Source organism: Benincasa hispida, chromosome 5, assembly GCF_027475165.1.
Source record: "Benincasa hispida cultivar pf3 chromosome 5, pf3_genome.v1.1, whole genome shotgun sequence".
In the NCBI taxonomy this organism is placed as follows: Eukaryota; Viridiplantae; Streptophyta; class Magnoliopsida; order Cucurbitales; family Cucurbitaceae; genus Benincasa; species Benincasa hispida.
Window position 1 is genome coordinate 7,370,183 of NC_143482.1, and position 72,089 is coordinate 7,442,271.

The window sequence follows — 72,089 nt, forward strand, 5'->3', positions numbered from 1 at the left end:
TCTCCATCTTGTCCTTAGAATCATCGTCAGTCAATAACATAACATCACTCGCTTTGTGACTAGGTCCTTCCTTTATTTGAATTTTCTTCATATGTATCCCTAGCTTCTTCATCATTTGGAATCCATGGGGTTGTTTATCTAGAAATGTATCTCTTTGGGGTAGATCACTTCTACTTACCTGTTTCTGTTTGTCCTTATTTTTCTTTTGGTAGAGCATGCAGTTCTTTTGAAGATGTCCCCTTTTTCCACATTCGACACAATTCCTTGAGGGAGTCAGACAGGGTCCAAAGTGCTTTCCATTACATTTCGAACATCCGATACGTATGCACGTCTGATTTGTTCTAACAATTTTGGTTCTATGTAGGGACAATGAGCCCATCGGTACTTTTGATTTTCCCTTGACCTCATAGTAGATTATTCTACTTTCCAATCTATTTGTTCTTCAAACACAGGTGTCTTACAACATTAATTAAATTAGAATTATAATAATCATATAGTTTCAAAAAATTCATATTTTCATCATTTAATTTGAGTTCTAAAAGTATGCATAAAAATACAAAGAAGAGGGTTTCAATAACTTATACCTTTGAAGAAATCCACTAAATCCAAGCTTTTCCCCACAAATTTGACCTCCAAATCAACAGTGAACTATCGAGAGATCTTCTCTACTATTATCCAACTTAGATTTGAGCGGTAGAACTCAGAATAGAAGAGAACTGAGCATGGAACAAAGAGGGTTTTCATAGAGAGTGAGAATATCTGCAGAATTTCATAAATTCCAGCAACCTCTTCACTTTCATTTTTGAAATTTCAGCTCTTTTATGTATCAAATACATGCAACCATTGAGAGAGAATGTTTTTCATAGAGAGTGAGAATATCTGCAGAATTTCATAAATTCCAGCAACCTCTTCACTTTCATTTTTGAAATTTCAGCTCTTTTATGTATCAAATACATGCAACCATTGAGAGAGAATGTTGATTGACATATCAAAGGCCACCAACCAAATAGGATAGGTGTTCAAATGTGGAATAATCCACTTCAAACTTGTTTTGAATTTGATTTTCCCATTAAAGCCAGTAAATCCAATTTTCAATTTTCAATATTTAATTTACAGTTAAATTAAATATAATGTAAAATTCAATCTCTCAAATTGAAATTTATTTAAATCAAATAATTAACTAAACAAAATTAATTAATTAATTAATTAATAATTTAATATCAAATATTAAATTAATAAAACACCTATTTCATATATGAATCTTATTTATGTAATTAATATTTAAATCAACATTTAAATATTTTAAACTCTCTGATTACGTTTAATTTCAACAAAATTGAACGTTTAATTATATCGAATATAATTATCCAAACCCTAATTTGAGTAGAGGGACCTTATGAACCTATAGATTATGAACTCTAACAATTTGAGAGTAATTGGCTAAACTCTTTAAACCAAATTAATCAATATTACCAAGACACACAACTATAGCCTAGTAATTGCACTATTCTCACTGTAGATATATTTTTGTCTACTTGATTTAACCATAATCAGTAAGTCGACCCTTCACATTGTAACGATCCAAGTTTCTAGTATGTTTCTAAGACGTTACTTAATGCATGCATAGGCTTGGCAATACTTTTCTCAAAGAATAATTAAATAAAAGAGATTAATTTTTTATTTAATTAAATAATGCTCAAATAAGCAAAGAAGAGAAAACTTTAAAAAAAAATATCGTTCGGGGTACCCCTAACCATTCTTTAGAATAAATAACTTTTAAATAAAACAATAAATAAAATCAAGAAATATTTCATAAGACTTCAAAATGCCTAACTCCTAAACCAGACACTAGTACATGAAACCTAAGTGCGGAATATATAATCCATCCAAATGGCCAGATGAAAGATCTTTCTTATCATGCGCTGGTCTATCTTTACCCTTACCTAAAAAAAACATGAAAGAAGAATGATGAGTATAAAAGTATACTCAGTAAGCGGTCCACTACTGGGCCCACTCAGTGATCTATTAGCCTTTCCATTGGGACAGAAGTGCACAAGGGCATCATAGGCGCAAGCATAGGCATAGGCATAAAGGGCGAACCTGAGGCATGTTTTCATAAGTAGTGACCCCAGAGGGCACAATCATAAACATAAGTTTGACACAACGAGGAAAATCCAAAATGAGCATGAAAACAATGAAACCCACACACTCGAACGATCTCCCAACACTCCAAATGAACTGTCCAACCTGGCCACACAATTATAACAACAGTTTGACACAAAATATAGTAGCATAACCCAACCTACAAAAGCATTGAAATTGCATCCACTTACCTAAGGATACCGAACTGCCCCAACGGACTTTCATTTTGCCTGGCAGCTTCCTTCACCACTACTAGATTATGAAATTAACCACCAAAAGAAGAAAATTTCAAGGGTAAGGATAGCTTTGGCCCAAAACAATTGATGACAAAAACTCACCCCCAAACTGGAAGGTCGGACGGAACCAACCCTGATCGGGCGACAATCGAAACTGTCCGCTTCAAGACTAGTGGATGGCGCTTCGATTGGATTTGCGGCTGGCGAACTTGACAGGGCGCGACTAGAGGAGACGAATGCCGAGTGACAAGCGACGCTGTCCTGTGCGGGCAAGCGGCTAGGACCTACAGTGGGATGTACGAAACTAAGGGGAGGGAGTGGCCTGACGCCCGACGATCGTCAAACAAACGGAGGCGTGGTTGGACTTATGGTAGACGTCGAATGAAACCGAAGCACGGTTGTGAGTGGCTGGACCTGCGGTGAACGTTGAACGAAACTGAAGCGTGGCTGTGAGTGGTTGAGACCTACGGCAGGCTCCTCTCATGGCTAGAAGAAGAAGACCGATTGGGAAAAAAACTTGGAGAGGTGGCATTGGCTGGGAGAAGGAGAAGGAGAAGATTTCTTTTTTTTTTTTTTCTCTAGTGCATGCTTCCCGAGGTCCCCCTTTTTAAAAATAACTGAACCTTTAACCCTACTTCTTTTTAGGAAAAGGAAAAACGTAAAATAAATGAATATAACCAAAAATAAATAAAGAAAAATAACAAGACCCAATTCTTTTTCCCAAAAAACTCAAACCACTAATAAAATATTTAATTCCTAAATTTTGGCCTTCAATTAAAAGAAACGATGAATTCCACGAATTAATTTAAATCTTACCTAGATTTCGGGACGTTACAACCTTCCCTCCTTAAGAAACTTTTGTCCTTGATAGTTCTAGTCCTGGAAGAGCTCTAGATGCAGTGTTCTCATCTCGTCCTCTCGCTCCCAAGTTGCTTCCTCAAGCTGATGGTTTTGCCACAACACCTTCATCAGCGGCACCTCCCTATTGCGCAAAAATTTCACCTCCCTGACCATAATTTGCGTAGGCTTCTCTTCGTAACTTAAGTTTTCATTCAGCTGCAAGGGCTCAAAGTTCACCATATTAGACGAGTCCGTTAAATACTTCCTCAGCATGGAGACATGAAAAACATGATGAACTGCGGAGAGAGACGGTGGCAAAGCCAAACGGTAAGCCACAGGGCCGACTCGCTCTAAGATCTTAAATGACCCTACAAAACACGGACTTAGCTTACCCTTCTTTTCGAATCTCAGGACACCTTCATTGGCGCCACTTTCAGGAACACTTTGTCATTTGCCTCGAACTCAAGATCTTTATGCCTGACATTAGTGTAACTTTTTTGTCTACTTTGTGCTGCTAGCATTTGAGCCCTGATTTTCTGCATGGCTTCATTTGTCAACTCTACTAACTCAGTTCCCATCAGTTTCCTCTCCCCAATCTCACCCTAGCAAACAGGTGACCTGCAACCTCTTCCGTAAAGAGCTTCAAATGGCGACATGCTAATGGTGGCCTGATAGCTATTATTATAAGCAAACTCTGCCAAATTCAAGTGGGGGTTCTAACTTCTTGAGAACTTCAATGCACAAGCGCGCAACATGTCCTCCAACGTCTGATTCAAACATTTTGTTTGCCCATCCGTCTAGGGCTGGAAGCCTGTATTGAAGTTTAACCGCATCCTTAAGGCTGCCTGGAGGCTCTTCCAAAAACTGAAGGTGAAACGAGGGTCCCTGTCGGACACAATTGACACTGGCACCCCATGCAATCTTACTATCTCCTTTATATATAACTGAGTCCACTTACTCACCGCGTACGTGGGCTTCCCTCGAATGAAATGCGCCACCTTGGTGAGTCGGTCTATCAGAACCCAAATCTCTTCGCTGTACTGTGCAAACTCGTAATAAAATCCATGGACACGTTCTTCCACTTCCATTCTGACACATCCATTGACTGTAGCAAGCCTGCTATCTTCTACCTTAGGGCCTTCACCTATTGACAGACTAAACATTTGCTGACATAGTCAGCTATCTCCCTTTTCATATTGGGCCACCAGTAATGCCGCTTTAAATCTTGGTACATTTTGGTACTGCCTAAATGCATCGAGAATGGGGAGTTGTGAGCTTCTATCAACAATTCCCCTTTCAGGCCATCATCTACAGGTACGCATAATCGCCTCTAATACAGGAGGCCCTGGTCCACTTATACGAAAAATCCACTGGCTTGGCCTGACCCTACCTGAAGACACTTTTGCACAAAGTCCGGATCACCCTGTTGTGCTACAATAATCCTCTGCCTCAAGGTTGGTCGTACTGTCAATTGGGCTAGCTGCGAAGTGACTTCCCCCACTGCCACCAAAATCTTAGCTCGTTTCAGATCCTTACACAACTGAACCTGCCTAGTGATCAAGGCGGCGAATTAGCGGTCTTCTGATTGAGGGCATCAGCCACCACATTCGCCTTACCTGGGTGGTAGAGGATCTCACAATCGTAATCCTTTACCAACTCGAGCCACCTGCGCTACCTCATATTCAACTCTTTCTGGGTGAAAAAGTATTTCAGACTCTTGTGGTTGGTGAAAACCTGGATCCTTTCCCCACACAAGTAGTGCCTCCAGATCTTTAGAGCAAACACTACCGCTGCTAGTTCCAAGTCGTGAGTAGGATAGTTTCACTCATGGTTTTTCAATTGACAGGAGGTATAGACGACTACTCTACCATGCTGCATAAACACACAACCCAAACCCTTCTTAGAAGCATCACTGTAGATCACGAAATTCCTAGACCCATCTGGTACCATGAGAACTGGTGTGGCCATGCTAGAGAAATTCTCTACAAACCTACGATAGTACCCAGCCAACCCCAGGAAACTGCACACCTCGCTGATCATTGTAGGGCGGGGTCAATTTGTAATAGCCTCAATCTTAGCTGGATCCATTGAAACCCCATCCTTCGACACCACGTGCTCAAGAAAGGACATCTTTCGTAGTTTGCACTTAGAAAAATTTGCATACATTTTGTTTTCCCTCAGCATTCCTAGGACTTTCCGAAGATGTTCCTCGTGTTCCACCTCTATCTTGGAATAGACCAAGATGTCATCAATGAAAACAATTACAAAGGTGTCCAGGAAATCCCTGAACACCCAGTTCATCAAATCCATGAATACCGTTGGAGCATTGGTTAGACCAAAAGACATTACAATGAACTCGTAATGTCCGTATCTGGAGTGGAACGCAGTCTTCGAGATATCACTGTCTCTTATCCTCAATTGATGGTAACCTGACCGTAGGTCAATCTTCGAAAATACAGTAGCACCCTGTAGCTAGTCAAATAGGTCATCTATCCTAGGAAGCGGGTACTTGTTCTTGATTGTCACTTTATTCAACTCCCTGTAGTCTATGCACAAATGTAACGATCCATCCTTTTTCTTCACAAACAACACTGGTGCACCCCACGGAGAAACACTGGGTCGTATGAACCCTTTATCAAGCAGTTCCTGCAACTGGACCTTCAATTCTTTCAATTCGGCCGGAGCCATTATGTACTGAGCTTTGGATATGAAAATAGTGCCCGGCTCCAACTCAATCGCAAAATCAATCTCCCTTGGTGGAGGAAACCCTGGAAGTTCTTCTGGAAGCACATCGGGATATTCTCTCATAACTGGCTCAGAGGTTAGAGCAATCTCGATTTCTCTTGTGTTAACTATGCTAGCTAAGATACTCTAGACACCTTGGTTAATCAACCTCTTGGCCTTTACTGCTGAAATCACCTTGGGTAAAACTACCGTCCTGGCCCTCTTGAACTTAAAACTGACCTCCCTAGGGGGGTTAAAAATCACCTCCTTACGAGAACAGTCTATACTAGCATGGTTGGCAACCAACCAATCCATGTCTGGAATTACATCAAAGTCATGCATGTCTAACACTATTAGAGTCACATCAAGAGTGTGATTCACTATTTCTAACTGACACACTTTTATCTTTTCACTTGCTATCATAATTTCCCCTGATGGTGTAAATACTGATAAAACATAACCCAAGGGTTCTAAAACTAACATAGCATGCTTTACGAACAACGACAAAATGAAAGAGTGAGATGAGCTAAAGTCAAATAATGCAAGGCATAGTGCCCCAAGATTAGGAGCGTACCTGTCATTACCATTCTCAAATGCTCAGCTTCCCAACGACTGGTGGCATAGACCCAACCCTATTGCTGCTGTCAGTTTGAACTACCCTGATGCAAACTTGGGGGCTGACCCCCTACACTTCCAGAACCATTACTAGGCATTGGCCCGCCGTATGACCTGTCTGCTTACATATGAAACAATTCCCAATGCCAATCAGACAACGTCCCCAATGACGCTTCCCATATGACTTGCACACTGGTCTCTCCCTCCAAACTTCTCCTGAAGCCGTAGCTTGTGTTGGGCGTGCTCTAACGACCTATTTGTATTCTGAACCTTTTGCGAAGGTCCCGGAGCTTTCTGCTTAGCTCTTCTCTTCTGGCCTGAGGTAGGTTCCTCCGTCAAGGACTTCAGGAACTCTATCCCTGAAGGACAGCCTACACGTGTTGCGGCTCGGAATGCTACAGCATATGTGGGAGGCTTTAGACTTTCACAATACCTCGCACCCCGTCCTGAAGCCCTTGCACAAATTTTTCAGCCCTCTTTGCTTCAGTAGACGCCAGATCAAAGGCGAAGCAAGATAACCTGTCAAACTCCTCCTTATACTCCTCTACTGTCATGGTATCCTCCTTCAAATTCATAAACTCAGTCTGCTTGTTGTACCTCACGTGAGTAGAGAAGTACTTCTCGTAAAACCGCTCCTTAAACTGGTTCCATGTGGCTTGGCCCTCATTGACTTCTATCATTCTCTCAGCTGAGTGCCACTAACGCTTGGCATTATCGATGAGAACAAAAGTGGCACACTATAGCTTCTGCTTCTCTGGACACCTCATGTACTGAAAAATCAGGGGATCATACTTCTTGAAGTCCCATAGATATCCGGCCTCCAAGGAAGGGCCTGGCACAGTCTGGTTCATGGCCCCATCTTGATTCTGAACTTATGGTAACGGGATTGACGAGGATGACGCCTGTTGCGACTGTGCATGCTGAGCTATTTGCTCAGCCACCATATCCCTTAACTGCCCTACCACGGCTTGTGTGACGACATTTCTAATAGTTTCAGCCATGGCCATATACTCTACTGGAATTTCAGAGGATGACAGTCCTGGCAGGGGCATAGTCGAAGTTCGAGGCCCGCTTCTTGGTCTAACCTTCTGCCAAGTTAACCCAAAAGGGTCACGAGGTGGCAGGTCCCACACTTCTTGGCTCTGCACCTCAGATTCTTGTATGTCAGGGTCCCGCTCCCCAACAACTTTCTTACCTCGACTGCCCCTTTCTCTAGTTCGTGGTGCCATGCCTGATAACCACACGTAACGCTTTAATAAATGCTAACAGGGTAAACCATCAAACGACTACATAATAGGTAAGATTTCATACATATTTCCCTAAAGAACTTTAAACGACATACATGCCAATGACGAAAGATCCATTCGTGGCCATAAGGAACAGTTTGGACTCACGATGAAAGTCAGTCTACAAAACCTAAAACTTAGGCTCTGATACCAACTGTAACGACCAAAATTTCTCGTATGTTTCTAGGACGCTACTTTATGCATGCATAGGCTTGACAATACATTTTCTCAAAGAATAATTAAATAAAAGAGATACAAATTTTATTTAATTAAATAATGCTCAAATAAGCAAAGAAGAGAAAACTAAAAAAAAATACTGTTCGGGGTACCCCTAACCATTCTTTAGAATAAATAACAGTTAAATAAAATAATATATAAAATCAAGGAATTAAATCTATCCCATTTGTACAGCCAAGAGAGAGACGTCGCCTTTCACCTTTGATGCCCTATAAATACCAAGTTCATTCTTCAGAGAAGGGGCTAAGCAGTCGATTATTTCATTATTTTACAAGTTCGCGTCTCTGTCCATAGTCTTCTTTCATTTTAAGGCGGATGCGAGGAAGAAGGTGTTCCGTAGATCGTTCCGGCGAGCTTGGGAAAGCACTGGAAGCTCCAAGACAGAGAGAGGGTCGACTGTAACATCCCGCGCCTTTTTATTTAATAATAATTTAATTTTTCCCTTTTTAGTAATTATCCTTAGTGGAAGGGCACGTTTGGAATTTTTGAATTAAAGTATAAGTGCAAGGATTTAAGTGTTGGCGTGGAAATTATTCAAATTCTTTTCAATTGTCAAACTCAATTTGGAAATTTATGGCAAGAATTTATTTTTCTTGGAAAAGGAAAGAAATTTAAATGGTATAAAGTGGAATAAGAAAAGGAATAAAATAAAGTTTATTTTATTTCCTTTTTCATTTTTGTTTTATTATTAATTTTATTATTATTTTTTCTTTTTGTATAAACAAAACTTAAAATCTTCTTCTTCAACCTCACCGCACGCCCCCCCTTTGAGAAAACCTAGCCGTTGGCGACAGCTCAGTTTTTTGTCGAACCTGACGCCGACGAGCAGTCGACGATTCGAAGCCCCCTCAACGCGCCAACTGGTCAGAGCAGACACCTCGTCCGCTGCGTTCCGCCGAGAGCCTAGATTTGAAGGCTTCCGCTACATTCCGTCGAGAGCCGCTCGATCCGTTTAATTCCACTACTGACTATTTGCACGCCACCAGCCCAGCCGTCGATCTCCGTCGGTCACTGCCTCCCTTCGCTGCTGTTTGTCGGATTTTAGCTTGTGGTGATGTTTGGGGTAAGATATGAGTCTTTTAGAATTTTTCTTGAAGATTTTGGTTACTCAGTTGGTTTTTGGCTAAAATTGTTAACACCCATTATGTTTGGGCCATAGATTCAAGCATTGAAGGAATTTTAAGGTCAAAGTGTGTTGTCAGGCATTGCGCAGAATTAAGTTGGGTTCGTAAACGGATTTGAGTTTGAAACTAATTTTGGACCAAGCAACATTTTGGTAAGTATATTAAGCATTGGAAGGATTGAATTAAAATGTTGTTGCTGGAATTTGTTTGAGGTTCTAACCATTATTATTGAATTGCTTAGATTAAGGCATTTATTTGAGAGATTGAAGACAATTTGGAACAAACTACACTTTGGACTTTAGATTCAAGTTTTGGAGAAATTTTGAATTTAGACGCGAACGACTTGAGTTTGATTCCAATAAAATTTTGGTGTTAGAACTTTGAGGTGATCTTAGTCAAATCACTTTTGGGTAAGTTGGGCTGGTAATTTGGGAATGATTTAGTGTTTAAAAATTGGGCTTAAAGGTTAAGAGTGATTTTTGTCCATGTTCTAGGATCTCATTCAAAAGTTGTGGAAAGCTAGAAAGGAGTTTGTTCGCTTGACTTAACTTTTGGACTTTATTTGAGGTAAGTAATCTTACCACTAGAACTGCCCACGGGCCAGGCTTTAGTTGTATGCTAGCATGATAAGTGTATGTTTTGGTAAATGTTAGCATCAATGTATGTTCTGGCACGAATTCTGATTTGTTAACATACACACCTAAGTACTTGATCATTAGTATGTAATAGTATGTGTTTTCATATGTCGATGTCTGATTTGCTGGTGTTGAGGCATACTTGCATGTTTTGGATTTAAGATGTAAGTTATACATGGATGATGTATAATATGTTATTAAGAATTATGTGTATGTGATGAAGCCATGGTATCAAAGATTTTTATGTATGTTTTAGAACTGTACAATGTTGAATCTTAGCACGTTAAGACTGTGTGAATATCCTTATTGATTAGTTAGATGCTCACCAGTTTATGTTTCCTTCGGGATTCACCGGTTTGTGTTTCCTTCGGGATTCACCAGTTTTGTGTTTCCTTTGGGATTCACCAGGTTGTGTTTCCTTCGGAATTCACCAGGTTGTGTTTCCTTCGGAATTCACCAGGTTGTGTTTCCTTCGGAATTCACCAGTTTGTGTTTCCTTCAGGATTCACCAGTTTGTGTTCTTTTGGGATTCACCAGTTTTGTGTTTCCTTCGGGATTCACCAGTTTGTGTTTCCTTCGGGATTCACCAGTTTTGTGTTTCCTTTGGGATTCACCAGTTTGTGTGTATACTTAACTACAATAGGATGGGACTCAGTCTCTTGTCTGTTATTATGTGCCATATGCGGGTATCTAGAGGACATAGATGCCTAGCCTGACCCCAGTGGTGGGGCTACTTATTGAGTATTTCATAATCATTCTTTCTTATGTTGTTGTTTCAGGTAAGGATAGAGATGCACCGACGATGACGCAACGAAATTCATGATCGAGCCACTGGGACTAGTTTTTACGCTTCCGCATCATGAAATTTAGAATTCTTATTTTACCCTAAATTTCTAGTTTTACTGTTTGAAACTTATTATGAAGGATTGTTACTTTTGTATTTTAATAGTCTTTACGAATTATGGGTACCTTATTATTGTTTTAAAAAATTTCATTTAATAAATTTCTTTTGAACTTCTCTTGTCTATCTAGCATTTATTTCAACATTACTGAGCGTCGTTTCAAATCCTATGCATGTATTTATTTTAGTAACGACCTAACCTAAGTCCTAGGGGGTCGGGTCATTACATCGACTCCTGCGGAAGTGGGAATATCTTTAGTTTAGAATAGAGATTCCAGTGTAAAAAGCCTCAGTCAGCAAGGAATTGCTACCAAGCTCTCTATCTTAAACTTCCATTAGCATTTGTACTTAACTTATTTATAAGAATGGAATTTCTTTCTCTATATGTGTTCACTCTCTGTGATTCACACATGAGTAGCTAAGTTAGTTGAATAGGTTTAGAAGCATTTAGCTAGCACAACGAGGGAATCTTCATTCTTTGCGAATATCTTGTTTACGTATGCTTCATTCGTCTATTAGAGATACTCGGGAGGGTAGTCTAAGGACAGGATCTAGACTTGGAAATGTCAGGTCAGAATCTAGGTTTGGAAAAACCAGATTAGAACGCATAAACGAGAGATAGGCACTTAGGGATGAGCACTATTTGTTATCAACACATTGCATGCATCTTAGCAATAAGATATGATTATATACACCTTGCTTTCACGTATTTGCATCAACGCATAGGACAAGAGTAGAGACTTAGGAATAAGCTCTATGGACATTTTGCATGCAACACTTGCGTCCTAGATTTAGGAGCATTGCATTTACATTGGAAAATGACTTGCTATGCATGGTAGTAACATGATCACATAGTCTGACGCATTCCCAAGTAATGCTAACTAAAGATCTTCTCAACTCGTTCATCGCATACTCATTGCATCTATCAACGCAACTTTCGTTTCTCAAATCCACCGCATTTATTTTATTTATTTTCAATCAACGCAACCAACAAACCAACCACCTTATTTATTTTATCGGTTACCGCAAAGTTTTATAAGAAAATTACCAACGCAAACTATTTTCACAAGTCCTTGTGATCGACCCTGGACTTACCAGGAAACTCAGAGGAATTTACACTTGAATTCCGCTGGGGAAACTTGAGTGCACAACATAATTCCATCAACGTGTATCAACCATATTCCCCACTTAATAAAATAATGCATCAAATTTTTGGCGCTGTTGCCGGGGACTACGACAAAATAGTTGTTAACGGTAATTTTTGTGAATTCTTTGCAAAACTCTCAATCTCTAGCGAACTACGACCCGGAGATTGAGATAACATTTCAAAGGAGACTATGAGACCGACAACAGCAACCACAATTTGATAAAGAAGAGATGGCGGAGTAGCCTAGGAATGAAGCACCAAACAACAATAATGTCATGGAAAATCCGATTCTATTGGCAAACGATCACAATAGGCTTATTAAGGACTATGCATCGCTAAACCCCTATGATTTCTCTCCGAGAATCATGAGGCCTGCCTTAGACGAAAGTAGATTTGAAATGAAACCGGTGATATTGCAGATGATCCAGGTTGCAAAACAATTCGGAGGAAGGCGTGGCGAGGATCCGCACGCCCATCTTCGAAGTTTTATTGAAATCTGCAATACTTTTGTAGTCCCGAATATCTCTGTTGAGGAGGTTCGACTAACGTTGTTCCCATTTTCTCTCTGTGATCAGGCTAGGAAATGGGCTTATCTCTCGAACCAGGAGAGATCACTTCTTGGGAGCAAGTGGTGGAGAAGTTTATGAAGAAGTATTTCCCACCTACCAAGAATGCGAGACGGAGGAAGCTTATTAAAAATTTTGAACAAGATATGGATGAATCGCTCAGCGATGCCTGAGTGAGGTTTAAAAGGTTGGCCCGAGATTCTCCGCATAATGGGCTGCCAGACTGCCTTCAAATGAAAATTTTCTACCACGGTTTGAATCCTGCTTCGCAGTCCACTGCCAATGCGGCAGCAGCTGGTGGTCTACTTGACAAGACTTATGATGAGGCGAAGAATATCCTGGATCGCATCTCCAAGAATCATAAAGACTGAAGGGGAAGCGACTAGAGATTAAGACTCAAAGATTCTGACGCAAATAATGGTATTATTGTCTCATTGCAAAACCAAATGACCGCAATGATGAATTTGATTCAAGGAATGACGATCAGCAGCCCAACACCGCAAGATGGGCAAATCAATGCAATAAGTTAAAACATCGCAAGGTGTGCGACTTGCGGTGATGGTCATGCGATGGTGGATTGTCCACAAAACCCACAGTCTGTATATTTTGTAAAGAACAACCCTCTTTTCCAACACTTATAACCCTGGGTGGAAAAACCACCCAAACTTTGCTTGGAAGAATCAACAACAAAATTTTCAATCTGTGGCACAAAAAGAAGGGCCACCAGGGTTCTTTCAATGCAGCAACAGTCAACAGAGTAACCAAGCAAGTAGCTCACAACAACCACCGCAATCTTCTTCCCTAGAAGGCCTATTGAAGTAATATATAGAGAAAAATGAGGCGGTGCTTCAAAATCAGGCTACGTCCATCCACAATCTTGAATTGCAAATGGGCCAGATTGCAAATGAGCTCAAAAGTAGACCGCAAAAGGCGCTACCAAGTTCAACTGATCTTCCATGCAACCCAGGGGGTTCAGGTAAGGAGCAATGTCAGGTTGTGACATTGCGTAGTGGAAAGACTGTAGAGAGAGAAAAGAAGGAGCAGAACAGATCAACCTCCATCGCAGTTGAACCTGAGATTGCAGCAATGTAAGAAGAAGAAAAAGAAAATGAAGCAGTAGAACTTGAGGTTGCGTCAACCTCAATGTCAAATGAAACGAGAACTGTGAAAGTCCAGTTACCACCTTTCCTTTAGAGGCTAAAGAAGAAGAAAAACGAAGAGGTACAGTACCAATGCTTCTTATCTATGTTAAAACAATTACATGTTAATATTCCTTTCAGTGAAGCGATTGAGGAAATGTCTGCCTATGCCAAGTTTCTGAAGGATGTGGTAACCAAGAAAAGAGGCGCTTGAAAATTTTCCATGGTGGCACTAACGCAAGGTTCCAAATCTATTATCCCACTGAAGATGAGTGATCTTAGGAGCTTCACTATTCCTTGCTCCATAGGAGGACTCTATATTTGGCAAGCCTTGTGTGACTTGGGGGCCAGCATAAATTTGATACTGCTGTCAATCTTTCGACAACTGAATGTGGGGCAACTTGTGGCCACATCCATGACTCTTTAACTGGCCGACAGAACCCTGGTTCATCCAGAGGGTAAGGTGAAGGACATGCTGATCACGATTGATAAATTTATTTTACCAGCTGACTTTATCATCCTAGATTATGAGGCTGATAAAGATGTGCCCATCGTTTTGGGGCGACCTTTCCTATCAATGGATCGTGCTCAAATTGATGTGCACAAGGGCGAGATCACTTTGAGCATAAACGAACAGAAGCTCAAATTTAATATAATTCGTGCCATGAAATTTCTTGATGAGGAAGACTTGCAAGATTCTGATGATGACATGAATTTGATTGAAAAAGAAAAGTCTGATGAAGAGTATGAAGAAGAGGATGTCGACGCATCCGTAGCTGCTTGCAATGTGATCTTAGCAAAAACAAACAAGGATGAAGAACCGATCGCAACACAAGAAGAAGAGCCGAAGGAAGAAAGAAAAATAATGCAACCTTCTCTCATGGAGCCACCAACCCTTGAACTAAAAACCCTACCAACACATCTGAAGTACACATTTCTGGGGTAGAATGAAAAGCTGCCAGTGATAATTTCCTCTGCACTTAATGCGGATCAAGAGAATCCGTTAATGAGCATTTTCAAAAAGCATGTGCGAGCAATCGGCTAGACGCTCGCTGATATCAGAGGAATTAGCCCCGTATACTGCATGCACCACATTCGTCTTGAGGAAAACCGCAAAGCAACCATTGAGAATCAACGCAGACTTAACCCTACGATGAAAGAGGTCGTCAAAAAAGAGATTATCAAGTGGCTGGATGCAGGCATTATCTATCCCATTGCAGATAGCACATGGGTCAGCCCCATGCAATATGTGCCGAAGAAAGGCGGAATGACGGTAGTCCCCAATGAGAACAATGAATTAATACCGCAGAGGACCATCACTGAACGGTGCATATGTATGAACTATCGCAAATTGAATGTGGCCACAAAGAAAGATCACTTCCCTCTGTCATTCATCGATCAAATGTTGGATAGATTAACAAGGAATGATTTTTACTGTTTCTTGGATGGATACGCTGGGTACAACCAGATCATGATAGCTCTTGAAGACCAAGACAAGACCACATTCACTTGCCCATATGGGACATTCGCTTTTCATCGCAAGCCGTTCGACCTCTGCAATGCGTCAAGCACGTTCCAGAGGTGCATGATGGTGATCTTTTCAAATTATCTTGAGGACTCAGTAGAAATATTTATGGATGACTTCTTCATTTATGGGAACACTTATGAAGTCTTCCTGGCCAATCTGGAGAAAATTCTAAAAAGATGTGAAGAGACAAACCTATTGCTCAACTGGGAAAAATGTCACTTCATGGTGACAGAGGGTATAGTGTTGGGACACAAGGTCACTCGAGAAGGGTTGGAGATGGACAAAGCAATGAGTGACGCAATTGAAAAGCTTCCACCTCCAACCAACGTGAAGGCAGTACGAAGCTTCTTGGGGCATGCTGGATTCTACAGAAGATTCGTCAAAGACTTTTCTAAGATAACAAGACCATTGAGTACATTACTAGAGGCAGACAGAAAGTTTGAATTTGACAACAATTGCCTCAACGTATTTCAAATTTTAAAGGATACGCTAATTACCACACCCATCTTAATTACTCCGGATTGGACACTGCCGTTCGAAATCATGTGCGACGCAAGCGGGTATGCGATGAGAGCCACATTTGTGCAAAATAAGAAAACAATTTTGCACCTCATCGCATATACGAGTAAAACTCTGAACCCTGCTCAAATTAATTATACCACCACTGAAAAAGAGCTTCTGACTATGATCTTTGCATTGAAAAAATTTTGGGCATACTTGTTGGGAACCAAGGTACTCATTCATACTGATCACTCGACAATCAAATATTTGATGACAAAGAGGGACGTAAAGCCAAGATTGATCAAATGGGTTCTCCTCCTTCAAGAATTTGATATCGAGATAATTGATCGAAAGGGGACAGAGAATCAAGTTGCAGATCACTTGTTCAGACTGGAAAATCCTGAGGTTGACCATAATGAATTTGAAGTGAGTGTCGTGTTCCCGGACGAGCAACTGTTTCGCATAGAAGAACTGTCTTGGTATGCAGACATCGTTAATTATTTGTCTGTGAACAATTTCCTAAAGATTACACCTACCATCAATAGAAGAAGCTAAAAAGTGAATGTAGACACTATTACTGGGATGAGTCGAATCTGTATAAAAGAGGTGCAGACCAAATCATTCGATTATGCGTTCCAGATGTTGTGCAACAACGCATATTATCGCAATGCCACGATTCGCCATATGGAGGGAACTTTGGTGGACAACGTACTGAAACCAAAGTTTACAAAGTGGATTCTTCTGGCCTTCGTTATTTAAGGATGTTGCTGGCTACACAATGAAATGTGATCGGTGTTAGCGCACTGGCAACATTTCATGGAAGAATGTAATGTCGATGAATACTATCTTGAAGCTGGAACTATGGAGGATTTATTTCATGGGACCATTCCCTCCTTCAAACGGTAAGCACTATATTCTATTAGCCGTTGACTATGTCTCTAAGCTGGTAGAGGCAATTGCATGCGCCGCAACTGATGCGGTAGTAGTCTCCCAGTTCCTGAAGAAAAATATTTTCACGCATTTTGGCACTCCCCATGCCATCATAAGTAATGAAGGACCACACGTTGTCAACCACAATATAAAGGAGCTGTTGTGTAAGTACAATATCCTCCATAAAGTGGCCACCGCATACCATCCGCATACAAATGGCCAAGCTGAAGTGTCCAATTGGGAAATTAAATTGATACTTGAGAAGGTAGTCAAACCATCACGAAAGGATTGGGCAATGAAGCTTGATAAAGCATTATGGGCATACCGGATCGCATTTAAAACACCTATAGGTATGTCCCCTTATGCATTGGTATTCGAAAAAGCGTGTCACTTACCCTTGGAGCTGGAATATAAAGCATTGTGGGCGGTCAAGAAACTAAATTTTTATCTAAAGAAAGTAGGAGAAGCACGAAAACTGCAGCTGGTCGAGGTAGAAGAATGGAAGATCAACGCATATGAGAATTCGAAGATTTATAAAGAGCACACCAAGTGTTGGCATGATAAACGCATATGCGCTAGAAACTTCTAAATCGGGCAGAAGGTCTTACTCTTCAACTCAAGATTGCATATAAAACCCAAACCCTAATTACTTCAAGTAAGAGTAAGTAATGTTATTTTTTCTAATGAGCTAAATGAAGCCATGCCTTCGGAAGGGTAAAAGAAGGAAGCAAGAAGAAATAGGCTCTTAGGTAGCTAATTGTAAAAGTAGGACAAAACTCGGCAAGGCAGTGAACTATGATGATCAAGTTGTTCATACATACTAGTATTATTTAATATGAACAAAGTTAATATCAAAGTAGCACAGCGAGAGCATAGTAAAAAGGGGGAAGAAGAAAGAAAAGAAGAAGGTTGTAAAGTTTACGATCAAAGAATGTTATGAAACTCTAGTTATAAGTAAGTCCAAGCAAATTTCGAGGACGAATATTCTTTTAGGGGGGAAGAATTTGTAAAACCCAAACCCTAATTACTTCAAGTAAGAGTAAGTAAAGTTATGTCTTCTAATGAGCTAAATGAAGCCATGCCTTAGGAAGGGTAGAAGAAGGAAGCAAGAAGAAATAGGCTCTTGGGTAGCTAAGTGTAAAAGTAGAACAAAACTTGACAAGGCTAAGGAAGGTCATGTTTAATGATGGAATGCATAATAAGCATATGAATGAGACCATGCCATCTAATAAGGTGTAGTGCTGAAATAATATTGTGAGTGAAGTTAGAAAAAGGAGTTTTGCTAAATTCTAGCATTCATCACCAATAGTGAGCCAAGTGGCACAAGGAGGATTCATGCTGGATTTTGGGCGGTAATATAAACAAGAAGGTCGAATTCATTGGGTTGGTTTGGACAAATTACTTAGGCTATTTGTGTAATTTCAGTGGCATTCGAAAGCTCTGTATGTCTATTTTCTATGGCTGGGCTGCTGGAAGGAAAACTCGTCGGAATAAGACCGAAGGGGCAAAATAAAAATGATGGGTTCGTTTCTCAAGTGAATTTAGGCCATCAGTGAAGAATTGAAACTTCAAGACGAATTACGAAGCGTTTTGAGCTAAAAATTTGAGGTAATATTTAACTCAGTTATGAACAACTTTGTAGAATGGAACTTTTTAGGATGAGGCCTGGAAATCGAGTTATATAATTTTGTAGTTTGAATTAGAAATTGTTGAACAAGCAGGCAGTTGCTTGAATTGAGGCCAACGATGAAGTTTTGAATCTCTATATTAAACGGTGAGGAATTTTAAGCTTAAATTTTAAGGTAATGTTGATAACTCAATTCTAAACATGTTTGTAGAAGGAAGTTTTTTTAAAAGACGTCTGGATTTTGAGTTATGAATTTTTAAATTTGTAACAGAGAATATGTATATAAGCAAACAGCTGCTTGGGAGGAACAAGCAAACAGCTCACCGTGGAGATTATAGCGAGATTTTGGTGATGAGGATCTCGCTAATAAAGGAAATCTCCCTAATTTTGTGATAAGGATCTTGCTCTAGAAGGGAATCTCGTTAGAAATTAGGCTGAGAATCGCTGGTAAGGTGAGTATCGGTGGTATCGCTGATCTCGCTCTAGAGGATCTCGCTGGTATCGCTCTAGAGGATCTCGTCGATCTCGTTCTAGAGGATCTCGCTAGTATCGCTTTAGAGGATCTCGCTGATATCGCTTTAGAGGATCTCGCTGACCTCGCTCATGGGGATCTCGCTAATAAAGTTGTCTTTGTTGATGAAAGTTCCTTTAATAAATGAATTGATTGAGGTATTTTATTAAGAATTCTAAGTAGTTTAACCGGGAATTATGTCCTTTCAGGCCAAGAGGAGCTAGGAGAGACGTATAATCCATTAAGAGGCCAATGAGCTGTGAGTGACCATATGATGACTTACTATTTTAATGGTTTAGAAACTATGATTTCTTTGAAAATATTTCTCATGCTAAGTGTTTAAATGATGTGCCAAGCAACATATTTGTGAAACTGTTTCTCATGCTAAGTAAAGCATGTTTTCCATGGAATTGACATGATTTAGATATGTTATCTTGTTTAAATACTTTCAGTATGTTTAAGTAACTCCATTTTTATGAACCAATATGATGGATGAACTAGTATGATGATTTGAGCACTAAGCTTTAGTGTTCATCTAAATGTTTATGACTAGTTATATGACGGATACTGAAGGACAATGAGAAGGTATCCTAAGGATACTGAAGGACAATGAGAAGGTATCCTTTCAACTAGATGTTTATGACTAGTTATATGACGGATATTGAAGGACAATGAGAAGGTGTCCTAAGGATACTGAAGGACAATGAGAAGGTATCCTAGTCAAGTACCTAAGGTATGACGGTACTCAGTTATAACCATGTGCACGTAGGTAATACGACGTCGAGGGATTGAGCAAAAGGGTTCTCCCCGACTAAGGTTGGCATTGAAAGTTAGATTTGATAGTTCACTCTCAACTAAGGATAAAGGTAGTCATATCTTCTTCTAGGCTAGAAGGATAGTATGGAATTGCTAATGCCTATGAATGTTTATCCATGCATGATGTTACTAATGTATGAGTTTTTCCAAGTATGTTTTCCATATCTAATGCATGCTAATAGTTTTACAATCTAGTTCAACATGATTTAAGCCAACTTATTTTGCAAAGTAGGAAGCATGCGTTAGGGTTAGAGCTAAGGTCGTATGAAGCTTGATGTACTATGCTTTAAATACCTACGATTGTCAAAGTATATGCGTTAGTATTCCTAGATATACTGAAAGGGATACTGAAGGTATGGAAGGTATCCTAAAGAGTTTCCTATGCTATATTTGAGAACTATTCTTTAAATGCTTTTCGAGAACTTGATAGCTTGAGTGAGCCGGATACCAAAGGTAAGGAAGGAATCTGAGTAAATGTACTTAAGGTGTTGATGGTACATAGAAAACTCCATGAGCACGTAGACAAGTCTGAATGAGAGGTCGAGGTATGGGTCTCTTAGCCGATAATAGACGTTGGGAGCTAGAGCGATGCATGCTTGTTCTCAACTGAGAAGTAATGATGTTAAGGTGGTTTTAAAGGTTTTATGTACACATTTGCTTGGTATGCTCTAGTTTCAGTATTATATTCTCAAGCTTTCGATTTTAAGCATGAGATTTATATTTTTATTAAGTCACTCATTGGGCTTCTAGCTCACGTTTTCGAATGTTTTTCTTTTTCAGGTAGTGGTCAGTTCCCAAAGGACTATTCTGCTGCTGCTCTGCCACTCAAAGAAACAGGTTGAAGGAAGCGTAATTGAAGACCTGTATTAGTTAGTACACATGTGTCTGTCTAGTGACTAGTACTCTTGATGAGGCTCACTAGGTTGTAATATCCATGTGTAAACAATGCTGCGAAACCTTGTGTTGTAAATGTATTAAGTTCTGAGTTAATATGTATATATTCAGGGTTTGAGTATTATTTAACAGGTAAGATAGGTAATAAGTGCCAGTAAAAGGGTTGGTAACTGCTGCAGTCACCATTCCGTCCAGGTTAAGAGGGTAATCTAGTGCGAGGTATGTCAATGCGGCTCTTCCGAGGAAAATTAAAATTAGGCTGGTCCAGTCCCTTCATCATCAAAGAGGTATTTCCACATAGTGCAGTGGAACTAATCACTCAGGACAATAGTTGAACATTTAAAGTTAATGGACAACGAATTAAAGCATATTGCGGAGGAGATTTTCAGCCAGAAACAGCCTCCGTAAAGTTGAAAAACCCAGACTATCCTTTACTCAACTCTTGAACTTTAAATCTTTGTCACGTGACTACTATTTGTGTTTTACTTATCTTTCTCTAAAAAAAAAATTTGTTGTTTTGTTTTGAAATCATTTGACCATTTCTTTGTCTATTTACAAGGATTAAGGCACAGGATTGCAGAGATACTACAAGAAGAAGCAAACATTCTGATTCCATCACCGCAATCCACAGAAGCAAAGATCGCCGTAGGGATGGATGTATCAATACTCAATGCGGGCGACAGCGTAAAGTTTGGGGGTGTACTCTTCCTTATCTTTATTTCAAATTTTGCGCTATCATATTGCATTTTAATTTTCAAAGTTTTATCACCGCATCCTCCCTGATTACCGTAATCATTTGCCGAGTAGATAAATTTAGTAGTTTACCGCATGTTGTTCTTCACCAAGTATGATTTCAATGATGAAAAATATGCTTCTATCTCTTTCGTCTATACTAGAGTCAACTTAAATATTCAGATAGTCACCTCATGAAATATTTCTAGAAGTTAGGAGTTGCTAGCTTTCTTTCAAACTCTCTTTACAACGCATTCTATGACTATCACATGACTTATTTTAATTTCTTTTGGCGATGAGGACATTGCTATATTTTAGATTTGGGGGCGAGGTATTTATTTTCAACCTTGCTATTTTCTGTTTTTTCTTACAAAAAAGAAAAAAAAATTAACAACTCCACTGTCAACGAAATGGGGAACCCATATTGATAAGATTTAAGTTGTGAAAGGCACTTACCCGTAGTTTAATGTCCGCATAACACACGTGGGGGCAAGCCAAAACAAAAGTAAGTCACAAGGATCAACGCATAAATAAATGACCGCAATTCCACTGCCAAGTTGGTATGAGTTTAGTTTGAGAAAGAGTGCATTGCTCGTAGTTGGATTGCATGATACCCGTGGGGGCAAGCCAAAATAAATCATACGATGTTCTAGAATTAAGTAAAATCCTTTTGAAAGATAAGTTTGCAATCCCTAAGTCTTAGAAGTATTTTAGGAAGAGATTTGAATAAGACTTAAGAAAATTCTTGCATATAGGATTTGAACGAAGTATCATTGAGAAATCTAGGGAAAGAACTTTGCGGCTAACTTGCTAAAGAAATCCTTAGTTTATGCTTGAGAACAAGCATTGTTTAAATTTGAGGGTGTGATAACGGGCAGAAATGCACGTTATCACAGTGCTAAATCCTTAAACAATGTTGGATTGCGTTGCTGAAATATATTAAATTGCGTCCATTAAGCATAAATTCTATAATATTTTGGTCGCATGCGTCCAATGCATTAGAGCAGTTGATCTTTATATTTTTGTGCAGAATAATGCGTTAACGCAATGCAAAGAATGCGATCATAGGAATACATTGGTCGAGCGCAACTTCACCGTAAGACTTTACTTGAACGTGCTCGCAAACATTCACCCAAGAAGAATCACTGCAACATGGTGGACGCATCTAGACGAAAGGACAATTAAGATCGATGGGACAGAAAGCTGACGACAGACGGATCCAAATTAAGTTGACAGCCGATAACTGTCACAAAGTACATCTAGCTTTATCGGTGACAATTATCCGACACATTAGTCAGGAATTAAAGTTGTCCCATCTGTACAACCAGGAGAGAGAAGCCGCCTTTCACCTTTGATGCCCTATAAATACCAAGTTCATTCTTCAGAGAAGGGGTTAAGCAGTCGATTATTTCATTATTTTACAAGTTCGCGTCTCTGTCCATAGTCTTCTTTCATTTTAAGGTGGATGTGAGGAAGAAGGTGTGTCGGTAGATCGTTTCGGTGAGCTTGGGAAAGCATCGGAAGCTCCAAGACAGAGAAAGGGCCGACTCCTGTGGAAGCGGGAATATCTTTAGTTCAGAATAGTGATTCTAGTGTAAAAAGCCTTGGTCAGCAAAGAATTGCTACTAGGCTCTCTACCTTAAACTTCCATTAGCATTTGTACTTAACTTATTTATAAGAATGGAATTTCTTTCTCTATATCTGTTCACTCTATGTGATTCACGCATGAGTAGCTAAATTAGTTGAATGGGTTGAAAAGCATTTAGCTAGCACAACGAGGGAATCTTCATTCTTTGTGATTATCTTGTTTATATATGCTTCATTCGTCTATTAGAGATACTTGGAAGGGTAGTCTAAGGATAGGATCTAGACTTGGGAAGGTCAGGTCAGAATCTAGGTTTGGGAAAACCAGATTAGAACGCATAAACGAAAGATAGGCGTAGGGATGAGCACTATTTGTTATCAACACATCGCAGGCATCTTAGCAATAAGATATGATTGTATGCGGTCACCTTCCTTTCATGCATTTGCATCAACGCATAGGACAAGAGTAAAGACTTAGGAATAAGCTCTATGGACATTTTGCATGCAACACTCGCATCCTAGATTTAAGAGTATCGCATTTACATTGGAAAATGACTTGCTATGCATGGTAGTAACATGATCACATAGTCTGACGCATTCTCAAGTAACGTTAGCTAAAGATCTTCTCAACTCATTCATCGCATACTCATTGCATCTATCAACGCAACTTTCGTTTCTCAAATCCGCCGCATTTTTTTTTAATTTATTTTCAATCAACGCAACCAACATACCAACCACCTTATTTATTTTACCGGTTACTGCAAAGTTTCATAAGAAAATTATTAACGCAAACTATTTTCACAAGTCCCTGTGATCGACCCTGGACTTACCAGGAAACTCAGAGGAATTTACACTTGAATTTCGCTGGGGTAACTTGAGTGCACAACGTAATTCCATCAACGCATATCATCCATATTCTCCACTTAATAAAATAACGCATCACCGATCTATCTTTACCCTTACCTGAAAAAAAAAACATGAAAGGAGAATGATGAGTATAAAAGTATACTCAATAAGCGGCCCACTACTGGATCCACTCAGTGATTTGTTAGCCTTTCCATTGGGACAGAAGTGCACAAGGGCATCATAGGCGTAGGCGTAGGCATAGGCATAGGCATAATGGGCGAACCCGAAGGCACACTTTCATAAGTAGTGAACCCAAAGGGCACAATCATAAACATAAGTGGTGGTCCCAAAAGGATACCGTACATAAGCATAGGGTGTGGGCCCGAAGGCTCACAACATGCGATGTGCATAGCCCAATGGCAACACTAATAGTCACTGTAATCTCATACAGACACAAACATTCATCCAACATCATAAATCATGCTAAGATTACATAACTGCTCACGATTCATCCATCCATATACAGACATACAAGATATTTCATTCCAAACAGAACCAAAGGTAAGCATGCTTAAGTTCAAGGGCAAACCGTTAGTAAACCGCTTACTTAAGTTTGACACAACGAGGAAAATCCAAAACAAGCACGAAAACAACAAAACCCACACACTCGAACGATCTCCCAACACTCCAGATGAACCGTTCAACCTGGCCACACAATTATAACAACAGTTTGACATAAAACACAGTAGCATAACCCAACCTACAAAAGCATTGAAACTGCATTCACTTACCTAAGGATACCGAACTGCCCCAACGAACTTTCCCTTTGCCTGGCAGCTTCCTTCACCACTACTAGATTCTGAAATCAATCACCAAAAGAAGAAAATTTCGGGGGTAAGGATAGCTTTGGCCCAAAACAACTGATGAAAAAGGGTTACCAAAAGAACCAGAAACTCACTCCCAAACTGGAAGGTCGGACAGAACCAATCCCGATCCAGTGACAACCGGAACTATCCGTGTCAGGACTGGTGGACGACGCTTGGATTGGGCTGATGGCTGGTGAACTCGGCAGGGCACAACTAAAGGAAATGGAAGCTGAGTGACGAGTGATGCTGTCCTGCGCGGGCAAGCGGGTGGGAAATTTGGGTCGTTACACACATGTTGTTCGTAATATCGGTTGGGTCAAATGTTGTTTTTTCCCAAAAATTACATCTTGCTCCTTAAGTCCCACTAATTCTTTAATGAACAATTGTTTTACGATCTAATCACTAAACCAAGTCCCTTTTGGACCAATGAGAGGATGTGGCCCTTTGTTCAAGACCTGACTTCAGTATTTAAAAGAACAACCTTTCTAGTATCCCTAAATTGGGTAGGTGTGAATTCTGTCTTGCACTCTATGTCCCCAACTATCTACCTTACCTCTGAAATAAGAGGCTTATTGAGCCGACGCTATTGAGCCAACCCTTACCTACGCAAATCTAAGAATAATCCCGAATAAACAGGAGTTCATAATTATCTCAGGATTAAGGTTGAGTTACCTAGGTCATCGACAATCAGTCTTAAACAGTAAACAACGTTATAAAGTAAGAGTGACTTATTTCTTGGTCCGATCTTATGCAAACTCATTGCATAGGACGCCCTCGCTCCTCATGTCACTACATGAATGAATCAGGATCACTTCGTTTATAGCACTTTACAACAAATTATAACAACTACAGAGTGGGTCGCATCCAATAGTATTACCAGAATAAAACACCCAACCTTATTCATATATTATAGACTGTTTTGGCTATTTACTCGAACTTGATCCATCTTTATGTTGCTACATAAAGTTCAAGTATTCATATAATAACCATAGATTTTTAGTTTATTAGATTTAGTCTTTACAAGTGCAATTTACATGTTTAATCACAGTTTTATTGAATAAATGTCAATAACATCTTTATTGATAATAGAAAATGTTTAAAATTACAAACTGCGAGTTTTAAGGCATGCAACCCAACATAACGGAGCTTTTATTAAACAAAATTAAATGAAAAGACAGTATCGAAATAAAATAAAAATTAATTAAAAATAGGAGAACATCCATACATACAATACAATGTAATCTTTTGTGTTCAATGGGCGCGTAGCTTTGCCACTTGAAAAAGGATAAGATGATATTCTTTTTGGTTTGAAGGTATCAAGTTTTGCTAATACGCAAAAGCTCAAGCTGAAAGCTTCACATTCCAATTCCCATGGAAATGAGAGTCCTCCACCACCATTCCCGTCTTCCTCATTCATTCCTCTCCTCTCTTCCTCAAATCTAACTCCTTTCTTCCAAATTCACACTCCTCTTCTTAAGACCTCCCTTCGTCGGCACCACCGTTTTCCCATAAACTCAGTTTCACAGAACCCATTTCAATCCAGCGAATCGATTCCTAAAACCCCAGAAAAGCCACAGCCTAGAACTCTTTTCCCAAGTGGGTTCAAGCGCCTGGAGATTAAAGTGCCCTGTGTGGTGCCCCAATTAGATGCAGCAGAGGTTTTGAGCGGTGGTGATGCTTTGGATTTGATCGACAGGGCGGTGTCCAAGTGGGTTGGTATCGTGGTGCTCAATAGCGGCGAAGGCGGTGGCGGTAAACTCTACGAAGCCGCTTGTAAATTGAAGTCGGTGGTCGGAGACCGCGCTTATTTGTTGATAGCTGAGCGTGTCGACATTGCGACTGCCGTTAATGCCAGTGGAGTTGTCCTCTCTGATCAAGGTTGTATTAAGTAAAATTTCTCTCATTCTATTTCCGTCGAATCGAATTTTCAATTGTATCTTCTATTAAATGAAGTTTTAACTTTAGCAAAATTCCTTTTATAAAGGCTCCTGCCTGACGGGAGGCATTCAGTCTGGATTATGATGCATAGGATATATGAATTTTAAAAACTTAAAAACTTATTAGCGAAGAAATATTATTTTACCAAAAACTCCCTCTTTGCCTTGTTTGTACAACGAATCGAGGAAAAAATTGAGAAAATAAGTGAAATTGTTTAGTGATGAGGCTAAGGAGTTAATCTATATCAAAATTGCATTGAGCTACTGCTAGTTGAGATATAGTCGAGCTTGTAACTTTCATACCTTATCTGCGCTTGTACAACTAATTTGTTCTAAAATACTCGAATGGTCTTCGTATGGTTAAGCATTGACACTCACTGCAACTGCAAGCAATGAGTCTTCTTCATATTCAGCTCTCAGGGCTCTGCCTCCCCACCGCTCCTGCAATCTCGCCCCACCTTTTTTACTGCCGAAGCGGACCATCCCCATCGTCTCTCTCGCCTTCAACTTCTCTTTCTTCGTCGCACCCCACAATTCAGGTAACACACATTCAAATCGCCTTCTCATTTTTCAATTCATTCCATAAATTTTGGGTGCTATCTTTTTCTTTAGTTTCATTCTCTTATACTGCTTACGCCTTCCACAATTGTTCTTGTTTTTTTAGAGAACTTATTTTTAGTAGTAATTGAACCAAGTTGTGAAATTGCACAATGTTTTAGATTGTAGGTGGAAAAACATCAAATTTCTTTGGAGATTTGAGCCCCAAAGGTACATCTAACAGCGACCTACTTGAGGGAGATTGGGTTGATTTTGAAGCTGATCTTTATTACTGGACAAATACATTGCGTCCTGTTCAGGTATGCTAAAATTCTTTCTGGTATAGAAAATAAGGCAAGTTTGTTGATGCATATGCTAAAGAACATATACATTTTTTGCTGGCAACTCGGTAGTGGTATCCTGGCCATATAGCAAAAACAGAAAAAGAGCTGAAGCATCAACTAAAGCTGATGGATGTTGTGATAGAAGTTCGAGATGCTAGAATACCCTTGTCTACAAGTCACCCACAGGTTTTGCATCCAAGTTCTTATTTTGTTCATTCCATTCATTATACTCTTGATTCACCATTTCTTTTTAATGTGTTTATATTATTGAAGTGTTTAGGAGATTGGACATGACTGTTCTCAGTTCTTAATTGGATTAGTATACATTCATAACTATTACTACCCTCACTATATTGTCATAGAAGTAACGAAAAATCTGAAGGCTGTAAGTTTTTGGGCTAAGGTCTGAGTGAGGTTAGGAAAAGGAAAATTGGTGGGTGTGGGGGAGGGGGCCTGGGTAGTTTAGTAGATAATGGCTGTGGTTTTTATTGAAAAATAAAGGGTAGAAGAAAGAAAACCGAATTTACGTGGAAAACCCTAGGTCAGGGAGAAAAAACCATGATAGAGAATTTTTATTAATTTTGATACATCTTACACAGTACCCAACCACAGATATAAATAACCACACGTTAGAAACCCTAAAATTGTAGACACCAAGTAAAAGACAAAAATGCTCTTAGGGCTAAAACAACATTTTTCAACACTCCCCCTCAAATTGGGGCGTAGATATCAATAAGACCCAACTTGCTAACACAGGTGTTGAAAATCTGTCTTGGTAATCATTTAGTGAGAACATCAACAATTTGTTGACTCGACGGAACATAGGGAATACAAATTTTGCTAGTTTCTCTTTGATGAAGTGCCGGTCAATCTCCACATGTTTGGTTCTATCGTGTTGGACAGGATTGTTGGCGATATTAATGGTAGCCTTATTATCGTAGTAAAGTTTCATGGGACCATGGCTTTCATGATGAAGATCCGTCAAAACCTTTTTCAATCAAATTTCTTCACAAATTCCTAGGCTCATAGCTCTATATTCAGCTTCAGCGCTACTTCTAGCAACGACACCTTGCTTCTTACTCCGCCAGGTAACCAAATTTCCCCACACAAACGTACAGTATCCCGAAGTGGACTTTCTATCTGTAACAGAACCTGCCCAGTCTGAGTCTGTGTAGGCCTCAATGCATCTTTTGTCATGCTTCTTGAACACCAAGCCTTTTCTAGGAGTAGACTTCAAATATCTCAGAATCCATGTAACAGCCTCCATGTGTCTCTCATAAGGAGCTTGCATATGATATATTAAGTCTTGTATGCGAAAGATAAATCAATTTCCCCACAAGACGTTGATACCTTTCTTTGTTTATGGGGACATCTTTGACAGACTCTACCAGATTGCTATTAACTTCCACGGGCGTGTCTACAGGTTTTGCACCCAGTCATTCTTGTTTCTTTCAACAAGTTCAGAGTGTACTTCCTCTGAGAAACGGAGATCTCTTCTTTTGATCTTGCTACTTCCATCCCAAGAAAATATCTCAAGTTGCCAAGATCTTTGTTCTCAAACTCATCTGCCATCCTCTGTTTCAACCTGTCAATCTCAACTGAATCGTCGCCTGACAAGATGATATCATCAACATAGACAATCAGAACAACCACCTTCCCTGATGTCGATCTCTTAGTGAACAAGGTATGATTAGAATGCCCCTGAACAAATCCCTGAGACTTAACGAAAGTAGTGAATCTCTCGAACCAAGCTCTAGGAGACTACTTTAGGCCACATAGAGATTTCTTTAATTTGCAAACTCGATTATCAAACCGTGCATCAAAACCTGGGGGGGGCTCATATAGACCTCTTCTTCTAACTTACCATTCAGAAAAGCATTTTTTACATCCAGCTGATGTAAGGGCCAGTCTTTGTTAACAGCAACTGAGAGAAGAACTCAAATCGTGTTAAGTTTTGCCACTAGAGAGTAGATTTCTGAGTAATCCACCCCATATGTCTGAGTAAACCTTTTTGTAACCAGCCTGGCCTTGTATCTATCGACAGTCCCATCAGATTTGTATTTGACAGTGAACACCCACTTGCACCCACGGTTTTATGGCCTTTAGGAAGAACGATCAGATCTCAAGTTCTATTTGTCTCAAGTGCATGCATTTCCTCCATAATCGCGGCTCGCCATTCAGGAACTTCCATGGCCTTATGCACATCGCCTGGTATCATCACAGTATCCAGGTTGGTAGTAAAGGCCTTAAATCTCGAAGATAAATTACTGTAGGATAAGAAGCTTTTCATAGAATGTTTGGTACAGGACCTAGTTCCTTTTCGTGAGGCAATTGGCAAATCAAGGGTAGCATCATACTCACCAGTTTCTTCAACCTGTTTATCTGTACTAGACTGTTGCACGTTTTCAGTTTCCTGTATATCACCTAATAACTCATTATCATCACCAATCTTGACTTCGTCAGAGTCCATTACATCACCTTCAACCACATCACCCCCAACACACTCATTACCATCAGGAACAGAGGTACCTTGAGCTGGTTCCGGTTCTGACTCTTGGACAACTTCCGGTGGAGCAACAAGGGGAACTATTTCCTTTCTAAGATTCTTTCTGTAGTAGGTTATCCAGGGCACCTGTTTCGTAGGAAGGACAGGGTCATTTGTTTCAGGGATAGGCTCAAGAAAAAGATCTATAGGAACAGAATAGGTGGATGTGTTAGCCTCTTCATTAGCGGTCTCCCCCTGAAGAGGACTAACGGGAAAAAAGGGTTTGTCTTCAAGAAAAGTAGCATCCATGGTGACAAAGTACTTCCGAGAGGAAGGCTGAAAACACTTGTAGCTCCGTTGATGAATGGGATACCCAACAAACACACACTTTTGGGCCCGAGGAACAAACTTACTCTGGTGAGGACCATGACTATGAACAAAGACGGTACATCCAAACAGCTTAAGGGGAACATTCGGGAAAAGACGAGTGACGAAAATGACTCTTTAAAACACTCGAGGAGTATTTGGAATTTAAGCATACGGGAGGGCATTCGATTGATGAGATGAGCTGCACTAAGTATAGCATCCCCCCATAGATACGAAAGTAAGGACGCAGGGATCAAGAGAGATCGGGCTACTTCAATGAGGTGGTGGTTTTCCACTTAGCCACCCCATTTTGCTGAGAGGTATAAGCACAGGAATTCTGATGGACGATGCCCTTCGAAGTCAAAAACTCACGAAGGGACTGATTAACAAACTCTCATCCATTGTCACTTCGAAGAATGGCGATTTTAGTTTTGAACTGAGTTTCGAACGATAGTGTAGAATTGTTGGAACATCGTCGTCACTTCAGATTTGTCAGTAAGGAGAAACACCCATGTAAGACGGGTGTGATCGTCAATAAAGGTGAACCGTTTACCGAACACAGTCGTGACATTAGATGGACCCCAAACATCACTATGTATCAAATGGAAAGGTTGGAAGGTTTATAAGGTTGAGAAGTAAAAGAGACCCTGGGCTGCTTTGCACGAATACAAACATTACAAGATAAAGAAGACACATTCACATTACAAACTAAATGGGGAAACAAGTATTTCATATATTGAAAGCTTGGATGTCCAAGACGAAAGTGCCATAATAAATAGTTAGTCTCATAAACAGTAAGAGGAGATAACAAGCTAGTCCTAGACAAACTCCTAGAAGAAGCATCATCAAAAAGGAAATAGAGCTCCCTATCATGTCGGGCAGTGTCAATCGTCCTCCCCGAGCTCAGGTCCTGAAACAAAACATCATCTAGTGAGAAACAAAATATCATCTAGTGAGAAAACAACTTTGCAGTTCAAATCTCAGGTTATTTTACTTATTGATAGCAAATTGTAAGAGATCTTCGATACATGCAAAACATTCTATAAAACCAGCCCCTGAATTAAAGACAAGTGACATTTCCAAGCAACAGGAGCAAAGGACCCATCTGCGATTCGTATTCTCTCATTTCCAACGCTTGGATAATAGGAGATGAATTGATCAGATGATCCAGTTAAATGATCAGTTGCTCTCGAGTCAAGAATCCACGATTCATCCCCCTCAATAAAGAAACTAAAGGGCTGAGGAGTATCTGATTGAACAATATTTCCGATCCCAATTGTACCTGGATCAACAGAACTAGTTGCTTGAGGAGCACCATCAACAACTTCACTAACGAGGGCTCGACTGGATTTAGACTTGTCATTCGGAGGGCGCCGCTTGCCATTTGGTGGACAACCGTGTAATTTCTAGCATTGGTATTTTGTGTGCCACGGTTTCTTCCAGTGCTCACAGACTGGAGGAGATTTTCCATTCTACTTGGCACTCTCGGATCCAGAGGACTTGACCCCAAACGCAACAAAGTCCATATTAGAAGCAACTGTACCATTCATAGCACTTGTTCTATCCTCTTCTAATCTGACTTCGAGCACACCTCCATTAGGGACGACTTCGGTCTTTGTCCCAAAATCCGGCTCCGGACAGTGTCAAATCTCAAGTTCAAGCCAGCCAGGAAATCATAGGCACGATCAACTTCCTCAATCTTCGAATACTGGGACTTTGTCAACTAGGCAATTCCAGACAACTTCACGACACAGGTCCATTTCTTGCCATAATAGTGACAGTTTATTGAAACAGGACATTACATCCATGATCCCTTGCTTGCACTCATGTACTTGTTTCTGCAATATATAAAGTCGTAAAGCGCTCTGTCTTTTCGAAGACAGTTTCTGGACAGCTTCCCAAATATCCTGAGCAGAGGCTTTCCAATTTGAGGTTCTATGTTGTTTATCAGAATTGAGCGGAGGAGGGAATTCTCCCCCTTCCATATACGCTCCTGAGGGTCCCCAGGGTTCGGTCTTGGTATCTCCCAGTCAGATACCCAAACTTATGCCGTCCTTCAAGGATCATTCTAACAGATTGAGATAAAGAGAAATAATTCTGGCCATTAAGTTTTTCTCCGATGGTTATCGCTGCAGAGTTTCCCACAGAACAAGACATAATATTCGTAATAGGTAAAATAGGGTAAGTAGCTACCGGGGTTTCCGAACATAACAGAAGGCCAGAATACAAATCTGAATGGGAATCAGTTGGATGACTTGCCGTGGATCTTAAGGCTGCCCCGAGTGCGGAAATCTGTTGCTGCAAATTAGCCAACTGTTGTTGAAATCCAATGGTCCCGCCATAACCCACTGACTCGACTTGAAACAGAGTAGGCATGGGATGCTTCTCCCCATAGGCCCCTGAAAAAGATGTTTTGGCAGGCATGGAAGAAGCATGAACCAGCTGGACAAAAGATTGGATCGGTTGAACCAGCGGTTGGCTTGATGAACCAGGCAGATACGTGGCTGGGTAGGTTGAAGGAGGCAGCGCTGAAACCTGGAAGCCGCCGGGAATTGCTATAGAGTTGGCGGCTGATCCCAGCGCCGGCGGGGCTTGAACGACCGGCTGATCGGCTGTCAAAACCCCGATCGGCGAAGCTTGAATGATCGGGTGAGAAGGAGACCGCCTGATCGACTGTCCAAGTTGATATTGCTGCACGATCGAAGGGATGGGGCCGACTGGAATTCTTGGCACTGGTTGGTGCTGCGCGAACGAGAAGCCGACTGGCTAGGGCACGGCGGAGGACAAACCAAGGCTGGGCAGCTACTTTTGCTCCAAACGTCTGTGGATGAATCTGCATTGGGCCAAGAAGGGACCGAAGGTAATGATTGATAACAACCCTAATTTCAGCATTATGTGAATTTTCCGCCGGAGTCTCATCACCTAAGGTTGATGATTGAATTTCTTCTATGCCAGCTAAGGTTTCATCAGCTTGCTTTGTACCATATTGAAAAATAAAGGGTAGAAGAAAGAAAACTGAATTTACGTGGAAAACCCTAGGTCAGGGAGAAAAAACCACGATAGAGAATTTTTATTAATTTTGATACATCTTACACAATATCCAACCACAAATATAAATAGCCACACGTCAGAAACCCTAAAACTGTAGACATCAAGTAAAAGACAAAAATGCCCTTAAGGCTAAAACAGCATTTTTCAACAGTTTTTGTGCGGATCAAAGAGGGTTGTTCGTTGGGAATGGTAAAGTTAAAGTGCAATTAGGATAGCAGCGCGTTGAACAAGAGGTGCTGCGGGAGGGAGATTTGATAAAGAGCTTGAAAGAGAGGGAGGGCTTCTCTGTATTATTACTATAGTCGTGCTTTTAGAGCTTTTCGGTGGCAATCGAAGGAAGAGGTGCTAGATGGAACACTATGCTGGAGGAAGACACTTTGTTTGAAGCTTCTAGAATACCTGAAGCTCTAGTACGTGTGTACTATAAAGAGAAGACAAAGAAATGAGTTGTTATGAAAAAGAGAAAAAGCTCTCCGCACACATTGTCTGAGAGTAAAAGAATGCATTTAAAGCAATGTATAACAATGTGTGAACTGCTTAGAAGATATATACAACAAAGTAATAAGGAAAAGGGGTAAAGATACACACAATTAGCACGATAACAGGGACTGCAGTGAAATTTAACAAAATTGTAGATATAGTTCAACAACTATTAGAGTTGCTTTAACTCGTTGCATTTTAGTGTATGCTACACTGATATTTTTACTAAAGGCTGAAGTGCTTTTTATTTCATCACTCAAAGATTATCTGACCATAATCTTTTCTTTTATTTATAATTTATTCATCATTTTCATGATTAGATGGATGCATGGCTTGGTAATAGGAGAAGAATATTGGTATTGAATAGAGAAGATATGATATCTTCAGCAGATCGGAATGCTTGGGCAGCTTATTTTACGAGACAGGGAATAAAAGTAGTATTTTCGAATGGGCAACTTGGAATGGTATCTAAACAAGCGATTTTCTTTCTGAACATTTGGAGTTTGACATTGTAATAGTCGATAATGTTCTCATGTGGCAACTGTAGGGCACAATGAAGCTAGGGCGGTTGGCCAAGACATTAGCGGCAGATGTCAATGTCAAACGTAGAGCAAAAGGACTACTTCCTCGCGCGGTTAGTTACATGAGTTCACTAAATTCTAATGCTTAAGCTTGTTTTTAAGGTTTTTATGTCTAGAATTCTTTCTATGCCAAATCATCTGCACATCATAAATGATTTTTGTTCTATTTTAATATAAACAGACGTATAGAAGCATCAAAAGACATTTAGCCTTGAGCCTGAGTGAATCATTGAAGAAGATTATTTGGATAACTGCTTAAGGCACCATGTGGCCGCTATTTAATATTTTTCTGTGCTTTAGCAATAAGTGAAAATTATGGGGCTGTATTGGGTTTATCCTTAATAGTTAATAGTAAATCAGAATTAGAGCGCTTTTATTTTCTAAATTATTTGCTAATTTTTCTATTGAAGATATTTGTCTGAATTGGAGCGCTTCTATTTTCTCAATCTAGGTGTTTAATTATCTTGTACTTGTTTCTTGTTTCATGTGACATTTTATTTTGAAAATTAGCATTTTTTTATTATATCAATTAAAAGTTTTATTTCATTAAAAAAAAAAAAAAGTTAATAGTAGGTCAGAAGTATTTTCAGGACGTGCCCTAACCAACCTTAGTGATTATTGTATAGGTTCGTGCTGGAATAGTTGGATATCCTAATGTTGGAAAATCGTCTCTGATCAACCGCTTGCTGAAACGACGAATGTGTCCAGCAGCTCCAAGACCAGGTGTCACCAGAGAATTGAAGTATGATACCCCCAATTTTTTTAATTTTATTTTTGTTTATCTCAATAATATTGACTAAGATGTAAAAGCTGGGAATGAGGGAGATGATCCGTTGTAAAGCCATTTTCATTGCTTTTTGAGAGATGGCATGGAATTTTCTTCCGAGTAGGATTCAGTGAGTTCTTTGATTAAACCGTCTCCTTATTGCCATTCTCTTGTAAAAGGTGGGTCCGTTTTGGCAAAGATCTTGAGTTGCTTGATTCTCCTGGTATTATACCAATGCGGATTAGTGACCAGACAGCTGCAATAAAGCTTGCTATCTGCGATGACATTGGAGAGAGGTCCTACAATGCTGCTGATGTTGCTGCCATCCTTGTACAGATTCTTACCAAGCTTCCGTCAGTAGGTACCATGCAAATATTTTGATCTCATGAAAATTTAAAGAGTACAAGTATCTCTCTTGGTGGGACTGAAATATTTCCTGCACTATTGCGTGGTAGTCAAATCATTTATGTTCACTGAGTTGACTCATTGCTTGATGGAAAACTGTCACGTTTCAGGATGTTCACTTTTACCTGCTACAACGGTCTGTTTATAACTGTTGATGTGTGACACTAGCTTTTGCAAATCTTCAGGTATAGAATCACTTCAAAAGCGATACAAAGTTGATGCAAGCGGTCAATGTGGTCACATGTACGTTATCATATGTTGGTCAATAATTTTTCATTTCTAGATTAGTATTATTATTATTATTTTACGCTTGAAGGATCCTGATTACTAGATAAGAAAATCTCTACCTCTCTTTACTCTCCTTCCACCTTGTCTCAACCTTGGGTTAAGTTTAAGTTCTTTCTTTTGCCTGTGGATGGAATTTTCGACTCAATACTCTATCTGTATGAAAAACGAGTACATATTTGCAGTCTAACAATAAATAATTCCTAGTAAATTGATGGTGACAGATTTATTCAAAAGTTAGCACTCCAACTGTTCAACGGGGACAGTCATCAAGCAGCTTTCCGCATCTTATCAGATTTTCGCAAAGGAAAGTTTGGTTGGACTGCTTTGGAGAGGCCTCCCAGATAATACTGTTGGATGATTGTTTCTTGGAGAATTTCAGCTTTTCTCTTATACAACTTTTATAAATGCTAAAGGCCACCTGGTGGAGAATTAGAAGCAGATTCATGATGCTTATTGCTTTCAACTTGCGGAGTTGCGGGAACCACAAAACTGGAGGTCCTTGATCATGAATGGCAAGGAGTGTCACTAATATGTGAAGCCATTTTAATCATGTAATATATGTTTTTATATTACTCGTGTAATTAAAACTATCTTTTTGGTTAACCTACATTTGTATCCCAAATAAATTCTGTAGTGCTTAACTATATATCTCTTTGCAGCTGTTCCTGTGTTGCACATTGTATATTGTATACGCGTTTTATAATTCTGGAAAAAAAGATGGATATATTTTACTAGAAATGAATCAGAATTGGTACATCTTCCACATTTGTTTGGCAGAGTGAAGGAGAGCCAGGGAATATGCAAGGGATGTACTACTTTCTTTAGTTTCTCCTGTAAATGCAAAAATAAGAAATGTGGCAACAAAACTTCACCTTTGAATCACTTCATTTGGGTAAGTTGGTAGAAGAATAATAAATGAGAATACATATGCTAAAGTACTGTAATATGGACAGTATTGTTCTGCACAATTATCCGAAGAATGGTCAAGCAGCTACTGGAACTTTTAGGGACTCAAGTATCTTATCATCTAACTCAAACTTTATAGGCTTTTTGTCTCTACCAATCTTCACATACTCTTCAAATCGCTCCTTCAAATCTTCAGGAAGATTTGTGGTACTTTTCCACCCTAAAATATCCTGGGCTGCCCTTGGCTCCGCATGGAAATGCTGTAGAAAACAAAAGGTACGAATGTCTTAGAGTTGACAATAAACTCTTTTTAGAGTATACTTTTATCTTCACTCATCTCAAAATTCTGAATCTTCTATGTTTACCCCAAAACCCCAAAGAAACTATTCCATTTTACTTACCATATTCCTAAAAGGAAAAGCTTTCTTTGCATCAACCCCAACTGCTTTTGGATCAAAATGCACAATGTCAACCAGGCAGCCTGCTGCTTGAGCACATAGCTTGGCCATTCCATCAAGAGTCACGGCGCGATCGCTTACACAGTTGAATATGTTAGAGTGTGCTTCATCTGGTTTCTCTACAGCCAGTGTCAACATAGAAGACAAGTCTCGGACATGTGCAATGTTTGTTAGCTGCATACCGGAGCCTGGAATTGGAACTCGTCTATTCTGGACGATTCCTGCATTGCGGATTTATCAAGTCCATGAGCTCATTAATCAAAGTTAGAAATGTCTAAATACTTTATAGGTTTGTAAAGCGATGTTCTCTTACGGTCAAAGAACCATTCTTCACAATCTTTGTTGTTGCCAGATCCAATCATGTACTGTGGACGGAAGATAGCCCAGCTGCCGAAAACCTCTGCAATATATTTTTCAACGCCAACATGACCAGCATTGACTTTAACAGGATCCTGTCATAGTAATGGTTTAGAATTATTAGCATTCTGTAAGTGTCTGCCTTTTTGGCTGAGAAAATGTATCTAAATCTAAATCTATTTATTATGTATGGTGATAGAATCACATTGAAACTGTAACGTTTACCCCTTCAACATGGGGAGGCTCATCAGTTGGCTTATAAATTCCAGCACTGCTGATAAATAGAAACTGCTTAAAACCATCTCTTTGCCCAATCAATAACAGGCCTATGTCAAAATATAGGTCAAATGGCAGCTTAGATAGAATTTTAGCATGATTCTAGTTGATTTAAGGCTTAACTCTCCTTACTTATCGAAATCTCTGGAAAAAAAACGTAATCTTCATGATTTGGTTTTTCAGGCATATGAATTCCATCCCCCATACACAAAGAGATTTTGTTTTTAAAAGCAAACTTATGTTTATTGTCATGCTTAAAAGGTGGATTAATATATGTCAGAATGCCTTGAAACCTAAGTTGAATTCATATTTTGCATATTTAATTATTTACGGTTTAGATTATAATCTTAGGATTTAAAAAAGTACGCTATATAAACTCTCCAACTTTAGAGGTGTTACTATTTTATATTTTGTAACATTTCTCTAATAAAATTGTTCTCGTGGTCGTAATTAACATACTGTTAGTGAATCATGTAAAAATGTGTGTCGATTCTCTATTATTTTACGTTTTCTACATTCTCTGTTTATCGATTTCATAACAATATCAACAAAACAAGAAACCTATCAAATTCTGAACTGTAAAAATATAATTTAAAAAAAAAATCCACCAGAAAGCATGAGAAAAAGTAGTAGAAATTCAGATTTAGCAGCAAATGATGAAGTGACAAACCTCACAGTATCTATGTCCTTGCCATTGTTATCTAATACCACATCAAATGATGCTCCTGCCACAACCTTCCCAATTTCTGCTGGATCTCCCCATACTGTCTTGCCTCCACCACTCACAATTTCCTAAACAACATCCCAAAAGAAAACACACAGATAAGGGATAATTAACCACCACTCATTTTGAGTTCCCCATATCAGAACAAAACTCCTTCAAAAGGAGAAGCTTTTAACCACTAACCGAGAATCTGTTGAATGGGGGTTTCTTCATCTTATCAGAACTCTCTTCACCGACAGTGAGAATTGTGACCTCATGGCCAGAACCCAGAAGCTGTTTAGCAAAATAGAAGCCAATGACTGCATGTCCACCACTGTTTGTGTTGACGATCAAGACCTTCTTGTCAAGAGAGTTAGCCCTGACACTGAAGGAGCAGACATTGGAGGGTCTAAAAGAGGAAGGGTAAGAGAGAAACGAATGGGAAATGGAGAGAGAAGATGAAAGAGGAGAAGGGTGAGAGATTGGAGAGAGTGAGAGAGGAGGAAAAGAAGGAGAAAGGGAAGATGGAAGATGGATGGAGGGCTTAGAAGAGAAGAGGGAAGATGAGGAAGCAAGAGCAGCCATGGAAGCAAAGAATTTTTGAGGTGGACTGTGGTGAGATGAGAACCTGCTCTTTTAGTTTACCAGATAGATGATATATGATCACGGCCAATGATTTTGCCATGCCCAATATATCACTTTGCAAGTTTCAAGCTAGCTCCTTTATTTTATTCATGTTTTATCAAATTAAATTTTGTCAAAATTTCTGTTTGGAATTTTGAATATTAAGAATTTGATTTTGGATCACTGCCATTAAAATTTTGACAGTGGAGCATTTTGTTAGAAAAGGGGGGGAAATCTCATTTTCTAAATTCTGCCTGTGATTTGTGACAGTAAATTATTTGTTTTCTTAAAGAAAATTTTGAAAAATTAACCAAATCGAAAGTTCAAATCATCATATTTTACATTAGGGGATGAAAAAGATCTATTATTTTCTAATGATAATAAACAACAATGATAATGAGCATGAAATGTATACTTATTGGTAAAGAGGTAGTATACTATTAACCATTGCGTAAATTAGTTAATTTAAGTTAGAATTCATGGCATTAAAATTTTTGTCATGTCGACGGTTTTATAAACCATTCTAGATTTTCATGAATTTGACATCAAAATGAGGAGTGAATTAATATTTTTATTATATCATAAAAAAATCAAGGTTAAATTATAAATTTAGTTCCTAAGATTTGAATAAAGTTAGAATTTAGTTTCAATGGTTTTAGAAATTATAATTTAGTCCCGATGATTAGATAAAACCCTATATATAGTCCCAATAGTTTGATAAAATTCTCATAAATAGAACTATTCGGAATGTTTAACAAACCGTGGGAACTAAATTCCAATTATAAATCATAAGTGTTAAGAGAGCGAACAAAACCCAACATTAGTTAAGTAAGGGAATAATCATGGATACATAAGTAAGAATAATTATATCCATTGGTATGAGATCTTTTGGGATGGTTCCAAAAGCAAAGTCATGAGGGTGGAGGTCCGTTGTTCTTATAAGTAAGGACTAAATTTTAATTTTCTCTAAACCATAGAAACCAAATTTATAGCCCAACAAATAATTTAATAAAACATAAAAAAAAAATCAAAATATCACTAAGTTAATATATTATAAATAATAAATATTAACTTGTTTAATTTATTTCCCAATTAAATATTCTTTTGCATATTTTATTTTCTATAATTTTTCTAAAAATATTGATCGATATTTACATTTTGTTTATATTTTCAATTGAAATCAATTTAAAATGACAAAGATATTTTAAACCTAATAAAAGGAGGCCGCTCCCCACATCTCTACCAAAAAAAAAAAATAAAAAAAAAAAATGCATCGAGATAAGTGCATCCAAGGGAGTATCCAAATTTTCCTGTATCTTATTATTTTAAAAATAATAATGCAGACGACCATATTAATTAAAGAGAGAAGATGGTTAAATTATGATAAAAATGGTTAGCTTCTCTCTTAAACTTTTTTTTTACCAAATGAGTTGTCCGACTTATTTTGATTTAAATAAGTTATGGTAAAGGAGCCGAGTAAAAAGCTGCTTCTTCTTGGAAAATTGACAAAAATAATCTTTTTGAAGTTTTATTTTGTATTTTTGATCTATTTTTGGGAAAAAAAAAGTTTAACCCCCTTGATGATGAAAATGATTTAAGCATGAGAAATTTTGGTTGTACAATTACTCTTATGTTCCTTATTAAATTCTCACTCTCAATTTCAACAACCAACCTACCAAATTAATTCACCAAACAGTCTCCACCACAAAAATTTATTCACTAAAAATTAATTCATCCAAAATTAATTACAAAAACTACCCTGTTGTCTGTAGCATTTGAAGCATGATTGATTTCATTTCGATCCATGTCCCGTCAAGCACTGGGTAGATGATCTTAGGTGAGAAGTCATATAACACTGGTGACACATACTCATGCATTGGATGCGTGCTGTTGTTTGCAATTAGAATCGGGTTTAGTGCAGCATTAGCTAGCTATTTAGCCACTGATTAATTTGGTCATTTACCATTTGTTGTTGTTGGTTTTGTTGGCTTAACGTTCGACATCAATTTGATCTTTTTCTTTGTTTGAAGATTATTTCAATTTCAGGGTCGTATGAGAGTTTAAGAGTGTTCTCTCTGCTCATAAAACGTTCACAAGTTCAAGCTCAACTTGTAATACTCCTTTGATTGAAAGTTTCTACAATATGATACAAAAGTTTCTGCAATATGATACAAAAGTCGAACTCCGGTTAGCTACGTTGCTAGAATCCTTGACAATGGCGCCAAAAACTTGTTTGCCTCATATTTTGATACTAAATGTTCTTATGATGATGAAGGAAAATGGTAATGAACGAGTATGATGAGTGAAGATGGATGAAGGATTGATCCATCTCTTGATATAAAAATATGGCAATGCGTTGAGGATAGATGCATGTACACCTTGTTGACGTATAATGAATTCTTGACAGAAGTTTATAGGATAAGTGGTATAATTTCAGATGAGTATAATCTTGTTATAAGATGTATACTTCAATTGAGATCCAAAACCCTTGCATTTGTAATTCTAAATGATGAAGATCTACATACATTCCTCACATGGGAAGAGGTCTCAGTAATACCTCTTTACATATCTATGCTTCCAAAATATTCAAGTAATCAAGGATTTCATCCAAACAATTCATATATCCGACGAACTGAAGAAATCCCTTCAACATCTAAGTCAGTACATTACAAGATGGAGTCGGATAGCCCATTTTACCCCACATATTTTAACCCATCACTTACTTCATCACCTAGTAATTTGGCGACTCATAACTTAGGGGATGATGTAGATCAATGTTAATATTTCAATGATTGGTCTTGGAGGGAGAAGGATGATCGAGAAGAACCCAAGATTAATACCCACCATCGAAGACTATGGAGGCTCGTCACATGCAACGGGTCGTGACTTTTCGCATCCATCTAGTAGCCCAATCTTCATGCCAGGTTAGTCTTGTACAAGTTGGTGACATTTTATATCTAAGAAGGATTTAAAGATGCGGTTATCTATGTTAGCAATTAGAGGTAACTTTAAATTTAGGGTGAAGAAGTCAACAACAACATTATACAAAGTGATATGCTTAGTTGAAGAATATAAATAGAGACTTCGAGCCATTAAATTGAAAAATTGTGAAATATTTAAGATCTCTAAGTACATCAATGTCTACACATGTAGAAATGAAATATTTGACTAATGATCATAGAAAAACTTCTAGTTGGGTTCTCGGACATGTAATAAAGTCGAAGTTTGAAGACGTTAGTCATTCATATAGACCGAAGGGCATTGTGAAAGATATAAAACAAGAGTATGGTGTGAGTTTAAGTTACGACAAAGTGTGAAGGGCAAGAGAAGAAGCGTTAGTGCTTGTTTGGGGGTCACCAAAAGAATCCTACAAGAAGTTACCTAAATTTGATGAAGCCTTACAAATTGAAAATCTTGGTTCAGCATTTGAATATGATCTGCAGTAAGATAAATATTTCAAACACGACTGCATTCACCCTGTTTTAATTGTAGATGGAACACATTTAATGTTGGTTTACAGAAACATGCAATAGAAGAAAACAGGATCATAAGCATTCTAATTCTTCAATTTTGACATCAAAATAAGCATGTTCATAGGGTATTAAGAGGGTTTCAACATATACCTTTGAAGATCCTCTTCAAAAACACAAATTTGAGCTGCAATCTTCTCCAATTGAAGTCGTGGACCACCACTAGAGCTTTCTTACTATTCTCTAGGAGTCTTAGATTGAATTGTGGGATTCAAAACAAGCTTGAACTTAGGAAAATTGGAGGAGAGGTTTTTTGGTTTTTCCGCTTGTTGAAGAACAACTTCTTCAACTTTCAAAAACTCAACAATTCAGCAATTGCATGTCCTTTTCAGCTGAATCCCTTTTGTATTTTAAACTATCAACCCATGCTTTGAAGTCTTCATCCTATGAAGACACCACCTACTTAGTGGATTATGGTGATTAAGGTGCTTTGAAGTTGAGTGAAAAAATCCCACTTTATGGGTTTTTCCAAATTTTCAATTTTTTCCGTTTTGAATTTTGAATTTTAATTTCAAAATCAAAATCAAAATCAAAGTCAATTTTCAATTTTAATTCTTTAATTAAAATTAAAATTTTATTAATTTTACAAAAAAATAATTCAATAATTAATTTTCTAATAAAATTAATAATTAATAATTAATTAAACAATTTAATTAACTCTATTAATTTAATATCAAATATTAAATTAATTTGTCAATAAATCTACCACCATGAATCTCTATTCATGAAATTAATATTTAAATCATATTTATATATTAATTGATTCTCTAATTACGTTTAATTCCAAAATTAAATATGTAATTGTATCACATATAATTACTAATTCCCTTAATTCAAATTTGAACATTTCAAATCAACTTATCATGCTATTCTAAGGTAATCTATTTGTGAGCTAGTAGGGGGACCTAATGGACCTACAGATCATGGGCTCCAACGATCCTAGATTAACTGGCTAAACTCTTTACATTGAATTAACTTTCATTCGTTAACTACTGGGTCACTCCACTAAAACCAGTAATTGCACTCCCCTCATTGTAGATATATTGTGTCCACTCGATATAACCATGATTAGTAAATTAATTCTTCACAGGTTATTCATAATAATGGTTGGGTCAAACGTTGTTTTATCCTTGAGATTACTTCTTGTTCCTTAAGTCCCACTGATCCTCTAATGAACAATTGGTTTGTGATTCAATCATCAAACCGGGTCTTTCTCAGGCCAATGAGAGGGTAAGACCCCTTGTTCAAGACCCGGAATCAGTACTTAAAGGAACAACCTCTCTACTATCCCTAAAAGTGGGTAAGAGTAAATTTCATCTTGCATTCTATGTCCCCAACTATCTACCTGGTCTTACCCCTGAAATAGGAGACTTATTGCGCCGGCACTGCTGAGTTAACCCTCACCTATGAAAATTTAAGGATAATCTCAAATAAACATGAGTTCATAGTTAGCTTAGGATTAAGGTTAAGTTACCTAGGTCATCGTTATGAAATAGTCAATCTTAAACAGTAAACAATGTTATAAAGTAAGAGTGACTAATTTCTTGATCCGTTCTTATGCAAACTAATTACACAGGACGCCCACACTCCTCATGATACCACATGAACGAATCAAGATCACTTCGTTTGTAACACTTTACAACTCCTTGTAATTGAAGGAAATCGAATACGAGGATTTTCATGAGCAGCGGAAAAGATCATTCCAAATTACAATCATGTATGAACATTACTAATTACGGTCAAAACAGAAACAAATGGTTATGCATTTATTACAGAAATTATAACATGAAACTACAAGTGATCAAGAAGAGAAATCTCTACGCACAATTGTATATTTGTCTCCTTGCTCACGAACGCTCGAACAACACGACCGCTACACAGCATGAACTCCGCACACTCAAACTCAGCGATCGCCTCGGTCACGAACACCCCAGCAAAACGAATGGCCTCCACAGAACCTCGACGACATCGCGTTGAGTATGAAACCACCAAAAAGGCTATCTTGGTATTCTCGGTGTGAGAATCCAGAGGATGGACTCTGTGTGGACTTGGTTTGAGGCAGACGAAGGAGGAAACAACAATCGTGTAAACGATTGAGCAGGTGGGAGATGGCTGAAACCTATCGTATAGATTGATGCCCAATTGTTTAGCAAAAGCTAAGCGATCGTTTAGCTCATCACTTAGTTTTGTGTCTGTCGCTTACAAAATACTACACGATCGTCTAGCTCGCTCAAGCTGTCGCTTAGTAAATCATATTTATTTGACAACTTTTATGAGATTCCTTTTCCGAGAGAGAAATCTTAAAATCAACATTTGTAAAACTTACTAAAATAGGAAAACAATTTTTCTTTTATCTCACGGTTACCATGAAACCACCAATAACCTTCCACTCAATTGGTTATTAGAGAAAAAGATTTAATTATCCAATAATTCATATTATTATAAATATAAATGATAACCAACTTATCATACTATATTTATAACCTAGAGTTTTAATATTTCATCTCATGAAATATATAAACCATAGTTCTTTTTCTATTCCATGGTACTTAATATAAATCTCATTTACATTAATCGTCCACTAGATTTATCTCATACATCATACTGATTATATCATATATAATCAAATTACCTCTTGTCAATTTGAACATTTCAAATCAACACCAAGAACTGATCCTCAACTAAATCCATTGAGCTACCAAGGGGACCTTATGGACCTGTAGTTCGAAGCTCCAACGGTACGTGAATAACTGACTAAACTCTTTAGTCATGGGATCCACCATCCGTTAATTGCTGGCACTCCACTGAAGATCGATAGCTGAACTCTCTTTACCACAGATATATTATGTGTCCATCTTGACCAATCAGTAGTGCGACAACCTTTCACAGATCGCTCGTAAGTACAACTCAACCAATAACCGTTATGCCCCTGTAGTTACATCTAACTCATTAAGTACCACTGATCCCTCTAATGAATATAAGTCATGGTCCTACTATGATTGAGTCCTCTCTTCCAAAGAGAAGTTGTGGCTACTATGTTCAAGCTCCGGAATCAGCCCTTAAGGGAGCAATCTCTCTACTTATCTCTGCTTTAGGAAAGGAGTGAATTCCATCTTGTGAATTAAGTTCCCAGCTCCCAGATCAGACTAGTCCCCAAAAAGGTAGGCATGTTAAGTTGCAATCTGGCCACTTTCACCCATACTAATCAAAGGACCACCCTCAAAGGTAGGAGTTCCTAAAACACTCAGAATTGAGGTCGTGTCACCTATGGTCATTTAAGTGAGATGTAAGTCTCTAGTATCAACGGCGTTATATACAGAGTCTAGTCCTCTCGTGGTCCGGTCTTATACAAACTCTTTGTATAGGACACCTCTGCTTGTACGCCTCCACATGAGTGGTCAGGATCTACCATCTGTAGTAGTTTATAACACTTGTAAATCTCTACAAAGCGGGCCGTATCCGTAGTGTCACTAGGATCAGGTATCCCACTTTAATCCTTATACTACAGATCTATTTAGGTTATCATTTAAGGCATGATCCACTTGTATATCACTTATACATGCTTAAGTTTATATAAGATAACCAAGGAGCTTTGTTTATTGGATATGAGTAAATGCCAGAATGAAACAACAATTATTTTATTCATCAAACAATGTGTATCTTTACAAATAACGAGACTTCAAGAGAATTAGGATACCAATCCCAATAATCTCCCACTTCTCCTAATGACTCGAGAGACTAATGTACAATATACAATAAACTAGGGCATACCCTAGTATCATCTCCCAATTGCCCTAGACAAGATGCCGCATTCCCGCAGACCTAGACTTTCCAGGTGAACCTCGAACACTTTAGCCATGGGGGCCTTTGTAAAGGGATCAACAACGTTGTGCTCCGATGCGATCTTCGTGACTATTACATCACTGCGATGCAAAATCTCCCTGATCAGGTGATATTTCCATTCGATGTGCTTACCCCGACAATGACTCTGAGGCTCCTTTGAATTTGCCACAACCTCGCCAATCAAGCGTGATAGGCAAATCCATATTTGGAACAACTTCCAAATCTGAAAGGAATTTCCTCAGCCAAACAACTTCCTTAGCTGCTTCACAAGCGGCTACGTATTTTGCTTCTATAATGGAGTCTACGATGCATCCTTGCTTGATGCTTCGCCATACTACAACCCCTCCATTCAGAGTGAAAACTGACCCCGATGTCTATTTATGAGAATCTCGATCGGTCTGAAAGTCAGAGTCTGTGTATCCTGTAAGGATCAGATCCTTATCTCCATACACGAGCATGTAGTACCTCGTTCTCCGAAGATACTTGAGGATCGTCTTGACCATCGTCCAGTGATTAAATCTTGGATTGGACTGATACCGACTGAAAAAAAATACTGCATAGCAAATGTCAAGTTTGGTACACAACATTGCATACATCAAGCTTCCTACAACAGAAGCATAGGGAATCTGTCTCATTTCCTCAACCTCTTGAGGTGTCTTAGGACATTGATCCTTAGACAAAACAATTCCATGCCTGAAGGGTAATAAACCCCTTTTAGAATCCTGCATCTTGTACCTGATCGACATTTAATCAATGTACGATGCATAAGACAGGGCTAATCCTTTGTTCTTACGATCCTGAATGATCTGGATCGTTAGAACATATTGTGCCTCACCCAAATCTTTCATTTGGAGCTGGGCAGTTAGTCAATTCTTAATGTCAGTCAGATACCCTACATCATTCCCAATGAGTAGGATATCATCCACATACAGTACCAGGAAAGCTACTGAGCTGTTGATGATCTTCTTGTAAACACAAGGCTCATCAACGTTCTGATCAAAGCCAAACAACTTGAAAACAATGTCAAATCTGATGTTCTAAGATCTAGATGCTTGTTTCAACATATAAATGGACTTATTAAGCTTGCAAACCCTTTGCTCTTGATCTGAAACTATGAACCCCTCTGGTTGAGTCATATAGATGGTCTCCTTAAGATTACCATTAAGAAAGGCAGTCTTGACGTCCATTTTCTATATTTCATAATCATAAAATGTGGCTATGGACAGGAGAATCTGGATAGACTTGAGCATGACAATAGGTGAGAAAGTTTCCTTATAGTCAACTCCCCCAATCTTGGTATAACCCTTTGCCACGAGTCCTACCTTAAAGGTTTGCACCTATCCATCTACACCTCTCTTTCGCTTAAAGATCCACTTACATCCAATAGGTTTTACCCCATCAGATGGATCAACAAGCTCCTATACGTTATTGAAGTACATAAACTCCATTTTCTAGTTCATGGCTTTAACCTATTCATCTTTGTCAACATCCCCCATTACTTTCTTAAAAGACAACGGATCCTCGACCCCATAATTCATAATGATGTTTTGGGCTTCAGTCAAACCCATGTAGTGATCCAGTGGGTTCATAATCCTCCCACTACGTCGAGGCAGTCTCAACTCTTGAGCTGGTTGACTAGACGTGCCGACCTCAACAACTCTTGTTGATCTGTCGGCCTGTTCAAAAACTCTTGTTGAACCCTCAGCAGTCTTAGTCTCACTAGAGATCTCAGGTAAAACGAGCTTACTTCGTGGCCTATGATCCCTCATGTGGTCTTCTTCTAAGAAGATAACATTTGTAAAAAAAATCACTTTGTTCTCACTCGGATCATAGAAGTATCCACCTCTCATTTCCTTGGGGTAGCCTACAAAAAGGCAAACCTTCGAACGTGGTTCCAACTTTTTTGGATTAGTCACTAGCACATGTGCCGAAAAGCCCCAAATCTTGAAGTGGTGTAAACTACTTTTACAGCCTCTCCATAACTCAAAAGGTGTTTCATAAACATTTTTCGAGGGAACGTTGTTCAAGATATAACATGCAGTCTGCATTGTAAAACCCCAAAACGAGTCTGGAAGATGAGCATAACTCATCATAGACCGAACCATGTCCATCAAGGTTCTTGTGACTCCTCAAAGATTTGTACATTTATTAAAAAAAAAAAAGAAAAAAGAAAAAAAGAGAGAGTTAATAGTTGATTTAGGAAAAGGAAAAGGAATTAGGGTTATAAATGAGATTTGGGGGACCTCGAGTTGCATGCAAAAGGAAAAGAAAGAAGAATTCTTTTTCTTTTTCTCTTCTTCTTCCTCCTTGTTGCCTCACGTTCTCCCTTCACAGTACGTCTCTGCCGCCGCCTCCTCGTGCCTCAGCTCAGCGCGTCTCGCCGTCGTCCACTGCTCGATCGTGGGTCTCCAGTCGCGCAAGGTGCCGATCGTTCCAGCTGCGCAGAGTTTTGTCTGCTTCCAGCCGTGCCGTCATTTCCAGCCGCACCGGATTTCTTCGATCATTTTTCTTCCATCTCCGTTTCTCGTTCGCCGCTCTAATTCTACCAAGAACCTGGTTTTGGTGAGATTTAAGTTTTTGGTTTTTAAGTTAATGGGTTCTGAATGGTTATCGATTTTTTGTATGATTTAAGTTAATTTAGGGTGCATTGTTGCTCAATTAAGGATTTCAAGACATTTTGTTGGTTCTGTCCAGTAGCATCAAGGTTCGCTTGGGCACCTTTTGGTAAGCTATATTAGTTGTCCTGTTTTAAATCTCGTTTCCCCAGTTAGTTTGGTGAATGCTGATGTTTACTGGATTTTGGAATTTAGTGTTGAAACATTTCAGCTTGGCTTAGGATTGTTTTGGATTCCGTCCTTGGAGCTTAGTGTAGTTTTGTTTACATCGGCATTCTTTTGGATGAGTGGTTTGAAGTTTTTTTTGGTGCAATTTGGGGGAATAGGTTGTGTTTATAAGGTTTAACATTAAATTGGTTTATTCTAGGGCAATTCGAGTGTCTGACTCGAGTCAAAAAGGGATTTGGTTGATTATCTGTGTTTGGTTGGTAATTGTTCAGTATAATTTTGAGGTAAGTAGTTTACTGCCGATATTGCCCTAAGATCTTGATAAGATTGCTAGTCAGAAGGAAAATTCTTATGTCACTGTATGTATGTAACTGTGCTGAAATTTGAAGTATGGGTAATTGTGATAAAGTTTGATGCTGATTCATGGCCTTGATTACATGGTTATGTCTGTCTGAAATTTTAATGACTGTTAGTTCTAGGATTCATGATTGTATGCTTATGTCCATAATATTTTAGTGACTGTTAGTTGTACCATTGGGCTATGCATATCGCATATTGTGAGCCTTTGGGCCCACATCCTATGCTTATGTACGGTGTCTTTTTTGGGATCATCACTTGTGTTTATGCCTATGACCTTTGTGTCACTACTTATGAAAGCGTGCCTTTGGGTTCACCCTTTATGCCTATGCCTATGCCTAGCCTATGTCTATGATGCCCTTGTGCATTTTGGTCCAATGGAAAGACAAATAGATCACTGAGTGGGCCCAGTAGTAGGCCGCTTACTGAGTATACTTTTATACTTACCCTTTTCTTTCCCTATTTTTTAGGTAAGGGTAATGATAGACCGGTGCATGATAAGCGAGATCCGTGACCTGACCATTAGGATGGCTGACTGCTTCTGCACTTAATATCATGTTTTGGTGTTTGGTTTAGGAGTTGGGCGTTTTAAACTCTCATGCAAAAATTCATTAATTTTATTATTTGACTATTTAATTGTTTTTCATATTTTATTTTTTTTTGTTTTAGTTTATTTATTATTATTATTATTTAATGATGTTTTCTTATCTTTGCTCATTTGAGCACTATTAAATAAAATTTCGACTCTTTTATTTGATTGTTTAAAAGAAAAATGTATGGTTAAGCCTATGCATGCATGAAGTAGAATCCTAGAAATAAGTAGGAAAGTAGGGTCGTTACAGTTGGTATCAGAGCCTAAGTTTTAGGTTTTGTAGACTGACTAACATCGTGAGTCCAATCTGTTCCTTATGGCCACAAATGGATCTTTCGTCATCACCAAGTATATTGTTTAAAGTCCTTTAGGGAAATTTATATGAAATCTTACCTGTTGTGCAGTCGTTTGATGGTTTACCCTGCTAGCGTGTATTAAAGCGTTGTGTGTGGTTACCAGGTATGGCGCCACAAACTAGAGGAAGGGGCAGTCGAAGCAAGAAAGTAGTTGGGGAGCGGGACCCTGGCCTGCAAGAACCCGAGGTGTAGAGCCAAGAGGTGTGGGACCCACCATCTCGTGACCCTTCTGGGTCAACTTGGCAGAAGGTTAGACCAAGGAGCAGGCCTCGAGCTTCGACTGTTCCCCCTCCAGAACCGTCATCCTCAGAAATTCCAATAGAATATACGACTATGGTTGTAGCTATTGGGAACGTCGTCACGCAGGCCATGGTAGGACAACTAAGGGGCATGGTGGCTGAGCAGATAGCTCATCACGCACAGTCACAGCAGGCGCCATCTTCGTCAGTCCCGTTACCACCAGTTTAGAATCAAGATAGGGCCACGAGTTGGACCGTGGAAAGCCCTTCTTTGGAGGCTGGATACCTACGAGATTTTAAGAAGTATGATCCCACGACGTTTAACGGGTCTCTGAAAGACCCCACAAATGCAGAATTGTGGTTGTCCACTATTAAGGGGATTTTTCAGTACATGAGGTGTCCAGAGGAGTAGAAGCTGCAGCGTGCCACTTTCGTTCTCATCGATAATGCCAAGTGCTGGTGGCGCTCGGCTGAAAGAATGATAGAAGCCAGTGGAGGCCAAGCCACGTGGGATCAGTTCAAGGAGCGGTTTTATGAGAAGTACTTCTCTGCTCATATGAGGTACAACAAGCAGGCTGAGTTCATAAACTTGAAGCAGGGGACCATGACAATAGAAGAGTATGAGTAGGAGTTTGACAAATTATCTTGCTTCGCCCCTGATCTAGTGTCTATCGAGTAAAGAGGGATGAAAAGTTTGTGTAAGGACTTCGGAATGAGGTGCAAGGCATTGTGCAAGCTCTAGAGTCTCCCACCTACGCCGCAACCTTCCGAGCGGCAGCATGCATGGGCTGTCCTTCAGGGATAGAGTTCCGGGACCTCCGCAGAAGATCTAGAGTACAAGCAGGTCAGTAGGGCACACCCAGTGGCAGGCTACTACTTCAGGAGGAATTTAGAGGGAAAGGTCGATGTGCAAGTCATGCGGAAAGCGTCATTAGAGACACTGTCTGATTGGCATAGGGACTTGTTTCAGATGTAAGCAGATAGGGCATACGGCGGACCAATGCCCTAGTAGTGGTTTCGAAAATGTAGAGGGTTAGCCTCTGAGTTCGCACCAGGGTAATTCAAACCGAAAGCAGCAGCAGGGTCAGGTTTATGCCACCAGTCATTGGAAAACTGAGTACTCAGGAACAGTAGTGACAGGTACACTCCCAATCTTGGGGCACTATGCCTTGGCATTGTTTGACTCTTGCTCATCTCACTCTTTCATTTCTTCATTATTCATAAAGCATGCTATGTTAGTTTTGGAACCCTTGGGTTATGTTTTATCAATGTCTACACCGTCAGAAGAGATTATGATAGCAAGTGAAAAGATAAGAGCGTGTCAGTTGGAAATAGCGAACCGCACCCTTGATGTGACTCTGATAGTGTTAAACATGCGTGATTTCGACGTAATTCTGGGCATGGATTGGTTAGCTACCAACCATGCTAGTATAGACTGTTCTCGTAAGGAGGTGATTTTTAACCCCACTTGGGAAGCCAGTTTTAAGTTCAAGGAGGTTGGGACAGTAGTTTTGCCCAAGGTGATTTCAGCAGTGAAGGCCAATAGGTTAATAAATCAAGGTGTCTGCAGCATCTTGGCTAGCGTAGTTGATACAAGAGAAACCGAGACTACATTAACCTCTGAGCCAGTTGTGAGAGATTATCCCGATGTATTTTTGGAAGAACTTCCAGGACTGCCTCCACTAAGGGAGATTGATTTTACGATCGAACTGGAGCCAGACACTATTCCTATATCCAAAGCACCATACAGAATGGCTCTAGTGGAATTGAAAGAACTGAAGGTTCAATTGTAGGAACTGCTTGATAAAGGGTTTATACGACCCAGTGTTTCTCCGTGGGGTGCACCAGTATTGTTTGTGAAGAAAAAGGATGGGTACGTTTATGCATAGACTACAGGGAGTTGAATAAGGTGACCATAAAAAACAAGTACCTGCTTCCTAGAATCGATGACCTGTTTGACCAGCTACAGGGTGCTACTATATTTTCCAAGATTAACCTACAGTTAGGTTGCCATCAGCTGAGGATCAGGGACAACGATATCCTAAAGACTACGTTCCGATCTAAATACAGGCATTACGAGTTCATTGTGATGTCTTTTGGTCTGACAAATGTTCCAGCGGTATTCATGGATTTGATGAACAGGGTGTTTAGGGACTTCTTGGAAACCTTTGTAATCATTTTCATTGATGACATTGTTGTCTACTCCATGAAGAGGCGGAACACAAGGAACATCTTCAGAAGGTCCTAGGAACACTGAGAGAAAACAAACTGTATGCAAAGTTTTCTAAATGCGAGTTCTGGCTACGAAAGGTGTTCTTTCTTAGGCACATGGTGTCGAAGGACAAGGTTTCAGTGGATTCAGCTAAGATTTAGACCGTTACTAATTGATCCCGCCTTACAATGGTCAGTGAGGTGCACAACTTCCTGGGATTGGCTGGGTACTATCATAGATTTGTAGAGAATTTCTCTAGCATGACCACACCATTGACTCAACTAACTAGGAAGGGAGCTTTGTTTGTCTGGAGTAAAGCTTGTGAGGACAGTTTTTAGGACCTCAAGCAGAGGTTGGTTTCAGCCCTGGTTCTCACCGTACTAGACGACTCCGAGAACTTCGTGATCTACAGTGATGCTTTTAAGAATGTTTTGGGTTGCATGCTTATGCAACATGGTAGAGTGGTTGCCTATGCCTCCCGCTAGTTGAAAAACCATATGACTTGGAATTGGCAGCAGTGATGTTTGCCCTGAAGATTTGGAGGCACTACTTGTATGGGGAAAAGATCCAAGTTTTCACTGACCATAAGAGTCTGAAATACTTTTTCACCTAGAAAGAGTTAAACATAAGGCAGCGTAGGTGGCTCGAGTTAGTAAAGGATTACGACTGTGAGATTCTCTACCACCTAGGTAAGGCGAATGTGGTTGCTGATGCCCTCAGTTGAAAGGTCGCTCATTCGGCCGCCTTGATCACTAAGCAGGTTCAAATATGTAAAGATCTGGAGCAGAGATCGTTGTGGTAGTGAGGGAAGTCACTTTGCAACTAGCTCAGTTGACAGTGCAACCAACTTTGAGGCAGAGGATTATTATTGCACAGCAGGGTGATCCAGACCAGGTTCAGAAATGTGGTCAGGTAGTGTTGGGTCAGACAAATGAATTTTCTATGTCGGTGGACAAGGGTCTTTTGTATCAGGGATGGTTGTACGTCCCAGCAGATGGTGGCTTGAAAGGGGAATTGTTGGTTGAAGCTCATAACTCTCCATTCTCGATGCACCCAAGTAGTACCAAAATGTACCAAGATGTGAAGCAGTATTACTGGTGGCCCAATATGAAAAGGGAGATAGCTGACTATGCCAGCAGATATTTAGTTTGTCAGCAGGTGAAGGCCCCAAGGAAAAAGGTAGCAAGCTTGCTACAACCATTGGATGTGCTAGAATGGAAATGGGAAAGCGTGGCAATGGATTTTATTATGGGTTTGCCCAGGACAACAAAAGGTTTCTCAGTGATTTGGGTGGTGATAGACAGACTCACCAAGGTGGCATATTTTATTCCAAGAAATCCCACGTACGTGGTAAGTAAGTAGGCTCAACTATACATAAGAAGATAATAGGATTACATGATGTGCCAGTATCAATTGTGCTCAACTATACATAAGGAGATAATAGAACCCTTGTTTCACTTCTAGTTTTTGGAAGAGCCTCTAGGTAGTTTTAGGGCCACGGTTGAACTTCAGTAGAACTTTTCACCCCTAAACTGATGGACAAGCAAAACGTTTAAATCAGACGTTGGAGGACATGTTGCGCGCTTGTGCGTTGGAATTTTTAGGGGGTTGAAACTCCCACTTGCATTTGGCAGAGTTTGCTTATAGTAATATATTGGCATGTCGCCATTTGAAGCTCTTTACGGCAGAGGTTGCAGATCTTCTATTTGTTAGGGAGAGATTGGGGAGAGGAAACTGGTGGGAACTAAGTTAGTAGAGTTGATAAATGAAGCCATGCAGAAGATCAGGGCTAGAATGCTAGTAGCGCAAAGTAGATAGAAAAGTTATGTAGATGTTAGGCATAAAGATCTGAAGTTCAAGGTTGTTGACAAAGTGTTCCTAAAAGTGGCACCGATGAAGGGTATTCTGAGATTCGAGAAGAAAAGTAAGCTAAATTCGCATTTTGTAGGGTCATTTGAGATCTTGGAGCGAGTCGGTTTTGTGGCTTACCGTATGGCCTTGCGATCATCTCTCTCTGCGGTCCATAATGTCTTTCATGTCTCCATATTGAGGAAGTATTTAATGGACCCATCTCATGTGGTGGACTTTGAGACCTTGCAGCTGAATGAAAACTTGAGTTACAAGGAAAAGCCTGCGCAAGTTGTGGCCAGAGAGGTAAAAGTTTTGCGCAGCAAAGAGGTGCCACTAGTGAAGGTTCTATGGCAGATTTATCAGTTTGAGGAAGCAACTTGGGAGCGAGAGGATGAGATGAGAGCACTACATCCAAAGCTTTTCTAGGATTAGAACTTTCGAGGACGAAAGTTTATTAAGGGGGGAAAAGTGTGACGCCTCAAATATTTGTACATTTATTTTTTTTTTTTTAAAAAAGAGAGAGTTAATAGTTAATTTAGGAAAAGGAGAAGCGAATTAATGTTATAAATGAGATTTAGGGGACCTCGGGTTTCGTGCAAAAGGAAAAAAATAAGAATTCTTTTTCTTTTTCTCTTCTTCTTCCTCCTTGCTGCCTCGCGTTCTTCTTCGTCTCCACCACCACCTCCTCACGCCTCAGCCCAACGCGTCTCGCCGTCGTCTACCGCTCGATCGTGGGTTTCCAATCACGCAAGGTGCCGGTCATTCCAGATGCGCAAAGTTTCGTTTTCTTCCAGCTACGCGAAATTCGTCTGCTTCCAGCCACGCTGCCGTTTCCAGCCGCGTCGGGTTTCTTCGATTGTCTTTCTTCCGTCTTTGTTTTGCATCCGACAGTCGCCGACCGTTCCGGTTCTGCCAAGAACGTGGTTTTTGGTGAGATTTAATTTTTTTGTTTTTAAGTTAATGGGTTCTGAATGGCTACAAATTTTTTGTCTGATTTAAGTTAATTCAGGGTGCGTTGTTGCTCAATTCAAGATTTCAAGACATTTTGTCGGTACTTTCCAGCAGCATCAAGGTTTGGTTGGGCGCTTTTTGGTAAGCTATATTGGTTGTCCTATTTTAAATCTCATTTCCGCAGTTGGTTTGGTGAATGCTGGTATTTACTGGATTTTGGAATTTAGTGTTGAAAGCTTGGCTTAAGACTGTTTTGGATTCTGTCCTTGGAGCTCAGTGTAGTACTGTTTATGTCGGCATTCTTTTGGGTGAGTAGTTTGGAGTTTTTTTTTGTGCAATTTGGGGGAATAGGTTGTGTTTATAAGGTTTAACATTAAATTGGTTTATTCTAGGGCAATTTGAGCGTCTGACTCGAGTCAAAGAGGGATTTGGTTGATTATTGGAGTTTGGTTGCTAACTGTTCAACATAATTTCAAGGTAAGTGGTTTACTGCTGGTATTGCCCTAAGATCTTGATAAGCCTGCTAGTCAAAAGGAAAAATTTTATGTCACTGTACGTATGTAACTGTGCTGAAGTTTGAAATATGGGTAATTGTGATAAAGTTTGATGCTGATTCATGGCCTTGATTGCATGCTTATGTTTGTCTGAGATTTTAATGACTGTTAGTTCTAGGATTCATGATTGTATGCTTATGTCCATAAGATTTTAGTGACTGTTAGTGTTACTATTGGGCTATACACATTGCATGCTGTAAGCCTTCGGGCCCACACCTTATGCTTATGTACGGTGTTCTTTTTGGGCTTACCATTTATGTTTATGCCCGTGATTTTTGTGTCACTACTTATGAAAGCGTGCCTTCGGGTTCGCCCCTTATGCCTATGCTTATGATCCCTAGTGCATTTTGGTCCTATGGAAAGACTAACAAATCACTGAGTGGGACCAGTAATGGGCTGTTTACTGAGTATACTTCTATACTCACCCTTTTTTTTTCCTATTTTTCAGGTAAGGGTAATGATAGACCGATGCATGACAAGAGAGATCCGTGACCTGGCCATTAGGACGACTGAGTGCTTCCGCACTTAATATCATGTTTTGGAGTCTGATTTAGGAGTTAGGCGTTTTAAACTCTCATGCAAAAATTCATAATTTTATTATTTGACTATTTAATTGTTTTTCATTTTGAAGTTGGGTTTAGGGGTACCCCAAATGGTAAATTTTTATTTTATTTTATTTATTATTATTCTTTAATTATGTTTTCTTATCTTTACTCATTTGAGCACTATTAGATAAAATTTTGACTCTTTTATTTGATTGTTTAAAATAAAAATGTACGGGTAAGCCTATGCATGCATGAAGTAGCATCCTAGAAATAAGTAGGAAAGTAGGGTCATTACAGTTCTGTTTCTCCTTTCTGATATATCATTTTGCTGAGGTGTACCAAGGGTCGCAATCCCATGTTCTATGTCTAGAATTGGAGGTCCATATACTCTCTACCACGACCAGATCATAGTGCTTTTATCTTCTTACCTAACAAGTTTTCAACTTCAGCCTCATACTCCTTGAACTTATCAAGGGCTTCAGACTTATGTTGCATTAGGTAAAAATACCCGAACCTTGAATAATAATCTAAGAAAGAGATGAAATATTTATGCCCACCATGAGTTCTAATATTCATCGAACCATAGAGGTCTGAATGTACAAGCTCCAAGGCTTCCTTGGCTCTGTAACCTTTTCCAGTAAAAGATCGTTTAGTCATCTTGCCTTCGAGGCATGATTTACATATCGGCAAGGAGTTTTCTTCTAAACTCTTTAGAAGTCCACTTTTCACCAACTTCTCAATCCTATTGAGGTTGATGTGACCTAATCTTAGAAGCCAAAGATGGGCATTTTCCTTAGGAGAAACCTTTGATCTTTTAGCTGTTGTTGCCATACTAAACATTTTAGTGTTATACAAGGCTTTTATGACTAACCGCCTTAGTACATATAAGTTACTTTCCATTGAACCATAAACAATCTCCATTCCATTCTTTAAAATAAATATTTTATTCTCAGAAAAGGAGACAGTAAAGCCTTGTTCAATGAGACAAGAAACCGAGATTAAGTTCCTCTTAATATGAAAAACTACAAAAACATTATCTAGTAATAGATAAAGTTTCTTGTCAACAAATAACTTCAGCCTGCCTACAACAATAGTGAAACAACCTCACCAGTGGACTCGAAGAGTCATCTCTCCCTGTGGTAACATTTGTGGGAACTGAATCCTGAGTAAGAAGAATTAACATGATTGGTAGCACCCGAATCAAGGATCCAGGCATAATCATCATTCTCTACCAAACATGTCTCTAAGACTAATAAATCATATTTACTGTCTTGTCTCCTCTTTTGGAGAGTAGTTGGATCGAGGTCGTTTTAGTAATCGGTCATTTTAAAAGCACTAAACGGAAATACTAACGAGTTTCTGAAAAGAGAAACACATTGACCTATGTTAGTTTTTAGAAAATACCCGTTGTAAAACTAAACAACATCCAATAAGGTTTTAGCAAAACTAATATGAACCCTGTATGACATCTAGTTTCACAATGACGCTTCAAAGGTTTAGGACAAAAGCCGCCGAAGGGAGGTTAGTTATCCCTCCTCTGAATTGAGAAGTTCTCAACTAGTCATTAATACCAGAACAACTCTTATTCCTATAACGACTAGCCATCATTAATTTGGCCAAGAGATCATTAACTAACTTAAAAATCTCCCGTAAGTGTGACCCACCATTTTAAGCCCTAGAGGTCCATCCCAAAAAGCCAATCCGAAGGGAAAAAATCCAACTGAGGAAAAACCTAAAGTGACCCTGTCCATTTCTGGAGTTTACCTTGAAAGAGTTAAATAACATGCAGTGGAAGTATCAAGGATCCATTAGCATTCAAATTCACTAATTTTGGCAGAAACTAAAGCATGCTTTTCTATAAACAGGGTTTTAAGATCATACTTTTGATGAACTTTCCAAGAAACCTAGTGTATAGCAGCAGTCTTCTCTTGATATCACCGTGAACAACCTCAAAGCCTTCCTTACTATCCTCTTGGAGTTTAGGCAGAGTTGTGGGACTCAAGAACAACTTGAAAAGGTGAAGAACAATGAAGAACTCACGGCAGCCGATAAGAAGAACAGTTTCTTTTCATAGTAATTTTTCTCTAAAAAATTCTACATTAAGTCATCTCAAATGATTCCAATCTTCTTTATATATTGCAGATGAACATGCAATGAAGTGAAGGGCATGGCTTGCAGCTCATGCTTGGAGAATCAATGAAGAAAAGATATGGGCCTTTGTGTGAGCATGAAGATGAATGTAATGGAAAAAAATCATTCTCCATTTTGTGCAACATGCAAAATGATTTTTACTTTTCTTTTAAAACATGAAATGATTTTAAAACCATTTTAATTGAAAATTTATTTTCTTAAATTAATTTCATAAATTAGTTTAATATCAAATACTAAATTAGTTTTTGCACAATAATCATCTTCATATATTTAAATCATATTTAAATATATATTCTTTTGTTCCATTTAATTTGAACGTTTCAAATTAATTTTTTAAGCTACCTAAAGTTTATCCATTTACGAGCTAGTAGGGCGACCTCGGAGACCTACAGATCATGGGCTCTAACAATTCGAGATTAATCGGCTAAACTCATTAGTCCGATCTAACCCCCGTTCGTTAACTAATGGGACACTCCACTATAGCCCATAGGTCAAATCCCCTCACTGTAGATATATTATGTCCACATAATAACCATAATCAGTAAGTCAACCCTTCACCGGTTGTTCGTATCACAACTAGGTTAAAAATACCATTTTACCCCTGTGAATACATCTGGTTTCTTAAGTTCCTACTGATCCTCTAATGAACAATTCCGATTCATAATCTCTATGAATCAAATCCTTTCTCTATCATAAGATGGCGGGGCCTCGATTTTTCAAGACCTGGAGTCAGTACTTAAGAGAACAACCTATCGGCTAACCTTAAATAGGGTAGGAGTGAATTCCATCTTGCAAGGCTATGTCCCCAACTATTCATCCGGTCTTATCCCCAAAATGGTAAGTTTATTGAGCAGTGCTGTTGGACTACTCTCACCGTTTGATAATCTCGAATAAATAGGAGTTCATAGCTAGCTCAAGATTGAGATCGAGTTAACCTAGGTTATATAATAAATGAAATAGTTAGTTTTAACAGTAAACGATCGTTATAAAGAAAAGTGACTATTTTCGTGGTCCAGTCTATATGCAAACTCATTGCATAGGATGCCCCCACTCTCATGTCTTAACATGAATAATTTTTGGATGACATCGTTTGTAGCACCTTACAACTTCTTGTAACAACTTCAGAGTGGGCCGCATCCAATAGTGTTGCTAGGATGAGATACCCAATTTCATCCATATACTTATTAGACCATTTAGGCTATATAGTATCAACTTGATCCTGTTTATATCATTACATAAAGTTACAACATTCAGACTATAGCTAAGGATGCATTTATTGGATTTTCAAAATAAGATGCAAAATCAACAAGTCATTGTTATTGATAAAATAGAATGTTTAACACGAACTTCGAGTTCTAGGACATTCCCAACACATCTTGATCTTGACCAACTGCACAACATCCATCCGAATGGGGACGCTTCCAGGGCACCATGAGGGAGTACAGAATGATCTCACAATGTGAACCAATGATAGAGGCCATAGGACGTGTTGACATACACCCTTCACCCATTTACTATAAACACTCTCTCCGTCCACCTTGATATTGACTCATGCAAACACTATCTGAAGGGGGATGCTCCCAAGGTACCATGAGGCCAAACATGAATCTCACGGTGTGAACATACAAGGAGAAACGTGAGTGGAATTACAAACATATCAAAACTAACTATTTTCCAAGTTAAACCCTAGGTTATAAAATACTCAGTGAGTGGAAAAAACACGGTTAAGGATTTTAACTAAGTGACTTTTAGGTTTTTCCAAGAGTAACTTTTACCTTGGATAGTTAAAAAACTTTTTGATCATCATCCATTAAACTCTTTAACGGAGTCTTTGACCAAATCGTCGCATGCTTGTTGAAAATCTATCTAATTCATCTTTCCAGGTAGGTTCCCAGGTAGGGATGTTACGTTTCCGTCAACTTAAGAACCCCAGCTTAGCCAGAACCCACCTTAGACAAAAGGTCCCTTATAGATAGATTTAAAACAAATTTAATATTTTATTCCAACCAACTTAATCCTATTAAATCGATTTTAAAAGATTAATCTAGGTTACTAAACTCTTTAGAACCATTTGAACTTAGGTGTATCTTAATCCAATTTTAAAATCCTTTTAAAAAACTTGAGTTCACCCTAAGTCCGCATGCAACTCTAAATTATCAATTTTAGGTCTAATTTCCTTTATAACACTTATAAACAGAAACAACCACCACAATGTGAAGCTAACACATGCAAGCCATTCATAATGCTTATAAACAACCTAAGTGTCATGCTCAATGCATTGTCCACTCATTGCTACTTCTTTTATATAACACTTATACAAAACATCAATAAAACAAGCAAAACATGCTTCCATTCACCCTTAGACTATAACATTTATAATAAAAGGATGATGCACGATAATGCTCTCTGCATGCAAAATATAACTCTTATATTTCATGATGCATGCACATGCTTTCAAGTAATTTCTTCATGCTCGATTATAACATTTATAATACATGATGCATAAATAATTGCACAACCTAAGGTGGGTTTTAAACTATATGTCAAACACTTTGGCATATAAGCACCATACATCACATGTATAATAAACCAATGTTGATGAATCGGGTAAAATTTCCTTAAAAACATAAAACTTGAAGCTAACTATTACAAAGACAAAGAGTCTTCGGTTCAAACAGGTGAACCGGGTTTTATACTGCTCGAGCAAAGCATCGCATCTCCAACCATCATGTACTAAACTCCTCGCGATCGTCCACACGATAAAATAAACGCTTTGCTCTATCGCTTACCAACACTCCCAAAGCTAAACGATCATTTAGCAATTACTACACGCTCTGTACCTTTTACTAAGTAATGAAGCCTGAGGTACACGATCACTTAGCACGCTCTGTACAATGCCCGCCTTTCGCGATCGTTTAAACGACTACGATGCCGCAAAGCACCATTGCCTAAGCGATTGCTTAGCTAGCACCTCAGTATCGTATACGTGCAATCCTGTAGGTAGTAACTAAGCGATGAAGCTTGCTAACTACATGATCATCTAGCGCGCGGCTTTTACTAAACGATGAGCATCACATGCTCCCACTACGATCGTCTACCACTGACGCCTACGTGATCGGGGAACCAACGCTACGCGATAAACTAAACGATTTACCTCATCACTTAGCATTAACTAAATGATCGTTTAGAAAATCTAAATGATCACTTAGTTAAATCTCAACGATCGCTTACCTTAGGCTACACGATACGACCAACGCTTGATCTTCTTCTTTGTTGAGAACTGCATCTCCATGCTCCAAAACTTCATCACGAACAACTCGACTAACTCAAACTCTTTGAATTACTGACTCGATTGCAAGTTAATTACGCCCAAAAACACAGGGGCCTTTACAAATTCACACTTAACGATTAAACACAAATGCAGAAACCCACCGCGACTATAAAATGAAGTTCAAAACAGACTTGTAATTTGGAATATTAGAACAACATGGCTCTGATACCAATTAAAGGAAATCAAACACGAGGATTTCCATGAGCAGCAAAAAAGATCATTCCAAATTACAATCATGTATGAACACTACAAATTATAGTCAAAACAGAAACAAATGGTTATACATTTATTAAAGAAATTACAACATGAAACTACAAATGATCAAAAAGAGAAATCTCTACACACATTTGTAGACTCGTCTCCTTGCTCATGAACGTTCGAACAACATGATCGCTACATAGCACGAACTTCGCGCACTCAAACTCAGTAATCGCCTAGGTCACGAAACCCTGCAACAAGAATGGCCTCCACAGAACCTCGACGGCGCCGAGTTGAGTATGACACCACCAGAAGGCTAGCTTGGTATTCTCGGTGTGAGAATCCAGAGGGTGGGCTCTGTGTTGGTATGAGGCAGATGAAAGAGGATACAACAATCGCGTAAACGATTGAACAAGTGGGAGATGGCTGAAACCTATCGTATAGGTCGATGCCCAATCATTTAGCAAAAGCTAAGTGACCGTCTAGCAAAAACTAAGCGATCGTTTAGCTCATCGCTTAGTTCCGTGTCTGTCACTTACAAAACACTACACGATCGTCTAGCTTGCTTAAGCTATCGCTTAGTAAATCATATTTACTTGACAACTTCCGTTAGATTCTTTTTCCAAGAGAGAAATCTCAAAATCAACATTTGCAAAACTTACTAAAATTAGGAAAACAATTTTCCTTTTATCTCACGATTACCATAAAACTACCAATAACCTTCCACTCAATCGGTTATTAGAGAAAAAGATTTAATTATCCAATAATTAATATTATCATAAATATAAATGATAACAAACTTATCATACTATATTTATCACCTATAGTTTTAATATTTCATCTCATGAAACATATAAACCATAGTTATTTTTCTATTCCATGGTACTTAATGTAAATCTCATTTACATTAATCCTCCACTAGATGTATCTCATATATCATATCAATTGTATCATATATAATCAAATTACCTTTTGTCAATTTGAACATTTCAAATCAACACCAAGAACTGATCCTCAACTAAATCCATTGAGCTACCAAGGGGACCTTATGGACTTATAGCTCGAAGCTCCAACGGTACGTGAATAACTTACTAAACTTTTTAATCACGAGATCCACCATCCGTTAACTGCCAGACACTTCACTAAAGACCGATAGCTTACTCCTTACCATAGATATATTATGTGTCCATTTTAACCAATCAATAGTGTGACAACCCTTCATAGATCGCTCGTAAGTATAGCTCGGCCAATAACCTTTATGCCCCTGTAGTTACATCTAACTCCTTAAGTACCATTGATCCCTCTAATGAACATAAGTCATAGTCCTACTATGACTGAGTCCTCTCTTCCAAAGAGAAGTTGTGGCCACTATGTTCAAGCCCCGGAATCAGCCCTTAAGAGAGAAATCTCTCTACTTATCCCTGCTTCGGGAAAGGAATGAACTCCATCTTGTGGATTGAGTTTCCAGCTCCCAAATCAGACAAGTCCCTTAAAAGGTAGGCATGTTGAGTTGCAAATCTGGCCACTCTCACCCATACTAATTAAAGGACCGCCCTCAAAGGCAGGAGTTCCCAAAATACTCAAGATTGAGGTCGTGTCACCTATGGTCGTTTAGGTGAGATGTAAGTCTCCAGTATCAACGACATTATATATAGAGGAGTCATCTCGTGGTCCGGTCTTATACAAACTCTTAGTATAGGACACCCCACTCGTACCTCTCCACATGAATGGCCAGAATCTATCATCTATAGTACTTTACAACACTTGCAAACCTCTACAAAGCGAGTCGTATCCGTAATGTCACTAGGATCAGGTATCCCATCTTAATTCTTATACTACAAACCTATTTAGGTTATCACTTAAGGCATGATCCACTTGTATATCACATATACATGCTTAAGTTCACATAAGATAACCAAGGAGTTTTGTTTATTGGATATGAGTAAATGCCAGAATGAAATAACAATTCTTTTATTCATCAAACAATGTGTATCTTTACAAACAACGAGACTCTAAGAGAATTAGGACACCAATCCCAACAGTAACAACTACAAAGTGGGCTGCATCCGATAGTGTTACCAGAATAGGGCACCCAACCTTATTCATATACTATAGTTCATTTTGACTATTTACTCGAACCTAATCTATTTTTATATCTCCACATAAAGTTCAAGTACTCATATAATAGTCATGGATCTTTTAGTTTATTGGATTTATTTCTAAAACAAAATAAGAAATTCATATATTCAATAACAACTTTATCGATTTACAGAATGATTTTATTGTTTTACAAACCACAAGTTTTAGGACATAAAACCCAATAAACTCTCACTTTGATTAAAACTTCAGTGGTAATATACATATGAGAAGGAAATTGGACATGAGGATTTCCATAAGCAGCGAAAGGATCTTTCTAAATTTCAATCATATATGAACATATACAATTATAATCACAAACGGAAACAATAGGCTATATGCAAAACAGAAATTACAGCATGCTTTCCTACAGATGAAGTGATAAAACTAACAAACCTTTGAAGACTCATCTTCAAGATTGCTCGATCACGAGCGCTCAATCACAACACGAACTCTACACTATATGATCGCAGCAAACTCGAACATCGTGATCACCAAGGTCACGAACACCCTGAACACCATGAACGACCTCCACAGAACCTCGACTGTGTCAAGTTGAGTAAGACACCACCAAAAAGGTTGGGTATTCTTGGTATGAGAATCCAGAGTGTGGGCTCTGTGTGGACTTGGTTAGAGGATGAGACCGGAGAAGAATAATTGTATAAATGATTGAGCAAGTGGGAGAAGATAAAGCCTATTGTATAGGTCGATGCCCAATTGTTTACCAAAAGCTATGTGATCGTTTAGCTCATCAACCAGCTGAGAGTCTATCGTATAGAAACTTTCCACGATCGTCTAGTCTCTCCAAGCTGTCGTTTAGTAAATCTGATTCACTTGACAAACTTTTTCGTGAGAACTTTCAGAGATTGGAAATCTCAAATTAACATTTTTCTAATCTTACTAAAATTAGGAAAACATTTTTCCTTTAACTCACGGTTACCATGAAACCACCAATAACCTCCCACTCAATTGGTTATTAAAAATAAATAATTATCCAATAATTAATATATTATAAATATAAATGATAACTAACTTCTATACTATATTTATAACCTATAGTTTTAATATTTCATCTCATGAAACATATAAACCATAACTATTTTTCTATTCCATGGTCCTTAATGTAAATCTCATTTACATTAATTTCCCACTAGATGTATCTTATACACAACACCGATCATATCATATATAATCGAATTACCTCTTGTCAATTTGAAAATTTCAAATCAACACCAAGAACTGATTCTCAACTTGAATTCATTAAGTTACCAAGGGGACTTTATGGACCTATAGCTTGAAGCTCCAACGGTATGTGAATAACTGACTAAACTCTTTAGTCACGGGATCCACCTTCCGTTAAACTGCCAGGCACTCCACTAAATACCGACAGCTGAACTCTCCCTACTACGAATATATTATGTGTCCATCTTAACCAATCAACAGTGCGACAGCCCTTCATAGATCGCTCGTAAGTACAAGTCGGCTAATAATCGTTATGCCCCTATAGTTACATCTAACTTCTTAAGTACCACTGATCCCTCTAATGAATATAAGTCATAGTTCTATTATGACTGAGTCCTCTCTTCTAAAGAAAAGTTGTGGCCACTATGTTCAAGCCCCGGAATCAGCCCTTAAGGGAGCAATCTATCTACTTACCCTGCTTCGAGGAAGGGGTGAATTTCATCTTGTGTAACTGAGTTTCCAGATCCCAAATCAGACAAGTCCCCAAAAAGGTAGGCATGTTAAGTTGGCAATCTGGCCACTCTCACCCATACTAATCAAAGGACCACCCTCAAAGGCTGGAGTTTCCAAAACACTCAGGATTGAGGTCATGTCACCTATGGTCGTTTAGGTCAAATGTAAGCCTCTAGTATCAATAGCGTTATATACAGAGTCTAGTCATCTCGTGGTCCAGTCTTATACAAACTTTTTGTATAAGACACCCCCTCTCGCATGTCTCCATAGTAGTCTACAACACTTGTAAACCCCTACAAAGCGGGCCGTATCCGTAGTGTCACCAGGATCAAGTATCCCACTTTAATCCTTATACTACAGACTTATTTAGGTTATCACTTAAGGCATGATTCCCTTGTATATCTCATATACATGCTTAAGCTTACTTACAATAACCATGGAGCTTTGTTTATTGGATATGAGTAAATGTCAGAATTATTTTGTTCATAAACAATGTGTATAATTACAAACAACGAGACTCTGAGAGAATTATGGCACCAATCCCAATAATATGAATATATAATGTTGAGTTTTTTAGTTTTACAGAGAAATACAATAAAATAGGGCATCACATACCCATGGATTGCCTTTAGGTAGCACATACCCATGGATTGCCTTTAGGTAGCACATACCCATCTTTAGGTATCACATACCCATGGGTTTTTCTCCCACTTGCCCTAGGTTATACAACCCCTTAGTCCTAATCTCACTAGGTGATCCCCAAACACTTTAGCCCAGAGGATATCTGTAAATACATTAATATACAGTGGAATTCTATTCAAAATAATATAGGGAATGCATCTTATATCCTCAACTTTTTGTTTTTCGATACCATCATCAAGACTTGATGACTCGAGTTTTCACTAAACCCAAATAATAGCTAGGCTGTCATACATTCCTCCCACTACATCGAGGACCCTCAACTCTTTGAGTAAGATGCATCTGACCTGTCCAAACAACTTTTGTTATAGTGTCAGCTTTAATCAATAACTCTTATTGATATATACTTTGCTTTTTATGGAAACTAAATAATATATGATGATCTCGTATACTTTTCTATAAAAATTTAGCATTTGTCAACACAAACACTTGATTTTCTCTTAGTTGAAATACTACTTTTGGGTTGTCTACAGATAAACATGCCATCTGAACGACATTCCAATACTTAAGGGTTCGAAACTAACACACGTGTTGATCTATTCCATATTTCTGAACTATGTAAACATCTTTTACATATCATAAAGAGCTTTTATGAGTTCTCCATATCTTATATGGAATTTTAGAAGCACCTTAAAATTGGAATGTTGTTCAAAACAATTAAGACAACTAGGTATAGAGAGTTGCCACTTGATTTCATGTTCTATCAAAATAGCCCTAGAAATCTCAAACTCTTTGTATTCTTTACCTAATAAGTTTTATATATCTTGAACCTTTCAAGTGTTCTAAATTTATCACTTAGATAAACATAACCATTTGCCTTACTATTTTTCAGCCGTAAATATCTAAATATTTGAAATGGCCTTGAACTTTGGTTGGTTTTAACAAAATTTGCTTTAGAGTAGAACAAATATAAAATGTAACTTTTGCTAATGAACATTTCATTTATAACAAAAGATTATATACAACATGTCCTTTATAAAAGATAAAACAACTTTTATTACATTAACAAAAGTAACCAAATTCATTTTTTGTCAGCAACTTCAAAATTTCCGACTGGTCTTTCTGAGATATTCTCCCATGTTCACAACTTTGAGTATTATCTCTAATCAATCCTCAGGAACTAGTTTCCTTGTTTTGCTTTTTCTGCTCTTTTCTCTGCAAGGTATTGTGGACAATTTCTCTTCTTGTGCTCGTCCTCACTGCAATAGAAACATTTTCCTTTGTTTGCAACTTTAGCCTTGCCTTTATGGCCAGTAGAAGTTTTCTTTTTCCCTTTCCTTTTTACTTCTTCAAGGGAATACTCTTATTCTTAAAAGAAGAAGCAACATCAGACTTTTTAGAGAACGATCCTCTTTTCTCAGTAGCAGCAACATTTACCTCTGCTTCTTGTCCTTTTGTTTTCAAAATGGACTGAAAAGCCTGCAGCTTATTAAAAACTGTAGTCAGGTTATATTCTATCTTGTTCATTAATGCGTTGGTGCAAAATTGCAAGAAGCTCTTCGGAAGAGACTCTAGAATAAAACCGACTTGACTTCTTTCGTCTACGACATCTCCATTTACCTCTGCTATATCGAAATGAACCATCATGTCCAACATGTTCTCTAATAGAGGCCCCTTCTTTCATTCAGCAGTTGTAAACATATTTGATAGTAACATACCTCAAGGAGAAGGACAGTTGTCCAAACATCCCACATAGAGATTTCATAATCTCTTTGGCAAAAAACATGCTTCCGAGTTTCTTAGCCAAGACATTAGATATGCTGGCAAGAATGTTGGCACGGGCTTTCTCATTTGCCTTCATTTGTTGTATTCTTCCCGAACAGTTTGGTTTTCATTTGAGTTAGGGATGAGAGGACACTTCTCTGCTAAAACAAACTTAAATCGTCTATCACCAGTATTGTATTCAAATTTGATTTCCATGTAGCATAATTATCCACGGTTAATTTATCCGAAGCCAACAATTGTATCAATGAACTAGTCATTTTGAAAATATAAACAAATTCTCTATTAATGAATTGCTTTCAAATCCAATCAAGTTTTAGCAAAGTAGTAATGTACCCAAATTTCATTATTTTATTTGCAACAATACTATAATGAGTTAGAATAAGTGCTACCGAGGGGCAGTCAAATACTCTTTCACTAAAGCAAGACATTCTTGAGTAAATATTATCTCCAGAATAAATCATATTCCGATAGTCATTTAGCTACGATTTTTGATCAAGAGCTTATTAACAATTAGTAATTCTGTAAGGTAAGGTAACCTTCCATTTTTAGATCTCAAAGATTGGCGGCCCCAACGATGCTACCGAATTGGAGAGTCAAAGTTGAGAAACAACCTAAGAAATCCTAATCATTTCTGGAGTTCGAGTTTTTCCGAATCTCATGTTACAACCCTCCAAATAGATAACCATCGTTAAACGACTAGCAAGAGCCGCTTAAAGCTAACTAGCAGGCGCAACATAGGAATCTAACGATCCAAACCAATGGAAGAGACCGTAGGACACGTTGACTCATATCTTTTACCCATTTATTATGAATTGCTTCCCCCATTCACCTTGATCTTGACCCATATAAACACTTTTCAAATGGAGCAATCAAGGTATAATCGACACGAAGCGTTGTATGGAGCTCACGGTGTGAACTTTCTAGGGACGTGAGAGTTGAAATCAATATATCACATATTTGATTTTACAATGAACAACTTTCTCTTATTCACCTTGATCTTGACCCATACAAACTTTCTGAATGGAGCAATCAAGGTATAATCGACACGAAGTGGAGTATGAATCTCGATATGATTTTTATCTACGAATTTTTGATTTAGGTAAAGTTAAATTGAAGATCTTTAAATAATTTGGTTAATTGGATTTAGACCCCAAAGATGAGTTTAAAACTTTGGATTTGTTATTTTTGGACCAGGGGTGCTAAATTAATATTTGTAATGTATGTTATAGGGTGGATTCAAAGCCTTCCAAGAGTTGTAAGAGGGTTAATTACTTGGATTAATTTGTGACCAAATTTAAGGTTAGTAATCTTACTACTGGATGCCCACAGACCAGGCACTAGATGTATGCTAGTATGATAGATGAATATTATGACAGAATGATGGCATGATAGATTGATAGTATAGTATAACCAATGCATGTTCTTGTATGAGGAACTGAAAGATTTATTTGTGCACGTAGATACTTGAATGCTAGCATGGGATGATATTTCTTCCATGAGGTTGTATCTGATCTGTGGATATTGAGGCATATATGTATGTTGTAGAGCCATGATGTTGAGGCGTCTATGCATGTCATAGGACCATATTGTGATAATTATGATGTTGAGACTATGATAGTGATTTTACTAATTAGTTAGATACCCACTAGAGATTGTGTTTCCTTCGGGCTTCACCAGAGGTAGTAGGCATACTTAATTACAATAGGATAGAAACTAGTTTTGCATGTATGTATGCGTCCCATGAGGACTAAGGCAGTTTATATGTTCTACCAGAGGTAGGCATCTAGAGGACATAGATGCCTAACCTGACCCCAGTAGTGGGGTTACTTACTGAGTATTTTATACTCATTCTTTCTCATGTTAAAGGTAGAGATTGGGACTAGTTTTATACTTCCGCTTATGAGACTTAGATTTCCTTTCATGTTTTGCTTAACTTTCAGTTTTGATATTTGAAACCTACTATTAAGAATTGTTTTCAGACTTATTTATTAACATTTATGATTTAAGGGTACCCTATTGTTGTTTTTTATTTGCATTTAATAAAGGACTTTTGAACTTACCTTATTTATTTAGCATTTATTTCAACATAAAAGAGTGTCGTTTTGAGTTCCATGCATGCATGTATTTAGTAACGGCCTAACTTAAGTCCTAGGGGGTCGGGTCATTACAATAAGAGTGGATCAGGTTCGAGTAAATAGTCAAAATGATCTATGGTACATGAATAAGATTGGGTACCTTATTCTGGTAACACCATTGGATGCGGCTTACTCTGTAGTTGTTACAAAGAGTTGTAAAGTGCTACATACGATGTGATCCTAATTCATACATGTTATAACATGAGGAGTGGGGCATCCTATACAATGAGTTTGCATAAGATTAGATCAAAAAATAAGTCACTCTTACTTTATAACGTTGTTTACTGTATAAGACTGACTATTTAACCTAGATGACCTAGTTAACTCGATCTTAATCCTGAGCTAACTATGAATTCCTATTTTTTCAAGATTGCCCTTAGATTTGTATAGGTGAGGGTTGGCTCAACAGCGCCGGCTCAATAAGACTCCAATTTCAAGGGTAAAACCGGATAGATAGCTAGGGACATAGAGTGCAAGACGAAGTTCATGCCTACCTGATTTAGGGATAAGAGAAAGGTTGTTCTCTCAAGTACAGAATCCAGGTCTTGAACAAGGGCCCCCACCCTCTCACTAGGCTGAGAGAGTTTGGTTTAGTGATTGGATCACAAACCAGTTGTTCATTAGAAGATCAGTAGGAATTTAAGGAATAAGACGTAATCTCGAGGGTAAAATAGATATTTGACCCAACCGTTATTACGAACAACCTGTGAAGGGTTGACTTGCTAATTATGGTTAAATCATGTGGACATAATATATCTACAGTGAGGGGAGTGCAACTATAGGCTTTAGTGGAGTGACCCATTAGTTAACGAATGGGGATTAATCTGGTCTTATGAGTTTAGCCAATTAATCTCGGATCGTTGAAGCCCATGATCTGTAGGTCCGCGAGGTCCCCCTACTAGCTCGTAACGGACTAGCTCTAGAATAGCATGATAAGTTAATTTGAATCATTCAAATTAGATGAGATATGATTATATGATTAATTTGAGAATTAAACGGAATAGGACAATTTATATATTTAAATATAATTTAAATATATAAAGATGGAAATGTATTAAAATTAATTTAATATTTCATATTAAATTAATTAATATTTATTTAAAATTAATTTTATTTTTTAGTTTTAAAATCAAAATGAATTTTAAAATCAAATTTTGATTTTTGAGATAAAATCGAAAAAGAGAAAAACAAAAACACAAAATGGAAAAAACTTAT

General features: G+C 38.6%; 3 protein-coding genes and 1 pseudogene across 7 annotated transcripts; 2 read left to right on the top strand and 2 right to left on the bottom strand.

Moving 5' to 3' along the window:
* Positions 1–3,251: 3,251 nt before the first annotated feature.
* Positions 3,252–6,026, bottom strand: LOC120077184 (uncharacterized). Its single transcript, XM_090313494.1, has 8 exons — positions 5,728–6,026; positions 4,885–5,008; positions 4,609–4,764; positions 4,461–4,548; positions 4,181–4,362; positions 3,912–4,103; positions 3,724–3,820; positions 3,252–3,586 (listed from the first exon to the last, which is right to left on the bottom strand). The coding sequence occupies exons 1-8, from the start codon at positions 6,024–6,026 to the stop codon at positions 3,252–3,254; spliced, it is 1,473 nt and encodes a 490-aa protein (XP_090169620.1).
* A 20,137-nt stretch (positions 6,027–26,163) lies between these two features.
* On the top strand, positions 26,164–36,405 carry EMB3129 (GTP-binding family protein). Of its 4 annotated transcripts, none has more exons than XR_016529677.1 (10): positions 26,164–26,305; positions 26,730–26,903; positions 27,084–27,221; positions 27,315–27,431; positions 33,948–34,091; positions 34,175–34,261; positions 34,835–34,950; positions 35,154–35,335; positions 35,490–35,622; positions 35,889–36,405. XR_016529677.1 is itself a non-coding variant. In XM_039031704.2 (10 exons), exons 2-10 carry the CDS (start codon positions 26,757–26,759, stop codon positions 36,010–36,012), a joined length of 1,113 nt encoding a protein of 370 aa, XP_038887632.1. In that variant the 5' UTR covers positions 26,164–26,305; positions 26,730–26,756; the 3' UTR covers positions 36,013–36,405. The 4 variants fall into 4 exon arrangements, 1 of the variants encoding a protein (XP_038887632.1); XR_016529676.1 differs by having other exon boundaries at positions 35,154–35,331; XR_016529678.1 differs by having other exon boundaries at positions 35,154–35,331; positions 35,565–35,622.
* A 117-nt stretch (positions 36,406–36,522) lies between these two features.
* LOC120077731 (chloroplast stem-loop binding protein of 41 kDa a, chloroplastic-like) lies at positions 36,523–39,051 on the bottom strand (annotated as a pseudogene). Its single transcript, XR_016529675.1, has 6 exons — positions 38,572–39,051; positions 38,335–38,456; positions 37,614–37,714; positions 37,345–37,483; positions 36,975–37,252; positions 36,523–36,833 (listed from the first exon to the last, which is right to left on the bottom strand). The product of XR_016529675.1 is annotated as a chloroplast stem-loop binding protein of 41 kDa a, chloroplastic-like (transcript).
* Positions 39,052–51,959: 12,908 nt separating this feature from the next.
* On the top strand, positions 51,960–55,180 carry LOC150035881 (uncharacterized). The gene is made up of 5 exons (XM_090313495.1): positions 51,960–52,480; positions 52,762–52,932; positions 53,680–54,176; positions 54,538–54,651; positions 54,852–55,180. The coding sequence occupies exons 1-5, from the start codon at positions 51,960–51,962 to the stop codon at positions 55,178–55,180; spliced, it is 1,632 nt and encodes a 543-aa protein (XP_090169621.1).
* The last annotated feature ends 16,909 nt before the right edge of the window (positions 55,181–72,089 follow it).

Excerpts from the sequence above, each read along its gene's own strand:
- LOC120077184 (XM_090313494.1), bottom strand. The coding sequence starts at position 6,026 with ATGAGAGAATATCCCGATGTGCTTCCAGAAGAACTTCCAGGGTTTCCT. Across the intron at positions 4,549-4,608 it reads TTGTGCAAAAGTGTCTTCAG|AGGCGATTATGCGTACCTGT; the intron begins GTAGGGTCAGGC and ends CTCCTGTATTAG. Across the intron at positions 3,587-3,723 it reads TCAAATGCTAGCAGCACAAA|GGTCATTTAAGATCTTAGAG; the intron begins GTAGACAAAAAA and ends CGTGTTTTGTAG.
- LOC150035881 (XM_090313495.1), top strand. The coding sequence starts at position 51,960 with ATGTCTACACCGTCAGAAGAGATTATGATAGCAAGTGAAAAGATAAGA. Across the intron at positions 52,481-52,761 it reads AAAGAACTGAAGGTTCAATT|GCATTACGAGTTCATTGTGA; the intron begins GTAGGAACTGCT and ends ATCTAAATACAG. Across the intron at positions 52,933-53,679 it reads ACAAGGAACATCTTCAGAAG|ATCTGGAGCAGAGATCGTTG; the intron begins GTCCTAGGAACA and ends AAATATGTAAAG.
- EMB3129 (XM_039031704.2), top strand. The coding sequence starts at position 26,757 with ATGAGTCTTCTTCATATTCAGCTCTCAGGGCTCTGCCTCCCCACCGCT. Across the intron at positions 27,222-27,314 it reads ATACATTGCGTCCTGTTCAG|TGGTATCCTGGCCATATAGC; the intron begins GTATGCTAAAAT and ends GCAACTCGGTAG. Across the intron at positions 34,262-34,834 it reads AAGGACTACTTCCTCGCGCG|GTTCGTGCTGGAATAGTTGG; the intron begins GTTAGTTACATG and ends ATTATTGTATAG.